Genomic DNA, 60,948 nt, shown 5'->3' with positions numbered 1-60,948 from the left:
CAAAGTAATAGATAAAATTAAAAGTTACAATAATGATATTTGGTGACAATTAATTACGATTGGGTGAAGAGAAAGTGATAAGAGAAGAAAAAAATGAGAAAGGAAAGCAATGCAATAATAGTGTGTGATAAAAAGTAATAGTAAGAGAAAAAAATAGTATGTGATATAATAAGAAGATATAATAAAACTATAAATTAATAATTTTAAAAAAATTTATCTATTAGAATTATAAATAAAGATAAAAAATATTTTAGATATAAATTTTTATCTTTGTTTTAAATTAAATATTGTTAAAAAATAAATAGATAAACTTTATAATATTTATAAATAATTACTTTGTAAATATTTATCTTGATTTTATTACACATAATAACAAAATCATAAATTTTTTAATATCTTATTTAATTTAAATTTATAATTTTTATACGTTCTAAAAGTTAAATAACTTATAAAATTTTTATATTTATTTTTATATATTTTTAATTTTTAAATTATTTTATTAAATTTATAATTTTAAAAATAAAAATATAAAAATTAAACCCTTAAAAACAATAAAAAAGCAGGTGAAGGTGCCTGTTGAGCCATTAATAATTATAAATATTACATAAATAAATCATAAATATTAATTTAAATAAAATAATTTTATATTAGATTAATTTTCTAATGTAAAACCTTTCATGGCTTCTACACATGTAGTATTGCATTGGTATAAGTAGAGAATGATAAGTGTCCTTCTAGGGGGACAAAATCTCAGATGTCTGAAGAGTTGATGATTAATTATAAGTGGATTAATGAAAATAATTTAAGAAAATTATTTAGTGGCTAAATATTCCTAATCATGGACATGTATGAATTGAATTTTTTTTGTTTGATGTCCCTTTGTATTAGAAGATTCAAAAATTGTTATCACATTAATTTAGCTTGCACAAAAAAGAGAATGAGATTCTGCTATTAGTTATATATAAGTCTAGGGATCCTAACTAATTATATGTGACTTTTATGAGAACCTAATTAACTTCCTATTCCAAAAGACTAACTTGATCTGAATATTCTGACACAATTAGTCGCTCAAATCAATTCCATTCAAACCGCTACACCAAAGTCCCCGATAAATCCCACCACAGATCCTACAAATCTGTTCTTTCTTCACCCTGGCGAGAATTCAGGTACTCCAATCATCCCTATTACTTTGGATCACAAGAACTATGGATCTTGGTCGAGATCGATGAAGATGGCTCTGCAATTGAAGAATAAATTTGCCTTCGTTGATGGTTCTCTTCTAAAGCCGGCTGAGAACGATCCCACTCATCATGCATGGGAGCATTGCAATACACTTGTAGTCTCTTGGCTCCACCTCTCTCTCCTCCCAGACATACGCAACAACGTTATTTGGAATGGTGTTGCTCACAGTCACAGCATTTGGGAAGAACTCAAAAAGCACTTCTATCAAGGAGACGTGTTCTGCATTGCTGAGCTCGAAGAAGACCTCTTCTCATTCAGACAAGGTGATCTTGAACTTACATTCTATTTCACAAAGTTATGAGGAATTTGGGAGGAACTAGAAACCTTTCGACTGATCCCTTCGTGTGTTTGCCGCACCAATTGTCCATGTGCATCCACAACTCGAGGATATAGAGATGACACATTGGTAGTTCGATTTCTTCGTGGCTTAAACGAACAATTTTCAGCTGATCAAGCATCATGTTAACGTAGCTGTTGCCATCGGTTAACACCACCTTTGTTAGTGTTGCAAGTGTGAGAAGTGTCGAAGTTAGTCCCACGTCAAAGAAAACAAGGAAGAGTGAGTAGTTTATAAGATGAGAAACCAATTAACTTGATGCTTTAATAAGGTTTTGAGTTGGACGTGGTGTCCCGCGGTGTGCAGTTCACAACTTTTCTAAAAATAATTCTTTCCGAGGCAGGAACTATAGCCAAACTTATGGAGGAAACATGACTTTTCTCCAAACTTCAAAGCCAGAACAACCCCTACCTTCAACAATATCACAATTGATGCACATGATGATGAGCATGATGATATTGTTGAGCTCTATCAGGAAGATGGTGGTAGTTCATCAACCTTCTTTATTCAAAATTAAAAACAAGCCATGTTAGCTCTCTTGCAACAAAATGCGTCCCCAACTTCCCATACTGTGAATTAAGTATCGCATGCCATAGAAGTCTAATGTCCTTCTAAAAGTAATTCTATGGTATGCACTTTCAATTTATCGCATTACACTAGTTCCTAGGTCATTGACAGTAGTTCATGTCACTCATCGCATTGCTACATTCCACACATACAAAGCCATAAGTCCAGTAAGAGTCAAATTACCTAATAAGTGCATCGTCATTGCTTCAATATCTGACACAACAAAATTTTTGAAACACTTGTGCCTCATAAATATTCTTTACCTACCTTCTTTTACGTTTAACCTGATTTCAGCGTCAAAACTTATAGTTTGCATTGATTGTCAATTTCTTTTGTAACAAATTTGGTTGTAAAATACAGGATTACCCTACACTAAATAAATATCCAGTTAAATATATATATATATAACAACAACAAAGTCTTGTTTCATTAGGTGAGATCGGTTATATGAATCAAACGATGAGCTCTATCTTATATCATGCCTATAGAGAAATTGTTTACATGTAGATCTCGTTTGACCACCTCATGGATGATTTTTTTAGGTTTGTCTTTGTCTTTCACCTTTTGTCCATCTTTCATCTCATCCACCATTTTCATTGGGTGCTCTATATATATATATATATATTTGTCTTTCACCTTTTGTCCATCTTTCATCTCATCCACCATTTTCATTGGGTGCTCTATATATATATATATATATATATATATATATATATATATATATATATAATGACTTATTAAAAATTTGATAAAATTATAAAAACCAAAAGAATAATCAAATTATTTTTTTTAAAAAAAAAAAACACGATCTTCAAAACAAAACCCTCAACCATGATGTCTTCATTAAGAGCTAATATACATGATTACACAAGAAGACTATCATAATCCCCACGGGATGCAAACTGAACCTACCCGCCCGGACATCACCTGCAACGATGCAGGATTGCAGGTTGTGTTCTCTCCTAAGGCGTCTGTCTTCAGCTCCATCCGCCACTACGCTTCTGCATGTGCAGTAGCCATAAGAGCTTCTACACCATAGTCGCCTTTAGATTATTATCTTATTTAGCATTACTCTTTTCAAACTACCCTTAAAATTATGAAGAGTATCGAGATAGAAACAGGACTTGTGCTTCTTTTTTACTGCTTGGTTCCGTTATGATATTACGATATTGATTCTATAGATGAAGCACCCATAAATTTTCAAGCGACACATACATACACCCCATTGACTATAAATGCGATCAATATTGGAAGACTTTCCTTTTCGTTTTTTCATGAAAAAAAGAGAAATGAAGATAGTACAAATCTAAAATAAAACTGAGATCTTAATAGAAGGAATATTCAAGCGTTAAAATCCACATGTTCGTGGGTTTAGGCTTAAGCATTTAGCATTTGAATGAAGGAAACGGGGATGAATAATGCCAAAAGGAAAACAGAACTGATAAATTATATAGAAACAGGTAAATCCAAATGATCATGAAAATATAAACACAAAATGAAGTATCATTTAAATTCAGAAGGCTGATTCATCCCATCCATTTAAATTTTGTTTCTTTCCGTTTCACATTGAGCCTACTACCATGAACCTTCAGCTCCTACTGTTGGATTCTTGAAAGCAGAGAATTCCCAATATGTCTTCAATGAGAATGGTGGGAAAACAGTTGCCCCTTCTTCCGTAATTTTAGATATCTGAAAATTGAACATTGCATATATACTTAAATATGTACACAATTCAATCAAACTTAAAATTTTATCAAGAATAAAAATGCAACAATAGACGTCTTTCACTCTTTTGTCACGAAGTGAACATCGTTATACCAGTGCTATTGTATTGTGTCCTCTCATAACATGTCCTGTGGAGTGTGGACAACATATTTCCTTGTAGTTGGAACTTAAGATCCCCACAAGGATTAGTAGATGCAGGGCAAATGGGGGATTGAATTTCCGAACCAAACCATATGAACTCATTGTTCCCAAGAACTTGAGTATGTGGCACTCGAGTTCTTGATGGTCTAATCTATAATTATCCTAGTTTGATTTGAACATTCTTTTGGGCCACATCACTGAGAATAGATAAAGTTTTGCACTTGCATAAGCATTTTTTTAATTTTTTTTAAGAACTCAAGGAAAGGGGAGCCACGGAGGCAAACCATGGAATCAAACACTGATGCACACAGGTTACATTACACCTCTTGGGTGTGACCCTTCCCTAACCCTGTGTTAGCAAGGGATGCTTGTGCACCCGGTTGCCATATTTTCCTTTTTGCTTTTTTGGAAAATGGTAAAATAACTATTCAGGCAATACTCAGAAGCAAAGTCAGAACATAAGTAGATGAAAATCTCTACACATTACTTTTTTCATTTTCTTTAAAATTTAAATTATTATTGGTTATCAAAATCCTAATAATTTTAATTAAGAGTGCTTCAACCTGAGCCATATACTTCTCAACGTAATGTGACTTGTAAAACTTCTATCTGAAAAATTTTATGTGGCTTTCCACAAAATGATGGGATTGTGGATAAAACTAAGTGCTACACAAAAATCAGCATTCAAATAAAACTATTTCCTTTCATCCTTTGAGATTCCCAAAATACAAATTGAAATTAATATTGTCAGATATATAATAACTGGTTCCCAGGCCTATGAATATGCTAGCACTACGGACTAGGCAAATGATAACTGTTAACAGGTATAGATTCAGGACAACATATTGATAGTTCAATTATGTTCTGGTTTTGTTAAACTGAAAAGTCGGGGGTGAAAAAAGCAAGTAGGAAAAACCTGAATCTTGTTGACAGCAGATCTATCACGGTATAACAGCACACGCATGCATTTTTCGAGTAACTGGACACCTTCTTCAAAAGTCAAGTTTTCATGCCACTCATCACGTAGAATTGGCCTAGCAAGATGATTTCCAAGTCCAGTTGCTACATGATTATCTTCAAAATTCACACCAATCATACTGACCTGGATAAGATTCAGAAGTACAAAAACTGAATGAACTTTACAGGTAATAAAATTGTTGAACTAAATGTAGAAGACAAAGGAAGGCACACCATGCCAAGGTACTTCTGCCCCTTCTTCACACCACCAAGTATAAGTGAGTTCCACAATGGATTGAATTTGTTGCGTCTATTATACATGATCCGAGTTAAATAGTTGTGCACCTCCTTAGGCCCTAGAGAATTCCCATCATCCCACATGTTGTCATAAAGGCTGCATCCATCAAAACTCAATCAGAGTTACTTGGAAAATTTCAACTTGTAATATTGAAAAGGTGAAAAATATGCTTCTTTACTCTCTGTCCAAAACATATGAATAACCAAGCATATGTAAAGCTAAATCATTTAACCAAGCAGACCCTTCTATTCTTCACTAATTTGAAATTCCAGTGCATACTCCGTAACAATTTTTGCTTTGGGGGGAAAAAATGCTCACATAAGTTCATCAAGGTAGCGTAGAATCTCCTGAAAGTCACTTATTTCCCCACTGGCACCGAGAAGTGAATGTTTTCCAATAGGCTTCAAACGTTCAATGCTCTTGTACCGCAGAGTAGATCCATACGAGCCTATCATTGACATAAGTCCAAAGTGAGACCAATCAATACTTTGCAGACAATCAGAAGAAAAATACTATATTGAAAAGCAAATATGTCCAGAATTTATTGTCAAAGCAGTTTCTAATTTCCTTAAGATTGTATGTATTGAGGGCATTTTGGAATGGAGATAAAGGCCAATTGAATACTATAGTGAAAGTTCAAGGGATCAAGATCAAAATGTAGCACTAGAAAAGGCAAACAAGAAAGTATTCAGAACTAAAAAGAAGGCACAGCTAGTTTCAAATAAAGTATTAAAATAATGAATGCAATTACGAAGCTAAAGTACTTAATTAAGGAAATAACGAGATTTAGCATGAGACCTCCGGTATCAGCAGCCATAAGAATCCCATCTTTGTATTTGAGGGCGACTACGGAGGAACCAGTTACATACGGATACCTGGCCAAGAAAACACAATTAGGGTTTAAACTTAGATTTGTAAGAAAAACGAACCATAAATGTCAGTTAGTATATCGAATGTGTGGAAACCCTAAAAATGTGGATGCGGAAATAGTCACAGATACGCAATGGAGAAGGGAAGAGGGAGAGAAAGTGAGTGCATACAAGGTTCTCTGGGTTTCAGCTGAAGGATCACCCATCGTCGTGAGAATGAATTTGGATCGTAAATCGCAGAGTGAGAGCCGAACTCAGAAGAAAGAAACGAAGAGCGAACAGGATTTGAAGCTATGAAGCGTGCAAAGTGCAATTATTTCTTAAAATTGCTTGATACAAAACGACGTCGTTCCGGGAAAAAGGGAAATGTCTTAAAAAAACATTTATTTCCTTTTTTGGGGAACAATTTAAGTGGGAAATTGTGATTTTGGGGAACAATTTTTGGCAGTGGTTTTAATTATGTCCTTAGTATAATTGCTATGAAATTCTGCTTTTATCAAATTGTAGTGCATCGCATTATGTATGTAAAACAAATTACAGGAAATAATTTTTAGTTAATTAATATTAGTCAATTTTAAAATTTAAGTTTATGATTTAAATTTTAAGATTAAATATTTATGAATTAAAATTTTAAATTTGAGATAAATAAAATAATTTAAAAACGTTTACTAATATTGACCGAAAAGATTAATTTTTTGAAATGAGAAAGTATACTGAGCCAATGACTTAAGTATACAATGTGTACAATGGAGGTTTAGAAAGTATTAGAGATATGATTATTAGTGTTACATTGTCCTATCAGGTTACGCTTTTGGGATGAGTTGTTTCAAGATATGGTATTAGAGTTCTAAATTCGGAAGATCAAGAGTTCAAATCTTGGTGATGCTAATAGAGACCAGCAAAATCCTTACCAGCAGTAGTACTATTAACAAATACTAAAAATTTATTATTTACTTTATCTATTTTAATATTAATATTATTATTAAAATTATCTATTTTAATATTAGTATTAAAATTTACTGATATTATAAATTGTTATTTTTATTGTATCAAATTAAAATATTTTTGTAGTAGTATTAATTGATTTTATGATTATCTTTTTATTATTTGTCTTTAAAATTTAAAATTTGGTTATTCTTAAAATGTTGAAGATATGTATTTTAAATTTATTAAATTTTTAACTATTTTATATTTTTTATTTACATGAGACTAATTTTACCGTTTTAACCAGTAATTTATCGATTTAGTCGTTGAACTAATAAATTAGTGAATTAATAATTTAACCGATTTAATTATCGGTTCAAATCTTATAACTATATTAATATTTAAATAAATAAATAAATTTTTATTAAAATTTATATTTCTATTAATAATAGTACATAATTAAAAATATAATTAATTTAAAAAATAAATAATATAAAATTAAAATTAAATTAAATATTTATAAAATTACTTAATTAAAAAATTTACTATATAATTAGTCCTTGTGATATCCATTAATAAGAATCATAGTAGCAGGTAAATGGTAACTAGGAGACACTCAAACTAAAATGTCCCTTGTTCGAACCCGCTGTTATGGAATACCATAGAGTAGCGAGTTATTAAACCTAACCAGTTGAACTAATTTCTGCCCGTTCTCACGGTTCACACGCGGTTTTTATTGTTAAACGGTTCAAAAAACGAATAGAATCAATTTATAATCCTATTTACCAGTTTTTTAATTGAAGTGTTCGGTACAGCAATTTTTACAACTATAATGCAAAAGAAGTATGGGCAAGTGTGCACATGCTAAGACGAGAGAAACTCATAGTAAGTATGCTGTATGCACCATGAAGCAGGAAGAAGCCATTGGAGCTAGTAGTGCAAGTGTGCAGCAATAATAAGGAGACAATAACTTCAAAGATGGAAATTCATGGGTAGACGACTTTACAGTGAAGTTAATATCTAAAAATTGTTAGATAATTTGACTAATTTAACTAAATTTTTATCTAACGATTTTTAAGTATCAACTTCACGTGAAATCGACTTCACCTGAGTTTTTACCAAATTCAGGACGTTAAAAAAAACAAACTATATTAATATTTTATAATAAATATTATAAACAATATAGTTATATTAAATTCACAATTATGATCAAATTTTATAATTATAATAATCAAATTATATTTGTATTTATAATTAAAAGATTTATAATTATGAGAAGATGTTGTATTTAAAAAAGAGAGAGATTAAGAGATCGAAATATTGTGTTTTGTTTAATGTATATAAGATTGAGTTATGTTTTGGTATCTTATTTGATTTAAGATAAATATAGAAACAGATGTCTTAATTTGTTTTTAAAGAGAAGTAGAATTGGAATTTAAAAAATTAAATGAATATAATTTTGAAAAAAAAATGTTAATAAAATTTCAGTATTTATCTAAAAAAAATTAGTCTCTTGTGATTCTAATTTCTTTAGATATCAAAAGAATTAAAATTATATCCTGAAATTAAATTTTTCGTACCAATCTCTTACCACTAAATATAATATTGAGTCATGATCTCTCGTTTCAATTTTTATCTTTACAAACAAACGCACTCTATGATAACATTTGAAAGTAGTTATTGAAACATAAATTAAAGAATTGAAACTCAATATTGTATTTATTAGTTTAAAATTTTAGTCTCATAATATAAAATTTCATTTCTTTCGATATTTCTAAAAAGTGAAGACACATGATATTAAAATTTTTGAAGATCAAGAGGAGATTGAGATTTGAGATTAAAATTTTAGTAACATTTATTTTTAACATTAACTTCATTCAAATTTTCGAATTCCAAATATAATCTCATTTTTTTATTTTGTAGGATACTTAGACATAATTTTTATATACTTTACACCAAACACAATAAAAAAATTTAATTTAATATTTATTTCTCTGTTTTTATTTTCAGTCTCTTTCTCTCAATTTTAGTCTTTCTTTTAAACACAATATATTTTCATATTGGTATATATAATTGAAAACTGATTTTTTTAAATGTTTTTTTATCATTTTTTGTGTAAGTGAAAATTGTTAATTTAATTTAACCGTGATATTGTGTGCATGATGGCATATTGCAGGTCAACTAATAAACTAAAAGGTCTGTTTGATTTATTCAGTATTTTATATTTTAGGATTTTGTAAAAAAGTAGTAAGAGAAATAAAATTTTATTTTATGTTTTTGCTCTATTCTTCTATATAAAAAATTTGAAAAAAAAAATATCCTCACTCTCATTTGTTAAAACTCAACTCTAAATATAATTTTGACTTTTTATCCCAATAATTATCAATGATTACTTAATTTACTATTGTCAAATTAGTATTTTCATTTTTTTAAAGAGAATTTAACCATCACTCATTGAAATTTGTAAATGTAGAATTGTTTAAATTTTTTAGTGTGATTGGATTTCAGTTTGCAAACGGGAGTTTGCATAAAAGTGATTTTGCAAACTTGCTTTTGATGAAAAGTAAGTTTGTGTTAACTGTGATTTATGTTTGGGAATTTTATATCAAAATTGATTATAGTAAAATAAATGTTGTTTGGATTATACTATTCAAAATCACTTTTAGATGAAAAATTACTAAAATAGGCATCAATTAAAATATTATTTTTTATATTATTCTATTAATTTACTTTAAATATTTGAATAGATCTTATTAATTTATTTTATAATAAAGTTAATATTTACTTATTAAATTAAAATAACATATAAAAATTGACAAAATATATTTTAATACATAAAAATACTAATAAATATTAAAATAAAAGATAAAACACTAATAAAATACATAAAAAATAATATCTTATACAAAATCAGTATACCCAATAATTTTATTCTTATAAAACTTTTTTGACATCCAACATTCATAATTTTATTAATACTTATGAATATTTTTTATTTAGTTTGTCTTTTTTTGATGGAATCAATTAATCTATATTATAAAAAGAGTTACAATAAAATATAATATATAAAAATTATAATTATAAATTTTACATAGTTGAATAAAAAATAAAAAATTTCAGCCAAAACAAAAATAAAATATAATAAAATATAAAACGAGAATTCATGTAAATAAAAAATGATAAAAATTTTATAAAACCAACAATATATATCATATGAATAAAAGAAATATAATAAAAGAAAAAAAAATTCATATGAACAATATATATCAACAATATATATCATATAAAACCAACAATATAAATACAGTGCATAAAAGAGAAGAAAAATAAAATTCATATAAACAAGAAATAATAAGAATACCATAAAAAAATTAATAACATACATGAAAGATGAGAGATTAGAACACTGAAAAATAATATAAAAAAGGTCAATGATAAAAATAAGTAAAAAATAAAAAAAACAAAGTTAAATAAAAATAAAAAGACACCTTACATATTAAACATAAAGAACAGTAAATGATAAAAAAAATTTATATGAACTAAAAAATAATAAGAAATAAAAATATAAAAGAGAGTACTATACATTTTATAAATTTAGTATATTTTGGACTATAAATTTTTATTATTTATGACTCTTTTATTACTTATAATTACTATATAATAAAAACAAATAAAGTACAATAAAAATAAAAAATAAAAACAAAAAAAATCATACAAACATAATATATAATAATTATAACCAACAATATATATTATATAAACAAAAAAATTATAATAAAAAGTAAATAAAATTTATATGAATATAATCAAATAAAAAAAATAAAAAATTTTATACATAACATAAATATAGTATAATAAAGGATAGAAAAAATAATTTATATAAATAAAAAATAATAAAAATTAATAAAAATAAAATTTATATCAATAATAATTGTCATATAAATAAAAAAATACAATAAAAATATAACAATAGAAAATTAAAAAAATAACATCAGAACACTAAAAAAATAATATGAAAAATATTTATCATATAAATAAAAAATATAATAAAAAATAAAAAAATTAAAATATGAAAGAAATAACTAAAAAATATTAAAAAAAAATTAAAATCTTTACCTTGACAGTGATGAAAGCACTTCTAGGTTAGGGATTCCAAAAAATTGCCAAACATAACAATGTAGCGTTCAAGATGTTCAAACGAGTTTTTATATTTATCAACGCGAACTCCAAACACACCCTAATTATCAAGTGTGTTTAGCATAATTATTTTTATTTTATTTTTTTATTTTTGTTTTTGGTTAATGAATAGAAGAGACGACTAATTTTTTTAGAAATAGAAGAAGATTATAGTGTAATGATTAGTTGGTTGTTTTTATCTAATATAAAATTTATTTTTTTGAATTTTTATTAATAAATTAAATTTAAAAAATAATAAAATTTGTAAAGAATTCTCACGGTTAGATTTTATGGTGCTTATGTTTTTTTTAGTATAGAAAGACTATGTCATTTGAGCTATTACTCATTGGCTTATGGTGCTTATGTTAAAATAAATTTTTTTATGAATTTAGCTAACATATATCTTAAAAATATATAATAAACTTATTATGAGAAGAAAATTTTAAATATTTTTTTAATAAATATAAAATAAATACATTAAAAATTTAAATTTTTATATTTTAATAAAAACTAACTTAATTTATAAATTTAACATGTTTCCTTACAATACAAGATAAATGAATTCTATTTATTGTAAAATAAATTGAAGAATCCGATTAACACGTTTAAAAAGTTAACTCTAAAATATCAATTTAAAAATCAGATTTATATATTTAAAAAAATTCGAATAAAAAATAATAATTTTGCCTTTAAATTTGTAGGTTTAAAAATATTTAAAACCGAAAATAACAGATCTTATTGTCAGGTTTGTGTTTCCCCGTAAAGAAAAAAAAGTAAAAAACACACCAAATTTCAACGATGCTAAATGCTAAAAAATATCACTGGAAAGCCAACATCAAAATTAAAAAGTGTCAAGGGGACAAGTAAGGGCACGATTAGGAGAAGGGCAGTTCGGTCCCATCAAATAAGGCGGCCACCACAGTGGCCCGTACATTTCTACACGGCGACACAGATCTCCTCCTATCCCTCATCGGTTACTCACAATTTAGTTTCTCTCTCTTTTTTTCTTTCCCTTTCTCTCTCTTCCTGTGCCGGGCCGAACCGTTCCGGCACTATGGGAGTCCCAGCGTTTTATCGGTGGCTCGCTGACCGTTATCCCCTCTCCATCTCTGACGTCGTTGAGGAAGAGGTCCCGGCCGCCTCCGAAGGCGGCGCACCTCCGTTTTTTGTTGATATCTCAAAACCTAATCCCAATGGCATGGAGTTCGACAACATGTACCTCGACATGAACGGCATCATCCATCCTTGTTTTCACCCCGATGGAAAGGTACGCGCTTCTTTTCAACTCTCTTTTCCTTCATTCAATTTGTTCTCTCAGCTCTATGTTCATTTTTTCTTCTTTTAGTTAGAGATCTTGCATGTACTATGCTTGATTCGTTGACGAAATTCAATATCTATACGTATCTATAGTGAATGGGAAACCTAGCTCGAGAAACAAAGAGAGTAGATTACTATAAATAGTCATTGGAACTTGAACAATGTCTGCTACTGAATTTTTTTGTTGAAAGAAACATTTATATTCCGCAAACTGCTTCTTATAACTTCTTGTTGATTAATCTTTAATTGCAGCCAGCACCTGCTACCTATAACGATGTGTTCAAATCAATATTTGATTACATCGACCATCTCGTTTCGTTGGTTCGTCCGAGGAAGCTGCTCTATCTTGCAATTGGTACGGTTCTTTATTTGTTTCTTGCAATGTATTAGTATCACTGATTTCGTTGTTGTGAGTACTAAACGAAGTCAGTAAAGGCTTTGTAGAAACATCAACTAACTTGGTTTGACCATTATCTCACCACTACCATTTCTTTTCACATGTACTTTTTCTTGCCCCTTCAGATGGAGTTGCACCTAGAGCCAAAATGAATCAGCAACGTTCTCGGCGCTTCCGAGCTGCAAAAGATGCAGCTGAGGCTGTAAGATTATGAATATAATTCTCTTTACAATGATCCCCCACTTTTTCTATGATGATTGCTTGAGTTACAGTCTGATGTTGTAGGAAGCTGAAGAGGAAAGGCTGAGGAAAGAATTTGAGGGTGAGTTGGAACTTTTGCCTTCTAAAGACAAGCCTGAGACTTCTGACTCAAATGTCATCACCCCTGGCACTCCGTTTATGGCGGTGCTGTCGCTGGCTCTTCAGTATTATGTACAAACTAGATTGAACTACAACCCTGGCTGGCGGAATATAAAGGTTCACTTGATTCCTTCTTGTTGTTATTTTCTGAATACTTTGTCTATGCTCTCTATCTATTTATTTATGGAGTTGCATTGGTGATTATTTGAATTTGAAGGTTATACTTTCTGACTCAAATGTCCCTGGCGAAGGAGAACATAAAATAATGGAATATATCCGATCACAACGTAACCTTCCCGGTTTTAACCCAAATACTCAGCATTGTTTGTATGGGTTGGTGAGTATTTTGTCTGATTTAGAGGTTTTGACATTCTCTAATGCTAATAGGTTTGTACTTGCCCAAGTTTTACATGGTTTGTTATAATCATTAAATCAGGATGCTGATTTGATTATGCTTTCGTTGGCTACACATGAGGTTCACTTCTCGATATTGAGGGAGGTTAGTTTATAGTGTTTGACTTTCCTGCTCATTTTTGCTGATTGATTGTCAATGGATTGCCTTGATGATTCATTACCTGGGTGAAACAGGTAATTACTTTCCCCGGACAACAAGAGAAGTGTTATCAGTGTGGTCAAGTTGGCCATCTTGCAGCTGACTGTCGTGGTAAACCAGGTGAAAAACCTGAGGACTGGAATCCTGTTGATGATACCCCCATTCACAAGAAGAAATATCAGGTTAGAGGACTGGAATAGAATGTCATTCTAATTCCTTTTTCCCTTTCGTTCTTAATATTAAACTTAACTGTTGGTCTTTAATTTTAAACTAATTCCTTGCATTCACAGTTTCTTAACATTTGGGTACTGCGGGAATATCTGCAATATGAATTGGACATACCCAATCCTCCTTTCGCGATTAACTTTGAGCGAATAGTGGATGATTTTGTATTCCTATGTTTCTTTGTTGGCAATGATTTTCTTCCACATATGCCAACATTAGAGATTCGGGAGGTAAGCATCTCACAGGCACTGTGTCATATTGAGTTGTAACTTGAACCAGAAGCTATTTAAACAAGATGTTTCTTGGTGTTTTGCTGATATGCAGTTTTTTTAGCTTGCTTAGGTGATGGTGTTTTTACCTTTACCTTCATGTTTCCTTTCTATGAAATGGTCATTTTGTTCTCTTCATAATTCTTCTCAACTGGTTCAGGGTGCTTTGAATTTATTGATGCATATTTATAGAAAGGAATTCACTGCGATTGGTGGTTATCTTACTGATGCGGGTGAGGTAAATTTTCCTTTATCAAAGCCATTTAAGTTTGTTTCATCTTTCGTTAGTTGCTTGTTTGTGTATTGGTTTTCCTGCAAGTGCTAGACTTGAAATGCCTTTACACTTCTCAGGTTTTCTTAGACAGAGTGGAACATTTTATCCAATCTCTTGCTGTTCACGAAGATCAAATATTTCAGAAACGAGTTCGAATTCAGCAGGTATTGCGAGTTTTGTGATTTGACATACTGCCACTTTTGGATGGGTGATGTTAGCATTCTTATACTTAATACCCCTCAGTTTTGTGCCACCATAACTGTTAGCTGTTAAAGGTTGTCAAGTTTAATTGGTTTATAGGATAGCGACTTCATTCCATCTGTTTTATGTTCTCTGTAGTCTGGTCCAGTGTATTAAATTTGCGGCAGATCATCACAATTTTCCTCATTACAGACAATTAGTTCATATTTTCTTGATAGAATGTTTAAAAGTTTGTTTCCTTATCTTTAATTCTTGTAATTGTATTTTTAGGCTTCAGAAATAAATGAAGAGATGAGAGCTAGGGCAAGAGGAGAAATGCCTGAAGAGCCACGTGCCTCTGTTGTGGATAAGGTTCAATAAGCTTTATTGCCAGAATCTAGTAAATTTAGTATTATTTGCTGACTCCCTGAAGGCCTGAACTGGTTTTTGGGAAGGCCACCTGTTTGGAACCCCAAAGTAATTCCAGTAGCTTTCCAAACATGAACACTGATTGTATCACATTAACATGCCCGGCAGTTATAGTGTAATAACACTGTTTACCTGTGGTCTGTAGAAGGAAGTTTGGTTCCAGAGCTTGAATTTGCTCGTAGTTTGTTGGGTTGCCTTTATGAGGAACCAGTTGGGTGCTATTGGTTTCTACTTGAACTTCCTGTTCGTGTGTTATCTTTGTTATCTAAAATGAAATGCTTGGGCAGCACAAGAAACTTCCTGAACTTGTGACTGCCAACATAAAACAGAGCTTGTGACATTTGATGTTAATCATTCTCTATCTTAACTGTTTGGTTGTTCTGATAAAAAAAAAAGGTTTGCTACTTTTGTATATTTTCGTAAATCATCTTGATTGCCTGTCTGACAGAATTTGTCTTGTGAGTGGCTCTTTTGAAACACAGGATGACAACCTTTCTATTTTCCTGGCTAGAGAGTTTACACCTTTTCATTTTACATTAGGTGTTCATTGTTGGCTGAAAGTGAAATAAGAATCCCCTTTTTACAGGGTTTACTTATCTTTTTCTGGGTCCCTTTTTTTAAGAGAGTGATCATTAAACGGGAAGCTTGGCTAATGTTTGACTACAGGAAATACAATGACCAAGTACCTAGAAATGCTGAAAATTCCTGTATAAACTAAGAGTTTGTTTATCTTGTCAGGTTAAGTTAGGGGAACCTGGATACAAGGAAAGGTATTATGCTGAAAAATTTGGTGTATCAGATCCTGAGGAGATTGAGAAAACCAGGAAAGATACGGTAGGTTCTTTCAACTTCCGCCCTTTAAACTGTCATCCTTGTGAAATTTTTGCAGTCTCTAGCCGTGTGCGTGTTAACCATTAGATCAGTCAAACTTCTTATATGCACATTTATGATTTAAGTGGATGTGGTTTCAAAAATTACAAAAATTGACCGCTCTTCATTTTTTCCACTGCTCTTCAACTCAAAATATTTGGTTCAGTATATCTTGTTCTACACAAGCATATAAGATTTCTTTATTCTTTAAAATTGATGTGACACATGCTTTTAGTGTGTGTCGAACACACGATCTCAGGTTTGTTTACCTGCATTCACAAGAACGGAGGGAGTATGCTTGTGGAGTTTCACAAACTGCTGTGCAATTAAGAAAACAAGGACTTGCCATTTTTCTAAATTTTATATTATGTTTTCTTTCTCTATTAATAGTTAATTTTTTGGATTTTATATATCTTACTGAAAAGCTTGTATTGCAGTAGAAGGAAGCTAATTTCTTAGTTGTCCTTGTAGGTCTTGAAATACGTGGAAGGCCTTTGTTGGGTTTGTCGATATTACTATCAAGGTGTCTGTTCTTGGCAATGGTTAGTCATGTTTTATTAGTTAGTGTATGATTATTTGATGGTTGAATGTATGATAGATCTTAGGTCTATCATGTTGAAAACTAAAATTATCTATTAGGTGATTAGTTGTGTTGGATTAGCAAATTTTTTTTCTTCTGGTTAGTCATTTTTAGTATAATAGAGAATGGGGATGTTAGGCAAGTGTTTTTCTATCTCAATGAGTGCTAATTATGAAATCAGATGTCGTTGTATTCCCTCTGCCCTTTGTTATTATGGTTGCCTCTTTCCATTTAATTCCTGAAATTTGAGCATGATGGTTATCGGTGATGGTGGTTTAAAAATTGTGACACTAGAATGGGTTGACTTCCTTCTGTCAAAATTTTCTTAAAAACTAAGCGTAGCTTGATCATTGTGTTCTTTCATTAGCAAGTTTTCTCCCATAGCATCACTTCATTTTACAAGGAATGTCATATAGGTCAACAACTATGATGGCTAGGTCAGTGGGATATAGACTGTGATATTTTGCTTTAAGATTATTGTGAATTGTTTCGAAAGGGCTCTTCATCTTTCTTGATATCTTGTTGAATTATCAGGTATGACTGTTCTTAAGTTTTTTACATTGATTGTTTCTTCAGGTACTACCCATACCATTATGCTCCTTTTGCTTCAGATCTTAAAGATCTAAATGATCTGGAAATAACTTTTTTCATGGGGGAACCATTTAAACCTTTTGATCAGCTCATGGGGACCCTACCAGCTTCAAGGTTTTGTTGCTCACTCCTGTCCTCATATCTATCATGTCATGCTTCCTGTGCTGAGGATTGAAAATTTTGTTGTTGCAGCTCAAGTGCTTTGCCTGAAAAGTATAGGGATTTGATGAGTGATCCAACATCACCTATTTTTGAATTTTATCCTGCTGGTGAGATCACTTCGCCATTAGTGATGTCTTCTTATATGTCTTAGGATGCTTTTTCCTGCCATCACTTAAATTTCTTTTGACAGATTTTGAGATTGATATGAATGGCAAAAAATTTGCTTGGCAGGTAATATATTTTTATCAATGGTTCTGATTTAGGAAAAAAAAAGTTAAGGTTGATTTTTTTCACTAACCTTGACGTGTATTCAGGGTGTTGCCAAGTTGCCATTCATTGATGAGAAGAAATTGCTTGATGCCACAAGGAAGCTTGAAGGGACATTAACGGTCTGATTTTTTTCCCTTAAAAGAAAAACCACTAACATGAGGACATTTTGGCCCTTTTTACCAGAGGATTGTTGCATATGCACTTGAATCCAGCTTATTGTTAGTTGTGTCCGTTAATGTTATTTAGGATTGTTACGTGCAGGGGGAGGAACAACTCCGTAATAGCAAGATGCTTGATTTGCTTTATGTCAGCTTTTCCCATGATTTGGCTCCACATATCATAGTGTACTACCAATATAATAGTAATCTACCTTTTCTTGAAAGACCTGCTTGGCCAATTGACCCAAATGCTAGGTTGGTGAATATTAATGTTCATAGTTCACAAATCATTTGTAGCATTTTAATAGCTTCATATCATCATATGCTTGGCTTTTTTTCTTTATTTGCAGTGGTGGAATGAATGGGTTTCTCTGGTTATCCGACAGAAATGTGTTCAGATCCAGTGTATTATCCCCCATTGAAGGATTGCAGGATATTGATCATAACCAAGTTTTGTAAGCTTTTGGCCTTTTTTACCCCTGGTAGATATTTGTGGATATTCATGCAAACTAATGCTGATTGTTTTTAAATTTCAGGAATATTACATATCTTAATCCTCGTAAACATAGTCATATCCCTGAACCTCCAGCTGGTGTAGTAATGCCCAAAAAGGTTTGTATTACTTATCTATCTGAACGACTTATTGATTTCATCCATTGGATGGATCTTCATCACTTGATTTTCTATTTTGAACCACTCAGCCGCATGACTCAGATAATTGGTGTGTGTTAAATCATCTACGCTGTACCTTTTATTTATTTGAGTTTTTCTCTTTCCAAGAATAATCCATTTCTCTACTGTTTTATTTTGGGTCAATTGTATGAAGACTAGATGCATTTGGTCGAGATTCTTTTGCTGACAAAAACCACTTTTTACATTTCTGTATATAAGTTTCAAAACAATAAGAATCTCAAAAGGATATATGTTCTCACAGAGGGTGTGTGCGTGTGTTTTTTTTTCAATATTTTCAATTATAGAAAGAATTGAGTTTTAAAATCCCCATCTGGTAATCTGAAACAATGACACGCGTATTTTGACATTGGTTTTGTTTGCAGATATTAAAAGCCATTGATATTAAACCTTTTCCTGTGCTGTGGCACGAAGATAATGGTGGTCGACGACAGTTTGGTAGAGAAAGGTCAGAATCTATTTGTATGTCAAGGTTCAAAGACTTAGATGGGTGTGCAGTACATTTTTCGTATTCCTGCTCTTATGGATGCAACATTACTATTTGATTAAATTAATAAGTTTAACTTCGCATTTGGGGTATTACTCATTTCTGTTATGCAAAAAGGGTTGATTAAATTAATAAGTTTAACTTTGCATGTGGTAGTGGTACTCGCATTTTCTCCTTGCTGTTGTACAAACATGGCAGAAGACATCATCAGTATTTATTAGTTGTAGTATGTTAATTAGGTTGAGAAGTTCTCAATGGTTTTCAATTTGAATATGTGAAGCCCTTGAGTCATGACATGTGGTCTTTGGAGTGTGCACGGAATTAATAGTTTTGAAACGTTCATGCCTTAATTTGCTGCTTGTGAAACATCTTACAGGCCACACGTACCTGGAGCAATAGCTGGCCCTCAACTAGGAGAAGCAGCACATCGTCTTGTCAAGAACTCCCTTAATATAAAATCAAACAATACGTCTCATGGATTTTCAGAGCAACTTCCAGGGTATAATACAATGAACAGGCTCAGACCAGCTGGGCCCTCTGGTTCTGGAAAATATTATGGTGAGGATACAAGTGGTTATTATGGACACTATCCTAATCAGCATGGCATGATAAATAGGCCAAGATATCCAATCTCTTCTAATGGGGGACCAAGTGACAGACAGAACTTTAGGATGCAGCATCATGAACATCAGTTCCACAATGTGAGAACAGGGTTTTCTGCTTTGACAATGGAGGATGGCATGAGACCTCGGTTATCTGCTCCAAAGACGCCTGCGATGATGTTTTTGAGGCCTCCAAACACGGGATCAGCAAACAATATGCAACAACAATTTGTGCAGAACATAGGTCCTCCGATACCACCTCCAAAGTGGATTACCAAAGGACCAGATACAAATGGAGTATATGCCAGACATCAAGAAGTTGGGTTTGGGGGATCTTATGACAAACAGATGAAGAAGGTTTACCAAATCAGAACACGTCAAACCCAGGATATGCCAGAGTATGGGAACAGATAGTCGTCATTGGATTTTATTTGCCTTGTATCTAAAGTGCCCTTCCTCGGTTGGAGCTCATCCAAGTTCAACGATCAAGTTCGAGGGGAGGGGGTAAGGGCATTTATTTGATACCCTGGTTCAATCGCCATATGCTGATGAAAGCTCTGATTACACTTATCTGAATGAAGGTGCTGATGTGTGTCTGGCTTCATTACACAGAAGCTCATCCTTAATAGTTGTTATCCAGGCCATGCCAATCGGCAAGGTGCTTGGGCTGTAAGACGTCTTCAGGATTATATGAACTCGAGAATCAGTATTTTAAGCACAATTTGAAGGATGGAGTCAGGAACTGCTGATTGATGTCCATGGCATCAGCTGGGGTAGATTTGTTGTGTCTGTAAAATCCTGCTGGGCTCAGCAGTACTTTTAACCTGTACGCACCTGGTGTAAAATAGTTAAATCATTTTTATTTATTAATTCTACATCGTAGAGAGAGTGAGAAAAAGGCCAATAGTGCAATTTAAATTAGTTACTTCTATGGTGATATCATTAAATAGAATATGTAAAAAAATGAACCCCTTTGTTGTGGGGGGCGTCCATAATGAATAGGATGGATATTTCGTATTCAAAATAATATTTTGCTCTTTAAAATTTGTACAATCTTAACCAAACTTTGCCTTACATAATAAAGTTGTCAGAGTAAATTTGGATTTGTTAGAACTTTGTTCCGAGATTGTTTTCGAATTTGTCTAGCATTGAATTAGAATTGAGATAAAAAAAGTTCTTTGATATAAAGATATTATGAATTATTAGATAATTTAACATGATTGAATAAATATGTAACTAAATTATCCAACGGCCTGTAACATTATCTTCATTGAATTAGCTATCTTTAAATTTAGTTAAATGGCTTTTTTCACTTTGTTCATATTCTGTGTGAGCATGTATTTTATAGTCGTTTTGAATATGCGTGAACAGTATTCTCAAGGTTTGCTAATTTTGGTCAAATTTTTGTCATGACCTGATTCTATAACGATAAGCACAAAAAAAAAACTATAATAAAATAAAAACTATTAAGATAAATCTCAGTATATGAAAAGGATATGCTGAGGACAGGAGAGAGACGATAGTACCTATATATGTAACTCTTAATCTTACTGCAACTCAGTAAAAAGATATTGGCCAATTACCTAATTATTGTCTAATTTATTTTGTGGTAAGTTTTAATTTTTTAAAAATAATTTATTTTTATATTTTTAAAATTAAATATTAATTTTTAATTTTTTTTAGTAAATAGATACTACTTTTTAAGGCATTATAACATTCACAAAAAATATTATATGATTGGATGCAGATTTAGTGTAAAATAAATAAATTATTCTAAGCATATATAAATATATAATTTCTTATATTTATATGAATAAAAAAATGAGTTAACATATAGTTGTTGCTAAAAGTGTACAATGGATATATATCAAAATTAATTACTAAAATAAATTATCTGTATAAAATATATATTAAAAATAAATTAAATTATATATATAATAATGATTAATTTTAGTGTAAAAATAGTATTTTTAAAAAAAACCTATCATGAGCTGCCTGTCTTCATTGAATCAACACTGGCTTCTAAAAACGCTGGAAGTAAATATTAAAAAAGATAAAAGGAAATGGAAAATGTACTGATCAACTACATATAGAAGTTGACTGCATATCTTAACATATCTCCACTCGTTGCAAAAATGAGGGGGTAATCTATAATCTCAACCAAAACAGAAGAACATCAGCTAGTTAGCCTCGAGATACAGTTCCGAGTGTTTAGCAAAGTCGTTTTTGGGGGAAGAATAGCTCATAAAATTAATCACACGCACACAATTTCAGCATATCTATCTATAATTTGAATACTTGCCTCTGATACAATACAATATACATGTTAAGTTCCCAACAAGGCATTGGATAACGAAAAACTACAAGTCTACAACTTTCTTGGAAACTCAACAATATACCATCAAATTCCAAATATAAATCCAACACAAGCACCCTTCACAAATCACACCTCCTTCCCCTCAAACTTAATCATTTTTCTCTTTTTATAATAAAATAAAGACAAATATTAAAAAATAGGAAGTAATAAATCCTTAATTGATTACCTTATGAAACTAAACTATTGTAAGAAGTAGCCACCAAGAAAGAGTGCAAAGAAGAATAACAAGCTGCCATATATAAGCAAAGCCTTCTGACCCGAAGTGAGAGAGTTACCACCGAGTCCAAATTGCTGGTTCTGAGCGAACCCAGCGATCTCAACGCTCTTGCTCTCGAAGAAGCTCTGCGCCGCCCCGCAAGTCGGGCAACGCCAATCGTCTGGAAGCTTCTCGAACTGGTACCCCGGCGGGAGCGGATATGAAGGATCCCCAACGGCCTCGTCGTACTTGTAACCGCACGAGCGGCATTCGTATATCCCGGTGTTCAGCACAGCGAACTTCTCCTCCAGGCGCCGCTTGTCGAAGCTATCGGATTCTTCAGGTAGTGGCGGCGGCGGTGAGATTGCCGGTGGCGAATCAGCGTTGTTGTCGGATGTTGGAGGCGTGTCTTCTCTGGTGGTGTCGACGGAGTTAACGACTCTGAGTGTTGGAGTATGTTTGGTGCGATTTTTGGAGAAGGGTTTGAGGAGGAGGAGGAAGGAGGGAGTGGGAGAGTGGGGTTTGGGCTTGTTGAGAGGGTGAAGGTGGGAGAAGGGTGTTGAGAGGTGGAAGGTGGCGCAAGCCATTGTTAGGGTTTGGGGATATGGAAACGGTGACGGAAGGTTGGTGGGAATGGAAGTGAGTGTGGGTGGAGGAGAAATGAAGAGGATCCATGGAAACCCATCGCATATGCCCCTTACCAAGGACCAGACTTGTGGTTTGGATAAGGTAACAAAATTTCTGCCCTTTTTTTTTAATTTAAAATTAATTATTTTTTATATTAATTACATAAATAATCATTTAAAAAAATAATTGTAATTATATTACTATAAAATATTTTATCGTTAATATATTAAAATTAAATTTTATTATTATTATTATTATTATTAATATTATTATTATTATTATTATTATTATTATTATGGATTTAAATATATTTTTATTTTATATAAAATACATGTATTTTTTATTTTTAATTTTTATAAATATTTTTGAAGGACCAAAACTAAATAGCTTGTCAAAATTATTTTTTGGACAACGTGTCATAAGTTTTGTATTTTTATCTTATATATTGTTTATATTGATTTTGGTTTTTTTGTTTTTTTGTCATGGGTTGTTTTTTTTTTATTTATTGATAATTATTTTTATTTAAAATGAATTCTAAAAGGACAAAAATCAAAACAAAATTTGGAATAAAAATCAAGAGGAGCTATGCAAGATTCAACCAACACCCACGCTCACTCGTCACAAAACAGCAAAGAAAAAAGGGCTTTAACCATATGTGAACTTTTGAAAGAGAGGTTTGGCAACTACAATAATAATAAACTTGAAAGAAACTCATCTGCCAGACAGGAGGAGCAAATTAGAATAATCATGGAGCATAAAAAGAATATTTTAAGAAACTTTAGATACAAATTAAAACAAAAAAGAGTTAGAGAACTTACATACAGAAAACAGAAAAGGGAGAAATTTACATAATAGAATTGGCCGAGGACGATGATGATGAAACAGAGGTTGAGGTGCATATCAATCCAAAGCAAAAGAATGGAGAGCAATGGGAATTGGAATTGGTACAGAATGTTAGAGCATCGTTGAATCTAAAGAGGAAAAGAGAAGACAAAACAACAACAAAATGCTGATTAAAGGTATTATGCAAGCGGATATGGCAATAACAGAAGCAACAAGACAGAGTAAGAAAATGAAGATGATGGACAGAAAAAAGACCACTGAGGAGGCGGGCTTCATCAAGCCCCACCAGTAGCCATGATTATCGTAAGTTAGAATTGTCGCGGGTTAAGTGGGTTGGTCTAGTAGTTAGCTCACTAGACCGCTTAAGCAAGTGTCGAGGGTTCGAATCCCGCCTTGTGTATGCAGCCACCCATTGGCCAACGACAAACCGCAACGGTAACTGAATTGCTAAAGCTAGTAAACAGAGTAGTGATAAAATTAGAAAGAAGTTAGGTTATGATAACATGTTCAGAGCATGTCCGGAGGCTTTTATATCCTTTGGAAAAGTAATATATATATTTGTGTTTATGCTTGATATCACAACTATATTAAAGCTAATATAACAAGTAGCAATAATAAAGAGCGGAAAGAAATTTTTGTGTATGGGTATCCCGATTATAGAAAGAGAAGAGAATTGTAGAGAGAACTTACAAATGAAAATACTAATTTCGATTTACCAGAGATTTCATACATGACTTTAATGATGTTATTTTTTAAGATGAAAAGATTAGCTTACATCCTTAATTAAACAGTTAGATCCAAACTTTCAAAAAATTTGTTGATGAAAATGCTCTCATGGATTTGGAACCGAAAGGAATGAAATACACGTAGTTCATCAATCCTAGAAATGGTTTTGTCACAAGAGAGAAGATCGATAGAGCTATGGCTAACTGGGGATGGAGAAGGCTCTTCCAGCATGCGACTCTCACGACTCTACCATCTGTAAATTCTGATCACACACCCTTACTATTCAATGTTGATCCCAAAGGCAGGAGAAATAATTGCTTTAAGTTTGAAGTCTATTGGGCAGATCTGCAAAATTTTGTGACGAAACGAATAAAAGTGGAAGGACAGAAAATAATTGGTGGAGCAAGGCAACCTTTAAGCAGGTTGATATGGAGATAGAAAGGATGAAAATAAAATTAAAACAAGCCCAAGAAAGTGATTTTACTGCGGAACAGCAAGAAACTATTTAGTACTTAAAGAAAGAAATAGCTTGATTATAGAGACAAGAGAAAAAATATTAGGGGTCAAAGGGCAAGAATTAAGTGGTTAAAGATGAGGACCAAAATATTTCTTTCTTCCATACATCAATCATTCAGAGAAAGGATAGAAATAGAATTGAGAGATTGAAGAACAGCAGGGGCGAATGGGTTAGTGGAGAAAAGGATATAATAAAATTGACAGAAGATCACTTTTATTAACCTGTTCACGGCCTCTGACGATCTTAAAATGGAGGAATGCATCAGCAAAGTGTCTAGGAGAGTTACCTCAGAAATGAATTAAGAGATTATGAAGGAAGTTACTGACAAGAAAATCAAGGAGGCTGCTTTTAGCATGGGAGGTCTTAAGGCACCAGACACGGATGGTCTGAACGGATTCTTTTTTCAAAAACATTGGGATGTCATCAGGAGAGAGGTATGTGATATAGTTAAGAATTTTGTTCAGGAAGGAGAACTTTCTCATAACATTTGTGAAACAACTATTGTTATAATTCCAAAGGCTAAGAATCCTGAGACTTAATAATATGAGATCCATCACTTGTTGCAATTTTATTTACAAAATTGTATCTAGGATTATGGTCATGAGATTAAGGAAGATTATTGATAAAATTATATTCCCTATTCAAAGTGCATTTGTGGCACGTAGGCTTATTCAAGATAATATTGTGATTGTACAAGAGATGTTTCATGCTTTAAACAAGAAAGAAAGAGGAGCATAAGAGGACCTGGCTATTAAGATATATATGAACAAAGCTTATGATAAGTTAGAATGGACAATTTTGAAATCTACTATTAAAGTATTTGGGTTTCATTAACATTGGGTCAATTTGATGATGGAATGCGTGAGGAAAGTTAGCTACAAAATCAAGATTAATGGCATTTTGTCACAAAACATTAAGCCGCAAAGAGGTTTGAGACAGGGAGATCCACTCTCTCCATATCTATTCCTTATAGCGGCGGAGGTATTCACTATCTTGATGGAAGAAGCCACGAGGGAAGAGAAAATTTCAAGCGTAAAAATTGCCCCTAATGCATCAATAATTCTCATCTTTTGTTCGCGGATGATTGTATCATCTTTTCAAAAACCTGGGATTACTTTTGGTTATTTGGTCCCTATTAGAAAATGGTTGAAATTGAGGACATTTTGGGTATGTTAGCCTGGGACAATCCTAGAAAGTATTTTGGCCTTCCCACTCAATAGGGAAGAGTAAAGAACAAGACTCTGAAATGGATTAAAGAGAGTGATAAAATTGTGAAAGAATAAGAAAAGAAAAGAATGCAAACTTTTATTGATTGTTGATTGATTGAATTGGATTGAAGTGTTGTAAACTATGAGGATAAAACTAAATATATATAGAGCATTGTCCTATGAAAGATAAAAGTAAAGATAAGATAAGAAGAGAAGATAACATAAAGATAAGATAAGATAAACTAATAAAGACTAAAATTAGAACTGAATTTATGTATTCTGTTGGGCTGAATTTGTGGGCCACAAGACTTCTTTATTGTTGTCATGGGCTAATATAGAAGAGTAGTTTAATACGCCCCTGCAAGCTGGTGGATGGAAGATGTCAATAATCCACAGCTTGGATAAGTTCCAATGAAATTGTTGAGGAAGACGCGTCTGACGTAGTGACGCGGAGGAAGATGCGTGCGGCGGAGCTTGAGCTGCCGGCGGCAAAAATATAAAAGGAGATGCTGTACTTGAGCAGCGATCTTCAAAAAATACGCGCAGTGGAGCTTGAGCTGCCGGCAGCAAAAATATAAAAGGAGATGCTGTACTTGAGCAGCGGAGCTTGAGCTGCCGGCGGCAAAAATAAAAAAGGAGATGCTGTACTTGAGCAGCGATCTTCAAAAAATGCGCGCAGCGGAGCTTGAGCTGCTGGCGGCAAAAATATAAAAGGAGATGCTGTACTTGAGCAGCGATCTTCAAAAAATGCGTGCGGCGGAGCTTGAGCTGCCGGCGGCAAAAATATAAAAAGAGATGCTGTACTTGAGCAGCGATCTTCAAAAAATGCGCGCAGCGGAGCTTGAGCTGCTGGCGGCAAAAATATAAAAGGAGATGCTGTACTTGAGCAGCGATCGTCAAAAAATGCGCGCAGCGGAGCTTGAGCTGCCGGCGGCAAAAATATAAAAGGAGATGATGTGCTTGAGCAGCAATCTTCAAAAAATGCGTACGTATGACGCAATAACTTCAAATGGCGCATAGAACGCGATAAAAAAAGAGGGCGCGTGGAGTGCAATAAAAGTGCAGATGAAACTGCTAAAACATATGCAGATTAAACTGCTGAAACAAAATGCAGATATGACTGCTGAAACAGAATGCAGACGAAATTGTCGGAAGAAAGGAGGCGCAGACGGAATTGCTGGTAAAGAACTGGGGTAACCAAAACTGGGGTAGGATTTTCACTTGGATACTTTTAACAAAGATTGGTTGGATCTTGAACTGAATTGGAAGATTGATTATTCATTGTGAGAGGAGGTTGAAAAAGATGTAGGGTGATTTCTCACCGAAAGATGATAGCTTATGTATCCTCTTCAAGGAGGATACCAAGGCTCTGATACCATGATAAAATTGTGAAAGAATAAGAAAAGAAAAAAATGCGAACTTTTATTGATTGTTGATTGATTGAATTGGATTGAAGTATTGTAAACTATGAGGATAAAACTAAATATATATAGAGCATTGTCCTATAAAAGATAAAAGTAAAGATAAGATAAGAAGAGAAGATAACATAAAGATAAGATAAGATAAACTAATAAAGACTAAAATTAGAACTGAATTTATGTATTCTGTTGGGCTGAATTTGTGGGCCACAAGACTTCTTTATTGTTGTCATGGCTAATATAGAAGAGTAGTTTAATAGAGAGAGTTATGAATAAGCTAAGAGGTTGGAAAGAAAAGATTCTCAACCAAGCTAGAAAAGAAGTGCTGATTAAGCCTGTGACTCAGGCAATTCCGGCATATGCTATGAATGTGGCCAAGTTCCCTATGGGCTTTTGCAAAAGATTAAATACGAAGGTTGCGAGATTTTGGTAGGCTTTGAGCGGTAAGAACAAAAGGATTCATTGAAAATGTTGGAACAAAATAGGTTAGAGAAAGAGCGAGGGAAGCATCGATTTTAAGGATTTTATATTCATAATTTAGCACATCTTGCAAAGAAAGCATGGAGAATCTTTGAAAATCTGAAAGCTATATGTGTATAAGTTCTTAAAGCAACATACTTTCTCAATGCGAATTTTAAGGAGGCAAAAATTAGAAGAGAGTCATCTTGGACTTGGAGAAGCATCATTCAAGGGTGAGACTTCCTTCTCAGAAATGGTAGATAAATAGTAGAAAAGGGGAACAAAATCAAAATATGGAAAGATAAATGGATTTTACAACAGGATAGAGTTGAGTCTCCAGGAAACAATGAGATAAGTAAGGTAAAGGAGTTGCTTAATGAAGATGGGAGCTGGAATTTAAGAAAAATTAGAATTTATTTTAACGATTCCACTATAGAGAAGATTAAAAAGATTCCAGTTAGCATAATTAATGGTAAGGACAAGATTATTTGGCCACACAGATTAGATGAAAAATATACAGTTAAAACTGGTTATCACATTGTAAGAAAAGAGAACAACACAAGGGATCAAATTTCTGCATCTACAAATGCAAATTTTAAAGATCTGTGGCCTGAGTTATGGAACCTACTTGTACTGCCAAAAATCAAAGTGTTTATTTGGAAGTAGGTGCATAAAATTATTCCAGTTTTTTAAAATTTATTTAATAGGAGAATCACTAACACACCTATGTGTCCTATTTATGTGCAGGAACAGAAAACTATAGAGCATGCCTTGTTATTATGTCCATGGACGAGAGCTGTATGATTTAGAGCGTAAATTCAGTGTAGTCCCAACAGAAAAATAGTCTCTTCACTAGGATGCTGAATGTTAGAACTTATCAAAAAAATAAAATAAAATAAGATATAGGAGATGACTATAGATAGTACATTAGTAAAGCAAGATTCCTCATGTGAGGTATAGAAAGCAAGAAATCAAACAGTTCATCAGAAAATAGAATTAAACCTAAACATGGTCTTATTCAAAGCTAGATTGTTAGAGCATGGGCATGCAAAAACAATTGATAAATTAAATGCAACACTCCATATCATTAGAAGAGGAAAAAGAAAAGTTACCTGGCATTTTTTACCCAAAGATTGGATAAAATGCAACACTAATGCTACATTCCAGGGAGAAACAGCAAGCGGAGCCATAGCAGCGGTGTTTAGAGATCATGAAGGGAAGTTACTTTTGGGGACAACAACAAAAATAGTAGCTAGTTTAGCACTGGTTGCAGAAGCATTAGAATTGAGAAATGCTTTTACAATAGCAAAAAATTTTCGGATGGAAAGAGTAATTGTTGAATTAGATAGTTTGAATCTTACCCAAGCTATCAAGTCGAAGACACTAATAGCTGAAGTGTATCCGATGTTTGAGGACATATGGAAGATGGCAGGAACAATTCAATGCAGTGGTTTTACATGGACTCTAAGACAAGGCAATGCATTAGCCCATGAAGTAGCAAAAATGACAAATACATGCAATCTACAAACTAATTGGAGCTCTAATCCTCCTTAGGTTTTAAGAAAAATTTTCAATGAGGAACTACAGCTTTGCAGTTCATAACTTTATCGATATAGGGAGATACAATCTAAAAAACACAAACATGTTCGAAGCACTCAAGAGGCCAAAGCAACAACCTTGTATCCAACCTATGAGGGTGGGGATACGAGAGTCTTCAAGAGTTCTTTATTACTCTTAGAGTCTTGCTGGGAAGAAGGGAGAGAGGCTTATGAACTGACATTGAGAGGCAGCAACGTGAGCCTTGTGCGGAGGCCACAACTATCGAAGTTATTCCTTTCGTGCTTCAATAGCGGAGTTGAGAAGAAACCAAATCTCAAAACATAGAGAAGCGTCAACTATGTATTCAAAATGGATTAGTGAGTTCCATGATCATGTAATGTAGCTCAAAAACTTTAAGTAGTAATTAGGAAGAGGATGCTTGTTTTTCTGAAGTTGGGTTGAATCCATGGGGGACTCGGTTGAGTTTTTGTGTTTGTTGGTGTGGGTCGGGCCCTTTGGCCCACACCGTGCCAAAAAAAAATTGTTAGGTAGGTTTCTCTATTGGGTTTGAGTCCAATAAAGAATAGCAATGTGAGTATTGATTGGACTTTACGATCATGGCCTCAACATGCATTATAGTTTTGTTTGTTTAAGAAATTTTAAAAACATATACCATTGCACTAGTTTTCTCTCCGTACAATTCTCACGTTCCAGGCGGTGCCCACCGTGATGAATGGTGAAGGGAGCTCGAAAGGGCATCTTCATGAGCACCAAAGTGCTGCAGAAGAATAAGACCTGCTGAGCAGAAGTATCAAAAAGGTAAGGAAGGATGGAGAAGGCTTCACATGGACTCAGCTTTTGATCCTAGAGAAGAAGAATGGATGGTTGACAACCCATTAGCTGCTGGGAAAAACTTGATGACTGAAAAGATCTTTGCGCAAATGGTTAAGGGAGGACCGACAAAGTAACATATGGAAGAAAATCATCTAGAATCAAAAGAAGATAGAGAAAATAGAAATGAAAACACAGAAACAGAGCATCACAAATAGAAAGAAGACAAAGACCAAGACCACAACACATATGGGATAAAAGTTGAAAAGGTAGAAGAAAGTTTGTTATTAAAGAGACGTTTGAAAGAAAACTATGGAAAGCCTTTGTGGAATACTTTAATAGTTAAGCTACTAGGAAGAAAGGTGGGATTTGCAGCTTTCAAAAGGAGGCTAAAGAGTATCTGGAGCAACAAAGACCTTATAGATATCATTGATTTCAGCAATGATTTCTATCTTGTAAAATTCTATATTAGTGAAGACTTTGGTTATGCTTTACTGGAGGGTCCATGGAAGATATACGACCACTACCTCACAATGAGGCTTTGAGAACCCAACTTTAATCATATGAGATCCATAATTGACAAAATCACTATCTGGATGAGACTACCGGGTTTACCTATAGAACTATATGATAGAACCATCATGAGAAGAATTAGAAACTTGATAGGAAGAGTGGTTAAAGTTGATGACAACACAACTAAGTTGAGTAGAGGAAAGTTCTCCAGATTACGTGTGAAAGTTGACCTGGCTAAACCGCTGATGGAAAGATATATGATTAATGGGGAGGACTACCAAGTGGAATATGAAGGAATTCACTAAATCTGCTTTGCCTGTGAAAAAATAGACCATGATAAAAAAAATTGCGCCATGAGAAAACAACAAACAGAACTAGCAACAAATAAAAAAGGAAGACATCAACAAGAAGTATCAAATGATGAAATACAAGATGCTAGTACAGAACAAGCAAGAGGATAAGAGGAAGAACATGTTAGCACAAATAGTCATGGATAGTTAGAATGCTCGAAGGTTATGGTTGATATTAATAACTATAGTGCAACTTCGGACAGTACTCCTTTCATTACTAACATTGCTTGATACGTTCTTTTTCTTGCCGAGCTGGTAAGTCCTCCTCCCGAGAATCCTCCAGAGATACAGTTAATTACACCTCTTGTCTGAGGTGGTTGGTTTTTGCCTTCTCCTGTGCACTTGTATTTTCAAGTTGGCTCTCGCCGCTCCTTGGTTGTTCTTGTTGTATGCAATCGTCAACATACTTGTCCAATAGGCTTTGTCTCGCTAGTCTTTCCAGAAGATCTTTGGTTATCACATATTCATCAGTGGTGTGGCCAAATTTCTGATGGAAGGCATAATGCTTGGATTTGTCCACGTATTTTTAGTCCTTGTAGGTTCCGGCCTTGCTTGGTGGTTTGATGATTTTAGCATTGAGTATTTCCTGGGTGATTTCTTCTCTTTTGGTGTTGAACTGAGTATACACATCAAACTTTGGAGTTAGCTTGAAAGGCTTCCTAACATCTTTGTTTTGTGGTTTTTTTGTCTTTCCTGCACTCAGTGAGGTTGTTGTCTTTCCAAATGCCAAGCTTCGCAAAGTTCTTCGATTTTCATCTGCCCTACAGCTTTCTCTCGGAACTCCGCCAATGTCTTTGGTTTTAGTTATTGATATAGTCTCTTGAAATTTTTCCGGACGGAGGCCACTTCTAAGTGCATGTAAATGGACGTCTGGGCTAAGGTTGGGGGATCTCCATGGTTGCTTTAGAAAACCACTCCATGTAATCTTTTAGGCTCTTGTGTTTACCTTGTCTGATAGTACTGAGGTAGTCTGACCCATGCACATATATCTTGGAGACTGCAAAGTGGTTGGTGAAGGACTTGGCAACTCTGCCAAGTCCTTGAAGCAAGAGATAAAACCTGCTGGTAACTTAGAAAACCAAAGTAACGCAATACCGTCTAAGAAAGTTGGAAAAGATCGGCAAAGTATAGGGTCAGAAGCACTATTAAAGAACATCTTAGATTGAAACTTAGTAACATGAATGTGAGGGTCTCTAAGGCCTTCGTACGACTTTAGTGTAGTCGACAATACAAAGTTCTTTGGCATCTAGAATTTCATGATATCCTCCGAAAAAGGATTAGATAAGGTCTTTCTAGCTTGTGTCCTTGGGATCTCCATCACTGTGTTTCCCATTCATTTCTTAATCTAGAAGCTCGACCATTCTCTGGACCTTGGCTTGGAATTTCGCATTTCGAGCCAGCAGCTCCGATTGTGTTAATTGTGGGATTCTATTGTCAGCCATACTAAATGTCCCTGTCAAATAGAGCACGAGAATAAAAGAAAAACAAAGAAAGAAATTTCGGTGTGGTTAGTCTCTTTTGGGCCCCACGGTAGGCGTCAATTTGTTCTGGGTGGATCAGTCGTTCAACTGATGTATAACCCAAACTCTCTCAGAACTGGATTACTCGGCGTTGCTGATCTTCTCTTTTCCTCTTTCTGTAGCTCCAAATGTTGGGATCCCTGTAAGAAAACACTTTGATATCCAAGTCAATGAGATTATCAAAGATTAATATTCTTCTTTTAGTAGTTTTTTTTGTTTTACTATCTCCCCCTTTGCTTGATTCCTTCTTCGTTTTATAGGGGTTGGATTGTTTCATTCGTATTTGACGTTATGGTCCTTCTTAATAGGAGAAGTCGTTGTGTATTTCAAATGTTTGCTTCAGGTCATCGTTATCGTGGGTTACTGATGCCGAGCATCTCGGCTTCTGGAAGTTCGTGGCTATGTATGCTTTATCTGAGGTATACTATATTAGTTCTGAGGTTTTAGGTATAGTTCAGAAAGCAATCGAAGTAGGCAGAGAAGGGCCAGACATATCCCGTCTGATGTTCACAAATGACCTGCTTTTGTTTGGTGAGGCAACTATGGATCAAATCAGGAAAGTGACAGATGTGATGGAAACATTTTGCAAAGCTCCAAGGCTCGAGATCAACACAGGAAAATCTTCCATTGTTTTTTCAAAAAGAAAAAAAAGATGGATATTCGACAGGAGATTACGAAGTATTCAGATTTCAAGGAACAAAGGGAGTTAGGCCGCTATCTGGGGCAATGATTACGAACAACAAAAGAGGACAAGATAATTTTAAAGACACTTTGGAAATGGCACATAGCATGCTCAAGAGTGAAAAAGCAAGTGTCTTTCACTGGCAGGAAGACTGATAGTAGCGCAATCGGTTTTAAGCCTAGCGCTCAACTTTAACATGCAACATGAAAGAATCTCGAAAGGAATTTGCTTGGAAGTGGAGAAACTGCAAAGAAATTTCATATGGGAGATGACCCAAAAAAAGAAGAAAATAAGCTGAAAAACTTTGTCAGTCGAAACACGTGGGGGTGTTAGATTTCAGAAGACTTAACATGATGAATGATGCCTTCCTTCTCAAAATCATTTAGCAATCTATGGAGAACCCAAAAGCTCTTTTGGTCCAAGTCCTTTCTAGTAAATACTGTAATGGAAACAGATTGAATAATCTGACGCAAGCAAAATAGGGGACTCACCTTTATGGAGAGAAATTGTAAAGTTGTGGCCTACTTTTTTAAACTACTCAATTCACTATATTGGAAATAGACTAACTACACTCTTTTGGAAGTAAAATTAGTTGGAAAATGAGGGCATCCTAATCAATAAAGCCTTAAACCCAGATTCAGTGGATACTGAAAGTATCGTTTGAGAATAAACAAACCAAAATAGAGAATGGGACTTGGATAAGCTTTTCCAAAACTTGTCCCCTGAGAGTGCCATGGAAATTATGCGTAGATTACCACCACAAGCGGAGTATAGGGATGATAGAAAAGACCAGAGATTGTCACAGGATGGAGATTTTTCTATTAGCTCTACTTACAAAGTGCTAGTAAATTGGCCAAAAGAGGAGGCAACCATATGGAAACAACTATGAAGTTGGAGAGGACCATAGAGAGCAAAGATATTCTTGTGAATAGTCATACACAAGAGAGTCAAAACAAATTAGAGAAGAGCTATGATGTTTGCAGGAGCAGAGAATTGTACACTATGCGGTGGGAATCAAGAGGATATTATACATGTGCTGAGAAACTGCCCAAAGGCTTTTACTATTTGGTTGAAACTAGTAAAAACAGAGAAAATTCCCATATTTTTTTAATTAGAGTGGGAAAATTGGATTGAAACTAATCTCAAACAACAATTGGGAAAGGAAGAAGACTTATATTGAAGGACGTTTTTATCACAGCTTGCTGGAGGATTTGGCAATGAAGAAATAAGAAAATTCATGAACCACAGTACCGAAGACCAACTCAACCATACTCAAAGATCAATAAACAAGCAAAGAAAATTAAAAGGGCACTTGAGAAAGCATACCTAATCGGGTAAAGAAGAGGAAGACTGGAGAGGAACATTCAATGGAGTCCACTACTCCTAGGATGGATCAAATTGAACTTGATGGATCTGCGCTGAGCAACCCAGGAGCTATCAGATGCGGTGTCATTCTAAGGAATGACAAAGGACGTTCGATAGCAAGGTTCTCTCACAAGATCGACATTGGAATGGCGTTCACGACTGAACTTTACGGCATGAAAAAATGTTTGGACTTGGCTTGGGCAATGAGTTTCCGTAAGATTGTGGTGGAGGTTGATGCAGGAGCAGTTGTGAAGCTTTTAAACGGAGAGAATTTAGCCTTCCACCTTAATACTTTGGTTAGAGAGATATACGAGGTAAAAAAAGAGATTGAAACATTTTTTTTGTACAAATTTATAGAGAAGGTAATAAAAGCGCAGATTACCTAACTATAAAGAGCATGAATTTAGAGTTTGATTTTGTTTTTTGGGATATGACTCCACTTGAATTAGGGAGGATGATTAGTGAGGATGAAAGAGGGCTACTTTGCCTCGATTAGTTTGTATGTAATTTTTTTCTAGATTTTTAACCCCATTTTAATATAAAAAAAAATCGTTTGTTTTTTCTTTTAAAGAAAAGACGGAAAAAATAGTAATAAAAGGAGAATTGGAGTTGAATAAAAAATTTAAAACTAATTAATTTGGATTGGTCTAGTAATTAGTATATTAGTACGCTTAAGTAAATATCAATGTTTAAATCTCGTCTTATACATATAGTAATCTATTGGTTAGCAATAAATTTTTAAATAGAATTTTAATTCCTAACGAATTAGTCATTGACTTGCTGAGATAGAAGATATCGTGAAAAAATCCAAAAAAAAAATTCCAAAATTTATATAGAAGAAATTTAATCGTTAATTTGTGGGTTCAATTACATTGGAGCTTTTAGTGTTAGTATAGCATGAGTGTATGACATGAGATTAAATGATAAATCCTCATCATTTAAACATCACTTTAATTTAAACCCATGTTATATATATTGAATTATTCTTTGATAATGTGTAAATGATAGTACATGTCACATGTTATTGTAAGCGGAAATTTGAATTAGAATATTTGTTAGACATTGCCCTAGAAGACAAAAGTAGTTTAATTTGGTAAAATTTTTATGTTTTAAAAATTTTAGTATTTATGTTTGATAAACTAAATTAAAAAAAAATTTATAAAGTTTGTCTTTATGTAAAATTGATAGTCAAAAATGGTTAGATAATAAATTTGTCAAGTTTGTCAAATTATTTAATGATTTTTAACTATCAACTTCACATGAAAATAACTTAATATGTGTTTTTGCCTTAAATTAAAATGACTTTTATTAAGTATAAATAAAGGTTATATTTGGTAAAATAGTTTTTAAAAGTTAAAAATACTATAATAAACATAAATATATGAGTTAAAATTTAGAAATTAATTAATGTATAATGTCATATTAGATTTTTTATTTTTTATAAATATAAGTCAACTTTCAAAAAGTCTACTTTAAATATTTTTAAAAATACTTATATCTTTTAAAAGTTACAAATATAAATATATAATTTTTTTAATTTATCAAATATAAAAGAACAATGCTAGGGAACTAAAAGGGTATTAGCAAAAAACCAGCCAAATATCTTTGGGTGAATCCAAAATCTCTACGAGTTAATATATATGGATGTTTCTTCTGCTAAGCTTCAGAATGTTTCTTTTTCATACTAAATGGATATTATTTTATATATTTTTCAAATTTTTTTGCATTGCAAATGTGAATGTCTCTATTTCTTTAAAAATTTCATATATTTTTTTTTAATTTTATAGATATTTAATTATTTTTGCTAAAATATAACTGGGTATTTCTTTTGTTAAGTATTAGGATGTTTTTTTTCATATTAAACGAATATTTTTTATAATTCTGTAATTGTGTAGTTTGCAGTCTCTTTAATCATCAAAATAACACCTAATATCCCAAAACACAGAGAGTAACATCTGCAACAAACACCTAATTACAAACATGTGTGTTGAATACAAAATAAGAACTCATCATCCACCATCCTTCTCACTAGCATCATAGTACCATCCACCTTCTTAACCTTACACGCACCCAAAACAAGCGCGTCAAACGTATGCGCATCCGCACCAATCCCATCTTCCTCCCATCTTCTTCAAAACTCCGGCAGCGGCAGCCACGTCTCCAACGTAGCAATGTGCAACGAGGAAGTAGTTGTGTCCCGTTAGATCCAGATTCACGCCAAGCGTGGACATGAAATCCACCACGCGCCGCGCGTGGCCTATGGCTTCCTGGCGCGATAGGATGTTCAGGACGGGGTAGAAGGTGGTCGCACTAGGGCGGCAGCCTCCGGCGTCGGTACGTGCCATATATTTGATGGCGTGGAGCGCGTCATCAACGCACTGGAACTTGCAGAGGTGCGTGATGAGGGAATCGAATGCGTTCTTGTGAGTGACGCCGCGGTTGAGGGTGGATAGGGTTTGAAGGAGGCTGTTGAGGAGGGAAGAGGAGAAGGTTTCGTCGATGACGAAGTCGAAGGTGGACTTCGTGTTGAAACAGTTGTCTTGGATGCGCTTGTTGAGGGTGTCGCGGAGAGCATGGAAGTCGCCAGCGCTTCCAGCAGCATTGGTGAGAGAGAGAGTTCTGTGTAGGTGATTGTTAGAGGTGGGTAGGTTAATCTGAGAGAGAAGATGAATGTTTTTATAGGTTTATTTTGAATTTAAAAAATTAAAATTAATAATTAATATAAATTAATGTAATTTTATTTAGTTTTTGGCTAATAACTCTTGGTTCTATATCCTTTTCCAATATAAAATAAAGAGTTTATACTTCTCAAAAACACGATCACCTGTTAAAAATTTTTATCAAATCAAGTTTAAGTGAGTAGTCTAAAAAAGGAAACAGGAAACGCATAGTATATAATATTCGGGTTGCCTAATTCTTAATCAAGACGTATAGTATAGCTTTTCATAAAGATAAAAAGAGAGAGAGAAATGCACTGCCGAATCAGAAGGGTCGGGCAGAAGTGATGGAGAAAGAGTCATATACTCAATATCATAAACAAACACCCCGAAAACACTTAATAATAGTAGATAGATAGTTGATTATTAACAGACACACCGCATCATTTTGTCATATCCATACGCATCAATTCCAATTCTTTCTGCCGTGTAGTTCAAGTTAATTACTATATTCGCTCGGAGTTTGGAAAAAAGGTTTAGCTTAAATTAAATGCAACATCATTAATTGTATCCAAAGTAATTCTCTGGTGCAGTGGTGCCACATTCATTGTACAGAACCGTTAACATTAGAAGAATAAGGACGACCCAACCTGTTGAGTTGTTAAACAAATGATCTACAATATCAAACACAAAATGAATGTTTGACTTTGACCTTTCCCCCTTTTTTCTGCTAAAACTATATAACAATTTTCTTTTACAGGGTTGACCGAGTGCCTTTTCATTTTGGTGGTATTGTTTCCTTTTCACACATGATTGGCACTATGACTATTTTATTATGTTCTTAGAAGTGAAATTGTGGGATTTTTTAATCCATATAAATGAAACAGTTTACATAGGAAAAACTAATCATCGCGCAAAACTCAAACAAACAAGCCTTGTCTTCCAACACCTCCCAGCAGACCTTTCTTTACACCTCTTTCTGTTAAATAGCATATAAATCTTAAAAGGAAGAAATGAACTTGCAGATGCAGTGACATCCTTTAATCTGTAAACTTCCCTCTTTCAAACAAATGAAAGTGGATTTGAGGATTCCCAGAGGAAAAAAAACTACAAGTGATAATTGATCATTGTTCGAAGACATAACTTAAACAAGTTAAGCATAACAGGGTGCAGAAAGCATTTCCACTCCTGTTAGTGCATATTAGTTTTAAGCAACGGTTGGGCAAAGCTTTTTACCCATACTTCTGTTGGAACTTTCCAAAAAGCTGAACACAATTCACAACCCTTTTTTTAGGCCAATTCAACTTTCTATATATATTCTATATTCCATGTTTAGTTGTTTACTTCCTTATCTACAATTCTCCCAAACTTTTTCAGGTTTGTCCGGCAGTAACATAACAGCCGACACAAAATTCAAGAACAGCTTCAAAGCCCTATCTCCATTGCAAGCAGGAATCAGCAGATAACAATAGCAGAATAATCATCAGAAGTTGACTTTATCCTTCTCTTACAATCTATTGACTATTATATTGCTATAGCAAATACGATAGGTAATTAGGTACAACAATAAACCCCACTGAAACAGGGTAACAGGTGAAATTTAACTTAGAAAAGTAAGCATCTGATCTTTTACAACAACATATCATATCATAATACAAGCCTACCATGGATGGAGTGCGTCATTTTGTACCAATTCATTTCAATATGACTGTAGATCCTGTACATTATAATTCAAAAGGGAACAAGAAATTCTACCCAAAAGCACTATAAATTAAACATTTTTATTCGACAACTGTTCTACGAAATCAGCAGAGACTAAATTTATATAAAAAGGAAAAAGAGAATCCTTAGTTACCAGCTACACGCTAAACTCTATCATCATCAACCACTGATGGACCAATTCACCAAGCAAATCAGTATGAAAACATGAAACTAACCCCAAGAACAAGACAAAGTCAGCTTCCTGCCGTTGAACGCAATTCCTCGAGAGCAGCTTTGATCTGTTCCTGAACCAGTTCCAGCCTCTTGGAGTACACTTCCAATTCCAATATTTGCTGCTTCCTCCATCTCTCATCCACTAGTTCCCCACCACCCAAACCCAAACCCAAATTATTCATCACTCCGAACCCCAATGGAATGGGGTTCAGTGAAAAGCCTCCACCTCCAAACCCTCTTCCGCCAAAGTGACCACCTCCCATGGCAGCACCACCCACCAATTCCTTCACCAACGGCGACAAACAACTCCTCACCGTCTCTTCAACCAAACCCGGTATGCCATATCCACCGCTACACTTGTTACTCTCACAGTTATTGTTTGGCGTTGCAGGGAGACCTGTAGCGGCAGCGTTGAGATTAAAGTTATGCTCTTTATGTGACGCCGATCCATCCATTGACTCGCGTCTCTCTTCCATTTTCACCGTTGTCGCAGCGGATGATCGCGGCCGTGATCGCTTCCGCGAAGGCGGCGTTTTCTTCTCGGAGGAATTCCCGAATAGAGTCTCAGTTCTGGGCGCGGGGAGGGCGAAGGTAAAATTGAGGTTAGGGTTAGGGTTAGGAATGGGATTGAGGTTGATTTCGTCGTCGTCCAAGGCATTATCAGCGACTGGACCCAAGTTGCTCCAGATCTTGCGTGAAATCTCGAAGGTGGCTTGATCGTGAGCGCTCTTAAAGTTGAATTCCTTACCGGAACCAATCTTGTTGAGAACGTTGCGGTACTTCTTCTTCAACCTCCGGATCTTCTCCACAAGCTGGTTCTTGTTGAAATCCAGCTGAAGCTTCGACTTAATTTGGTCGTAGAACAAAGCAGTGTCGTTGTGGTGAGATGAACCTCGCTGCGATGTGTACTCGAGAAACCCTTGCAGAAGCTCGATCTCATCCTCGTCCGTCCACAGCCGCTGGAACAGCCTCCGTGAATCGTCGAGCGGCTTCTTCTCCTCGATTTGCTGCAGCCGTTTCGGATCGGAGGAGCTGCCTTCGAGGGCAACGACCACGGTGGTGGCCGCGTTGGCAGTGGGGGTTGAAATTGGAGCCTTTTCGCCGTTGGGGATGACGGAGGAGGGAACGGCGACGGTGACGGCGAGGGCAGCGGACGAGGTAGAGGGAGAGGGCTCGTTTTCTTCGTCGTCAGGCAAAACGTCGTCGTCATCGATGTCTTCCTCTTCTTCGTCCTCTTGGGACTCCTCGTCGTCTTCGTCCATGTCTTCTTCTGGGAAAACGGTGTCGTGTTGCTCCGATGCCATCATTCAGAGAGAGAAAGCAGAGAAAAGAGAAAGAAAGAGAAAGGGAGAGTGAAAGGAGTTTGGTTAGGCGAAGCCAAAGCCGAAGAGTGAAGTGGGCTCACGGGTTTCGGTTTCGGTTTTCGTTTTGGTTATTGTTCGACTGACTCACTGACCACCCTTTGGTGGTATCTAGCAATTGAAATTGTGTAAGAGTCGTTTCGGTTTAGGTGGTGGACCAACCTACCGTATGTTTTTTCTTTTTTAAATCCACAGACCTGATTTAATGGTAGAAGTGGATTTTTTCTGGTGAAAAAAAAAAAAAATAGATGGTGTTAATTATGATCTTTTATTTTTTATTATTTTTTTAAATTTAATTTTGATCTTATTTATAAATTTAATGATAAAATATTACACTTTATTTGTATAAGTGTTAAAAAATTAGAGAGAATCTATTTTCGATTTTAATCCGTTTTCAATAATAAATAAATAAATCCGGTAAGAAGTAAATTAATTTGATTGGTTGAGTGTTCAGTCTATTCGAATTCAAATTTTATTTTGTATATACAGTAATTTAATGACCAACAACAAATCTTTAAATACATTTCAAATTCGCAATTGAAATTACTAAAAAATCCCTATGCTAGAAATAAAGTAAGGTTATTTAAGAAATTTCAAACATTGGGAGAATTATCGAGAATGGGGCGGGGATCTCCGCTCGGGTCCCCGCGTCTATCTCGAGAAAATTTTGCTCCCCATCCCCACGAAGAAAATTCTCCACTATCGGGCCCCATTCGGGACGGTTTCCGCAGGGATCCCGCCTCCTGAGAATTTTTAACACCCCTAAATTAAGGGATACTATGAAAACTAAAAAAAAATTCCGTAAAAAAGGTATACTGTGTTGAATGTGGTATAGTTTGTTGAATGTTGATCTATGTATATTTTCTTTCTAGTTCTAGTTTCACCTCCTTGAGTTCAAACTTGAAACTTCACTATTTAGCACAGCAGCACCGAAATTTGGGGGACTAAATGGGCAAATGGCTAATTGTGTGCTCTCTATCTGTGTCCAGCTACTTGTTTGTTGATGCCTTGAAACTCACGTATTTCATTTTCTTCCTATTTGCTAACCAATCCCATTAACGTGTTCAATTCAGTATGTACATTACCAAGCAACTTCCATCTCTTGTGCCTTTTCCCCCTCTACAAAGTCTATCCCATGTATGCACGTGGAGGGTTTTTTTTTTTTTTCAAGACAGTTAAACTTCCATTAATTAAGAAAGATTTACAGATGTCTATACACTAGGACCACGATAAAAGAGGAAATTATCTCAAATATATATCTTTATAATAGAAGAAAAGAAAGTAGTAAAAATTAAAGAGAGAAAATTTTTTGTCAGAGCTAAAAGAGAGAAAAGTAAAGAAACTTCAATAACTCAACTAGTAGGCATATTGAGGAGGTCACCATGGCCTGATTTTTTTTAAAAACCTACGAGTTTCTTTCTTTTCATATATTCCAATTCCATAGCAGACTCACAAGTAATTGGGGATGATTGGTTCTGTTGGTGGCTGTTCGAAGGATTTGCATACTGTTCGACCACCACTCGGAGAAGCTGTTGGTTGTTGATCCCACTACTAGGTCTAAGAGAAGGCTATGGTTCCAGATCTCCAGCTGATTCCTTTTTCAATCACATTTCTTCTTTTAGCAGATTTCTCCAAACTCACGAAGGTGAGGTTTCTATTTTTTTTTCTCAAAGAATTACTGTATTTGTAATATTTTTTTTAATATTCTGGTTAGAAGAGAATTTAGTTGTTATGCAATTCTTTAAAATTATTTATTTAGTAGTGTTAGATTCTGAGCTTTCAAATCCTTAAATCCTAATCTACCGTTCAAGTTATGTCTAGTTATTATGTTTCAGCTAATCCATATCATTCGTTGTTCTGACCTTTTTGTCTCCACCAAAATTATGCAAGGATATTATGAATATTTGTAATTAATTCATATGGCAATCTAAAACATGATAAAATATAAATAGAGACAGTTTCACCAATAACTTTTAGTAATACATGTCTTTCTCCTGTTGATAATAGGTTTTATTTCCACCCTTAACCTTCTTTTGAACTTTCTCTTTAATCAAACTAAATGTTGCTTTTTTCAATCTAGAGATAATAGAAGAAAATGTCAAAATACTTGTCTTGCGTGCTAATATATTCTATATTTGGTGTTTTTGCCAGTTACATGTGGAGTAGGTTGGGTGGTGTTACTAAAGAATACAATTAATTTATTTGAATTAACCTATTGTAACTGAAGATTTTGTAGGATTCTAGTAGATTAAGAATGTTAACACAGTTATCTATATTAGCCTTACAAAACAGAATGTAATCGTCAACAAATAATAAATGATTCATCCTACGATAATATCTAGTTACTTGTATCTTTTAGATTGAATTATTTTGTTCTGCCTTATGTAGCAAGAAGGAGAGTTCTGCACATAATAACAAAAGATAGGAAGATAAAGAATCTTTTTATCGGATATTTTTATTTAGCCTAAATAATTCTAAAGATTGACCTTATATAATGACAAAATAAGAAATAATGGTAACTAACTACCAAATCCAACCAATTCAAATAAAAACTAAGTTTATTTAAGATAAACCATAAAAAATTTTATTTAACTCTGTTATAAGCTTTGCTCATATCAAGTTTAACAACTATCTTCGAATTCACACCATGTATTTTGTTTTCAAATAATGCATGCATTCATATACAATAAAAATATTATCTAAAATTAGGCGTCCCTTAACAAAAAAGACTTTAGTTAAGACTTATTAACTTAGTCATCATTCCTTAAAATCTATGCGCTATAACCTTAGATAATTTTATAGACAATTGTAGAGGGAGTAATTGGTCTCGCCTGATTCATAGAATTAGTATATGGAACTTTCAGAGTCAAGCAGATTTGGGTGTGATTAAAGTTCTTGACCCTGAAAAAAAAAATTTTGAATTTTTCGACAAACATCACTATTGACAATATCCTAGTAATTCTGAAAAGGTTTACTGTCATTCTGTCCTCACTAGGTATTATTTTACTCTTGATTTGGCTTTTTAATATTGCTCCTCTTCATGATAAGTTATTTTTAATTGTCTTTCTAAATCCGCTAAATAGTGTTTAGTTTATGGGTGTGTCCATCTAATATATAAATATGGTGGCACACGTCTACTATTTAATTGAAGAGATACAATTTTTTAAAAGGCACGGTAGTACATGATTGCACACAATAGACATATACCTTCAGAAAGTTGAGAAACAAATTTTTTATGTTGGACACAATTTTTTTATTCATTTTTACCTTTAATATTTTGTAAATTTTCCAAATCTACCCCATTCTCCCAACCGTTTCCTTCTTCTCCTTCATTCTCACCAACATGCTGTCTTTTCCTTCTCTCCCGTGACAACAACTCTCTCTCCCTCCCTCCCTCCCTCCCTCGTATTCAAGTCATTCATGGTGTTTTTTAAGTCATCTTTTCGCAAATCTAATCTCTCTTGAAAAGAAGACATCACCACCATCATTCCTTGGATAAGACATTGCTGCTTCCATAATTTTTTTCTTTTCTTTTATTTTTATTATTAATTTTTTTATAATAATTTATATATAGATTTTGTTATTTTTATATTTGAGTTATTGAAAATATTAGTAGTGACTGTACTAATCTTAAAAATAATAACAAATTAAAATGGGACAGTGGATGTGAGGTTACTGATGTGTTGATAATGAAAAAAGAAGATAATATTGACATTTTAATATAATTGTAATTTGTGTATTGTATTGTGTTTTATTTATTAAACAAACCAAAAAAAATTATGCATTATTATGTCTATGTCTATTTATGTATTTATATTTATGTGTTATTTTCTTCCATCCATTAATCAAACACAGCCTTAGTTCAGCTCCACCATGAGTCACCATTCTCATTTCTTTAAGCTGCATTTGTAGCGGCTCAATTTTCTTTTTCGAGGTGCTGTTGCTGATTTGTTGGCATTGGAGTAGCTTGTGCCTGCATTTCTTAATACGAAACAAAATAAACATGGTTGATGCTTTCACATGCTTTCTCTATACGTCACTGATAATTTGCCTAATTTCAGGATTAGACTACCATCTCTTCTGAAATTTAAATCTTTTTTTCGATTTTTCAATGGGTGAATTTGTGTCTAACAATAACGATGCATGATCAGAACCTAATTTTGATAATTGGAGAACAATTGAATTTAAGTAACTAATCATCCAGCCAATGCCACAAAGTACTCGGTCCAATCTCTCTTGAATCACATCATCTCCTCTACGCTTGTTATACCAAGTGAAAGGCCTGGCCACCATACCCAAGGCTCTTTTATCATTTCCTCCACTATTTTTTATTTGTGATGAGATCAAATAGAAATTTCCATAAAATAGTGACAGCACCCTGAAATTGTTGAATAACACCGTTCCTCGTCCAGCGTGGCAGTTCCTCGCTTAGGGTCGCCATTTGTACAATAGTTTTTAAAATTTAAAAATATTATAAAAGACATAAATTTAAAAATTAACCAATATATAAAATTATATTAAAATTTTCAATTTTAAAAAAATTTATTTTAGGTACTTTTAAAAATATTATAATTTTTTAAAAACTACAAATATAAATACATGATCTTTTTTATTTATCAAATACAAAATAAAAAAATTATATTTAAAAAAAAAAAAATTTACCGCCTATGTAAAACTTGACTTAACAAAACCACTTATTGGCCAATAGTCCAATAATGAAGTGTGACACAGAGGAATTATGAAGGGATTCACAAATTTTGTTTTGAATGTGGCATGCTACGACATGCAAATGCTAACGACCAATTGTGAATGAGAATTTTTAGTGTTATGTCATATGTGATAATGTGAGTGAGTGATGAGTGTTGTTATCCTGTTGTAATATGACTATATGACCAAAAAAAATTATTAAGCCAGACTCATTTTCTTTAAGAAAATTTTTATGGTGCTGATAACAAAAATAAACATATGATAACGTCTTTGTACAACACGTGATTATTGATCTTATTGACTATCATGGAGTAACTAGTGGGCTGTGTTTCTGTTTCTTGTTAAAGAAATGTCTCCCGTTCCTTGCAGCAACCTATTAGGTATTTTTTTTTTCTTGGACTAGCTATTAGATATAATATCTCGTTAACTAAATGACATATTTGGGCCATACTGAAAATTTGGTACTGGACTATAACGGTAACAAAAAGAATAATGTAAATTCAAATGTTGTAACAAAAAGCCAATGACCCTTAACTCACACGCTGTTCCTTTCTCATCTCAAAGGTCTGGCACTCAATTCTTACCAACTATAACTAAGAAAAAAAATTGATAAGTATGTGGGTGTGTGTTGTACTTAGTATTTGAGATTGAATGACAACTTGCGTATAGTGAAATATAATTGTGAAAAATTTTCGAATTCTATTATTAGTTATATATAGAGTAAAGTATCGTTTTTGTCTCCAACATTTGGGATAAGTTCCAAAGTTGTCCCTAACGTTTCAATCGTTCTATTTAAGTCCTTAACGTTTTAAAACTGACTCAATATCGTCCTGCCGCTAGGGATCCGTTAACAGAATTGACGGCGGGACAAAATTGAGACGATTTTGAAACGTTAGGGGGTCAAATACGACGAAAACGTTGGGGACAAAAATGATACATAGAAATAAATTTTAATTTTATCCTTCAATAATATCAAATTTTTTACTATACATAGTATTTAATTAATTTTTAATCATATCTAAGTAAATTACACTTAATCATATTACTTTTATTTTAAATAAATTATTTTTTTATAGTTTTATTCTTAAAGTTTTTTAGTTATCATAAAATATTTGTAAAATGACTAGTATATAAACTTGCAGAAAAGAAAAAAATAATATATATACAAAATAAAATATAAATTATACCTTTTGTCTCTAATGTATCAAAATCCTTTAAAATTATAAAAAAAATAAATTTATTTAAAATAAAAGTAATGTGATTAAGTGTAATTTATTTAGATGTAATTAAAAAATAATTGAACACTATGTACGGTAAAAAATTAATATTATTGAAAGATAAAATTAAATTAAAATTTATTTTTATGTATCGTTTTTGTCCCTAATATTTTCGTCCTATTTAAGTCCCTAATGTTTCAAACTCGTCTCAATTTTATCCCGCCGTCAATTCTGTTAATGGATCCCTAACAGCAGGACAACATTGAGTCAATTTTGAAACGTTAGAAACTTAAATAGAACGATTGAAACATTGGAGACAACTTTAGTACTTATCCCAAACGTTGGGGACAAAAACGATAATTTACTCTTATATATATCACGCACGTAAAACAGAAATGATTAATGATATTTATTTAATTAATTAAATAATAATAATAATAATAATAATAATAATAATAATAAAGGATTCCTTTTTGTTAAACAATAACCGAAGCACATGGTATATAATATGTAAATGAAATACATGCATAAATATGAATATAACCATAAGTAGGACAAAATTTGTAGAGCTAAAAAAATTATCATTCATATATTAGAATATTATAATAAACAATTATAATAAAAAAGTTAAATTTATTTTAGGAAAAAAAAGCCTCTGTTAGATAATAAAATTAGAATATTATATTTAATTTAAATATATGTTTTTTCATCCATATAGATTATTTAATATTAGACACACTTAAATTTATCTGTTATTCAGTTGCAATTTTTTTATATAATAATAAAGAAGTATAAAAAATTAATTTTTAAATAGTTAATATTAGTTATTTTTTATTATAAAATTATTTTTAACTCCCGTTTAAAGAAGATTTAGAGTTTATGATTAAAATTTAAGATTTATAATTTAAAATTTAGTATTTATATTTTTTTAAAAAAATTTATTGTTGACTAAAAAAGCAAATTCCTAATTTAACTCAATAGTAACTCCCCTAATAAGCTCCTCATCCCAATACAATTGCCTTCGACAATGCCTTTTACTCCAGCACAAAGCTACCATGATCAACAAACTTTTGAGAAGATTAATGTTGTGAGAACAAAGGTGAAATTTTGCACACTTCTTTTACTTCTTGACAATTAGATTCAAGAATCTCTATTAAGACCCATACTGTCAAAATCATCAATTCCACAATTAGGACACTTGAATCTTTAAATGTGATAATGTCTCCTCCAATTCTGGTTTTTATATCTTTAGTTATAACTGTTGCATCAAATTTCTAAGAGAATTGGTTAAGGTATATTTTTTGCTACCCACAAAGACTTACTGCAGTTAAAAATTTTTCGCCATTGGAGATATCTTCCTCTCCTGCACTTTTTTACCTTCACCGGCAAGGGCAATTTCGGCTAATAAATCAAGTTACTATGTGACAAAATAAACATTCTGGAGATGAAAATGACTTCCAGTAATGACTGGTACGGTGACGTTGTGATCGAAAAATAAAAGTTTGAAGAAAGATTAGTATAATATCTGAGATTTAAAAGGATAAAGAAGGATTGATGAAAAAAGAAAATTAATAAGAAAGAAGGATAAGTTAGTAACATAACATTTTATAAAGAATAAACAGAATTTTTTCAGTTTAAAATTCAGACTATTGACTCACCAAAGATAACAGAAACACGGTAACATTCACCTGTTTCTAATGCAGATATGAAGAAGATAATTGATAGAGTAATATGCATGGGATTTTGAAGATAAAAGGGACTTCTAATTTCATTCTCCAATGACATCTAACATTAAAATAATTTGGGTCAAAATGTCATTACGAGATCATGCTATTGGTATACTAGTACTACGATCCAAATCCAGAACAAGGGCTACATGGAGAAGAATGAGACTGTTTAGCCTAAAAATCACGCAGCACGATATTTCACTATAACTGAAACTTGAAAGTAGTCACTAGTAAGTATTGAAAGGATAATGACAAACAAAAAAGAATTCTCAAAATTGTTCATTAATAGTACTCAGAAACTCGGTTAAAATGGAACACAAATTAAACCAAGATCCACTAACAATATCATTCTATAGACCTAACACAAAAGAAAATAGGTGTTGGATAATACCAATAGAGCAAAACAGCACAGGATCAGAACAGGGCAACTCAAGACTCATTTCTTTTTTCCAGCCTTGGCAGCATCAGAAGCCTTGGTCTGCATAAAAAAAAAATGCAAGATTTTTTAGAAGTTAATCAAACAAGGAAGGCATTAAAGCTAAACAACCAATGATAAACCAGAATAATTGTAAGCTACTTAAATACCTTCTTGACACCACGAATCTTCTTAGCTCTATTCTTTCTCTCCTTCATTTGCTTCCTTGACTTTTCTACTTTAGTATCAAGCCCGTTCTGAAATAGACAGAGTATTTTAGCTTTTGATCGCCCAAAACAAATAACCAATGCCAATATAGGGAAACAAAATGAGAAAATATAAGAAACCAACTTTTAGTTAATCAACATTAGCCAACTTTAGGGTTTAGATTTATAATTTAGGATTAAGGATTTATGATTTAGGGTCTAGATTTAGATAAACAATATACATTTTTAAAAAGTTGACTTATGTTGGCTAAAAAAATTGATTGCCCAACATTACTCAAAAAAAAATTTGTATAACAATAATGTATATGGCAAAAAGCTAATTGAATATAAAAATCATAAGGTGCTAAACGACATGATGAAATTTAACAACCTATATACCTTCATCACCATTTTTTTAAAAGCTAAAATGAAAATTTTATGCGCATATGTTGACAAGTATATGGGTCTATAACTTGAAGAACTACCAATTCCATCACAACAAGTAACATAACAAAATGGGAGCAATGTCTATAACAAGCATTAATAAAATAAACCAATAAAGAAAACAAAATTACAAACAAAATCCACAAGAGTAGAATGTGTTGGGTATATACTGACCCTGATAAGCCTGTACTTGGGTTCATACTTCTTTGCATTGTCAACAGAATCATAAATCAAGCCAAAGCCAGTGGATTTACCACCACCAAAATTTGTACGGAATTTGAAGACAAACACAGTGTTTGGATCCTTCACATCATACATCCTTGCTAGCTTCTCCTTCAACTCGGCCTTCATACCATAAACACACAAAACCAAATCAATAAAAATTAAAAAAAAATGCACTATTCTAGTCACCTAGTCACCTAGTATATTAATATTAACATCTAAATACAAAAAAAAATTGAAGAAAAATTGAAAAAACAAAGCACCTTGGAAACGTTTGCCCTTCCTGGATGAAGGACATCAATGACCTACATCATGATAGGGGAAAAGTTAGGGCAAGAATGAGATTAAGCGAAGAAACAATGAAAAGGGAGAAGACATACGAATTGCTTCCTGGAGAGGAGCCTGTTCGTCATGAATTTCCTGGTTCGGATCGTAACGGCCTTGTCCGCCATGATGGTTCTTCACTGCAGCTCCGAAGGGAAGAGAAGGAAATACAACAACAACAGCAGCAGCAGCAGCAGCTTCACAAGGCACAGAGGATGGCAACGACACAGGGTTTCTATAAGGTTTTCTCTATACATAATGGGCTGCCAATTAAGCATTAAACTATGGGCTTGGTCCATTATCTTCTCTTTTTTCTTCTCTGGCCCACTAACATAAAACAATAACAATTAAAGTGAGTTGCTAACAATCCAAGAAAAATAGGATCAAACCCATTTGAATTACGAGCAAAAAAATCATTTGAATTCGTGGAATGATTAGTTCATTCATCTACTTAAATAAATGTTAAAGAGATAAATTGTCTTGTACATACAACAATCTATTAGAAGACAAATTCTTAAATGAATAAATAGAAATTTAAAAAATATATGTAATAAAAGCAATAATCATCTCTCATATTCAAATGCAAAAAGTAGATGGATATCAAAGTATAAAGGGAAGAAAAAGAAAGAATGAGGGTTAAGGATCTTTAATTATCTGTACAATCAAATATTAGTTCAATCACAAATAAAAATTACACAGAGAAAGTAGAAGTTGATAATGACAGAGATTTTAGGAAATCAGGAGAATGAATGAATGATAAGATGAGGCTGAGAAGGCATGGCCCATTACTGCCTAGCTGGCCGAATAACTCCCCCACTTCTCCCTCCCTCCATCCCATTCACATAACCGTCTTTCTCCAAACCTCCTTTCCATTTCTTAATCATCTTCAGAAACAATAAAACGATTCACTAATTCACTTCAATAGAGAGGCCAACAATCCATAACCATGCCCACAACTCTCATACTCGAAGCCAGTCCCGTCACCTCCTTCAAATGGAATCACCGCACCAGCTTCCTCACTAAACCCCCTAAGCTCTCTCCAATCCTCTACACCAAACCCCCACACTCTCCCTCATACACCCTCAAATGTTTCTTCTCCCCAAATCACAATCACAGCCACAACCAAAACACTTCCTCCTCCAAATCTCCTTTCGATGTTCTCTTAGACACTTTATCAAACACCTTGACCGCGTTGCGGAAACCCGCCATAGCCGCCGTGTTAATGGGGCTGCTTCTAATGTACGACCCCAACGCCTCTGCTTTGGCCGCATCTGGGGGTCGAATAGGTGGTTCATCCTTCTCTTCACGTTCTTCTTCTTCTTCATCGTCGAGGAGTTACTCTGTGCCTAGAACTTCGGCACCTACGCCGGGCTTCTCTTACTCTGCGCCCTATTACGCACCTTCTCCCTTCGGTTTTGGCGGTGGCGGGATTTACGTTGGACCCGCCGTTGGGGTGGGTGCAGGCTCTAGCTTGTTCCTCATATTTGCTGGTTTCATTGCCTTCATTTTGGTCTCTGGGTTTCTTTCCGAACGGTCAGAGGGTAGTGTACTCACCGCAGCTGAGAAAACCACCGTGCTCAAGCTTCAGGTTTGGTCAAGTTGTGCACATGAATTACGTGAAAACAAAGTGTTGGCGCTTTCGTTTTGTTTTCTTTTGCTGGCATTGCCATGGATAATAATATAACATTGCTTCTTGTTTTTTCTGTCAATGGAAAGTATGACTTGATATAGGCTTAGGCTCGGGAGTTTGCTTATTATCTCTTACCAATGCATCGTTACATTGTTGGTTTAGATTTCTGAACCCAAAGGGTGGTGTGTGTATGGCTGAAGTGGTTTGCCTTTTGTAATTGGCTCTATAAAGAGTTGTTTTGTCCAAGGATTATTCATTTTATGTGAGATTAATTATTGGCACTTTGGTTTATTGTTGCTTACTTAGTTGATTGTAGGTATTGGTATAAGTGATTTTCCTTGGCGAATGATTCGTTCAAATGGTTTGCCACTTGTTTCTCTTAAGCTAGGTCTCAAATTGATTAGTATGAATGGGTGAAAAAAGAAATTAGTACTAAGAGTTTTATACTTCCCCCTTGATAGGCGATACTGCTCAGGTTAAATTAATTGGAATACACGAACTGTGTTCATAAGTAGATTAGATCTAAAATATTACTCTCCTACTTATGTCTTGACGTTTGATAATTGATAGTTGGAATTTTTCTTTGATTTAGGCTAGTTATTGGATTTCTCAACCAAAGTGTGTGCGTGAAAGACTGTTATTTGAATTAGTATCTGACAATGCTTGTTTGTCAGCTTTCTCTTGCCTACTTAACTATCACTGCTAAAACAATCTGTGAAGTGTGATTTCATTAATGATTCTTAAATCTTTGGTAAATATTAATGGAGGAGTTGTTCCTTCAGGTTGGATTGTTGGGGATGGGTCGCACACTTCAGAGGGATTTGAATAGGATTGCAGAAGTTGCTGATACATCAACTCCTGAAGGTTTGCGTTTTGTATTGACAGGTGAGGCTCCTTAATATGGGATTTTTTTCGTCACTTGTGTTTTATTTGTTTTGTATCACAGGTGATTATGGTATATCTGGTTTACCTATCGTGTGAACATGATTAGTATCTTGTATATATTGTTTTTCAAAGAAATATGCTCTGACAAAGGATTGATGGCTTATTTTAGTGAAAACGAGTGTTATATAATTTTAGTTTCCCCTCTTCTTAGCACTAGAACTTATGATTATGAACTTTGCTAAATCCGTAACTATTTCAAATTTTGGGTCACTCCTATGATTTCATATGTAATGTACCTTATGGTGACTATCTGATCATCTTTCTGCGTTTGTTATGTGTGGTGTAACATACATCAAGATGGCTATATGATCTTTCTATTCTAATGTACTTTTCTATCTGATTTTCTTTACAGAGACCACTCTAGCTTTGCTTCGACATCCTGATTACTGTATTTCAGCATACTCAGCTGTAAGTGACTTTTATGTCTAATATACTACATTGCTATCTTGATATTAATGCAAACAACTAAGTTCTATTGTTCTGTTAGTTGTGCTACCTTTTTTTAGCATAAAAGAGATGTTTTTTTTGGGGGTCTCCACATGCGTGTTGAGTTGATTGTATTGATCTAATAATACCTTTCGGAGTACATTATTTTTTCACTTAATAAATTATTTATTTTTTGATCTCATCATCCACCCCCCTAAAAAGCCTTTTCAACCTTACTCGTGTTCAATTATAACCCAAAATTGATCTTAGCTTGAAGCTTGAACATCTGCTGCAGTAGCAGTAGACCAAACTGCAACTGATTTTAACATAGATTTCCTTACACAACTGCAGGTGGATGTAAAGCGGGGTATAGAAGATGGGGAGAAACGCTTCAATCAACTTTCAATTGAAGAACGAGGAAAATTTGATGAAGAGACACTTGTCAATGTGAATAACATAAAAAGGCAAAGCTCAAGAAGCCAGAGAGCAAATGGTTTTAGCAATGAGTACATAGTGGTAACATTTACTTTCATAATTAGTTGCTTTATTTGTGATTCAAAATTTTGTATTGCAGCATACAAAGCAGTTAATTTGATGCATTTTACTGTTCTTTATTTCTGTTACTAAATAATTTTGAAAACAAGGCAGCATAATCAAACCATATTGTAACAACTTAAATTATTTTCATTGGTGTTAATTTTTAGAGACCACTGGTTCTATGGTGGTGTTTGGTGGTAAACATGGCATACTTCAGTGTGGTCACGGGTCACCACTTGTTGGATAATTATGATGTTTTAATTGCTTCTTACTGTAAGATATGCATTAAGAACGACTTTAGACTGTAAGTTCTAGTTGAAAGTTGAAACTTTGGTTCTTCCTTTACCTCTCTTGATAATTGTGTGGTTGTAATGACTAATGATTCCTTCATGTTGTCCCCAGCTTTGGTGGTTACTGATCTCACTTTTTAATCATAGTGTCTCTTTCTTGTAAATGATATCGGTCGACATTAATTGGCTTACATCTCACCTTCATTCAATAGGAACGGAAGTGGGCAACTGAGGCTAGCTCAGTTGGTGTCGGATGTTAGATTAGGTATCCCCTTTCCCATGTCCCTGGGTCAACCCCCCTCGTGTACCCAAAAAAATAGGAATGGAAGTGAACTAAACTCGTTCAAACTGTTGGTAGATGTAATATGTGTTTATTTTGGAAATTTTGAATTTAAGCTCTGCATTTCTGTTTATGGAAAAGGAAAGAGAAGATAAAGAAACAATTTGTTTTAACGTTTACATTTTGAGTGCATATAGGTGTCATCTGGTTGCAACTTTCCCCTCTATTGTTTCTCTAAACTAGGAAGGCTGAAGCTCCATGGGGTCAGTTCTTATGTCTTTTTGCTAACCCATTTGCTTATATACCACAGATAACAATTTTGGCAGCTGCTGAAGGAGAACATAAACTTCCTACCATCAATGGTGGTAAAGACTTGAAGGAAGCTTTACAAAAACTTGGATCGATTCCATCTAGCAAATTATTAGTAAGAGCTAAGATATTTTGATAGTATCCTTTACAGATTTCATTAATATGTTCTTTAACATGGTATAATTATATGGTTGTATACAGGCAGTTGAGGTGTTATGGACCCCACAGAATGAAAATGACACCCTATCAGAACGGGAGTTACTTGAAGATTACCCACTTTTGCGACCTTTGTGAATTCTGATCTGCTTGCATATGTGCGAGCAATGGGATTACGAGCAGAATTTGTGGATTGAGTATCATTGACGGTAATTATGCATAAAGAACAATGTTATGAACTTATATTGTCTTTCTACTCAATCTGCAAGGTGTGTATTCTTCTAGCTGCAACCAATGTAAGTAATGCCGGACTGTCACAATGAAAGGTTCAATCTTACAATTTGATGTTATTAGTTGTACAAATTACCAGTAGGATCAATTCTAAAGAATATATACACTATTTATAGAGAATTATTTCATCACCTATTCATCTGAATCGAAAATAATGTCTTTTTTTTTTGTCTTGAAACTGCTCTGCTCTTAAATTCGGTGATCTCTTCCAGGATTTGGTCGTGTATGCTGTTGGAACATATTCTTTATAAATAGCCTTTCTCTACACGGAAACTACACAGGCTTTTGTGCATGAAATTTTAAGGGATTTTTTGACGATGAATGATTACAATGAGGCGTTATTAAGCAAGTTAATGTCTGATCCAGGTACTAATGAAGACAAAGTATATAATCTCAACTATTGAGCATTGTTAGAAGGCCTTATCAAGTAGGCTCTTTGAACTGAGAAAAAATTTGCCCCTTTTTATTTTTTATTGAAAGACATCAATAGCGTCCATTTCCTAGCAGTCTAGCACTGATTTTACTTGGCACACATTACTTGGATGTTTCAGCTATATAAGCTTCGCTTTGCTATTCATTTTGATTTTCATTTCTTCGCTTTGCTTTAAAGAAGAGTTAATTAAGTGTGATGTGTGCATAAGATATCGCCAATCACTAGCTAATTGCACAAATCAGCACAATACAACTCAAATTTGACAAGGCAAAGGGAGCGTTCCTTGGGTATGTATTCAGTATTCTACTATAAAGTTTACATTAAATTAAACGCAATTTCACTTGTTATATCAAGACGAGTAATTTATTGGCGATAACCCCAGAGCATGGGTAACAGAGTAAAGGAAAGGATACGAATTTGGGATCAAACACACACACACAATGAATTCATGAACCTTAATAAAGGATTCAACATCAACATCGCTGCAAAGATAAAATCCATACCACTCAAGACAGATTATTCATACAAAAGTTCATCTAATCCATATAAACACTAATACATACATGATGCATCATCATCCACAGCAAAGAGCAACTTGAAGTGTGAATTTAATTTCACTTGGCTAACTCCTTCTCAATGGCGTTCTTAGCAGTCTCAAGATCCTCATCAAAGAACATATCCCAGTGGCCATCCCACTTGATGAAGAACTCGGTGTCCTCATAATACTTAACCCGATGAACATCACCGGCTGGAGTGAACAGGTAATCCCCAACCGTCAGATCGTATCTCTCCTCCTTCGTCAGATTCCAAACGCTCTTCTTCCCTTCAATCACCACCAGGTCATGCCCGAATGTGTGGTGGTGCGCCGGCTCCACGCTTCCCGCCTTGAACCTAACGAACGCTGACGTCGGACTCTCCCTCAGGATCTTCATCGACCCGCCCGGAATTATATCGATCGGATTCAGTTCCCGATTCTTCACCAGACAACAAACCGCGCACGTGTCCTGCACCGTTCCAGTTTTCCCGATTTCAGGCATTTCCTTGAGCGAGTTGTCCAGGAACGACTGGATCTCCTCCGGCCAAGGTTTGTTGTCGTTTGCGGGGCAAGGGGACTTGAACGGAGTTTTGAGCCACGTCTCGACGATCTCAATGGCGGATTCCGGTGTAGTGGACTTGCCGGAGACCGCAAGGACGTTGGAGTTGTTGATGGATCGGGCGTTGATCGCGTCGGCAGGGGTGAGACATGTTGCGGCGAACACACCAGGGAATTTGTTGGCGAAGATGGAGACACCGGCGCCGGTGCCGCACGCTACGAGGCCGCGGACATCCACGGCCGAGGATGAGGAGGATTCGGAGACGAGGCGGCCGACCTCGGCTCCGGCGGAGTAGTAAGAGGAAGTTCCGAGATCTTCGACTTCAATGTTGCGGGAGCGGAGGTGGGAGACTAGAGCGTCTTTGAGAGGCGTGCCGAAGTCATCAGCGCCAGCGATGATTTTGACTGGGCGAGTGGTGGTGGCGGTGCCGTCTGCTGCCATTGGGTGGTGGAGACTGAACGAGAGTGAACTATGCTCAGTGATTCCTTCACTCGGTCACAGATTAAAACGAAGACGGGACCGAACCTGGTCTTATTATCGTCCTAATTAATTGAAGATTATTTTGATATTTTCCTCCGTGGTTATTCTTTTGGATTTTTTGTAAATAAATAAAATAAAAATTTAATTTCGAGCTGAGATAGGTATACAATACATATATCTGTTTATAGTTATCTCATTTATAATATAAAAGAGATATGTGATTAAACTATATTTACATTATGAACAACACAAATGTTATTTATATTTATATATTAAAGTTAGTCACTAAAATAAATTATTATGTGCTTATATATATATATATATATGATATTTGATTTATTTTAATATGTTTATATATTTTAATATGTATTTAATATTAGTAGTGGTTAATTTTAATAATTAATTTGAATACATAACTAATATATTTGTTTAAATAATATATATATATATATATATATATATATATAATAGTGTAAAAATATAAATACTTTATATAAATTGATAAATATCATATTTATTTTATTTATTTAAAAAATCTCTTATTATTTTATAATTTAGTTAATATTTGTAGAATGTATTAAGATTATTATTGACGTGTACCACGCAATTCAGTTATGAACCGACTTCAAAGGTCGGAAACAAACAAAACAAGAATAACCTCATCTCTCAAACCGTTATCCAAAACAGACTACACTATTCAAACACGCCTTCACACATATTAAAAAGATACTACTAACTGCACTAACCAGGAATATCGGAACCTATGAAACCCATTACTAACCCAAAAATGTCTATAAAACTAGACCCTCTAATTCATAAAAGGGCAGGTTCTACATTTACTTCTGATTATTACTCTTTACTTGCTTATAACTAGCACACTTACTTGAGCGTCGGAGTGCTTTGTACAGGTGCTCCCGCCGCCGTGTTTCAAAAAGCCGAGGCTAAGTCCGCACTCCTATATCTGGACGACGTTCAGCTTAGCCGCGAATTCAGGTGCTCATAAGGAGGCTACGAACCTCGGCTCAGTCAGGACGAAACATTTGGCGCCCACCGTAGGGCCCGAAATCTAACCCCACTCTATTTCCACTTTTCTTTTTATTTTCTTCTTCTACGCAGGGTTCATCAAGCTGGTGACATGGCTGACAACGGAATTCATCAACCCATTCAGGCCGAACTTATGGCCCAGATGGCCGAACTGCAAGCAGAAGTCAAGAGACTAGCTGAGCTATCCACCCAGAGCAGCAAACAAGAGGAAGGCAACTCCAAAGGTTCAACCCAAAGTGGAGCCGAACTCATAGGTGTCAACCCCCCCCCCCCCCCAAGGAGAAACTGACCTTGGACAACCCGTTTTCTGAGGAAATCACGAATTACCAAATGCCAAAACATTTCACACTCCCTTCCTCTCTTGAGCCATATAAGGGGATTGGTGACCCCCGGACTCACATAAAAAAATTTCAATCTATGATGTTTTTTAATGGACCTAATAACGATCCTGTGCTTTGCAGAGCTTTCCCTACTTATCTTGACAGGGCTGCCCTACTTTGGTTTTCGAAATTATCTGCAGGATCAATCGCTTCCTTCGAAGAACTGGCTAGGTCTTTCATCGATTACTTTGCAGCAGTTCGAATCTATGTACATGGATCAGACTATCTCAGCACCATCCGCCAGGGCCCACAAGAAAGCTTAAAAGATTATATGACCAGGTTCACAGATGCCACCATGGAAATACCTGACCTGAACCCTGTCGTCCACCTACATGCCCTCAAAGCCAGACTCAGGCCCGAAAAATTTAGAGAAATAATCGCGGTTACCAAGCCAAAAACACTGGATGAATTTCGAGAAAGAGCAGCAGGACAAATGGAGATCGAAGAACTCCGAGAGGCCGACAAAACCGAAAGGAGACCAAGAAAAGAGGACGACAGACCCTCCAGATCGGCGAACACTAGAGACCTCGGCAAACCATTCAAGCTCACCCCAAAATTCGATAACTACACCAGATTCAATACGAAGAGAGAAAAGATAATCAAAGAAATACTCAATGCCAAGATTATAAAACCACCAACCAGAGCGGGGAGTTACCAAGATCAGCGATTCGTGGACAAAAGCAAGCACTGTGCCTTCCACCAAAAATATGGTCATACAACCGACGAATGCGTTATAGCCAAAGATCTCCTGGAAAGATTAGCACGGCAGGGCCTCTTGGATAAGCATATCGAGGGGCGAAAATACAGGGAAAGCAACAAGGAAGAACGTCATCAAACCTCGGCCAGCAAAGACACCAATAAATGGTCAAACAACAACCCACCCAAAGGCGTTATAAATTGCATATCCAGAGGATTCGCAGGAGGAGGCGAGACAATCTCAGCACGAAAAAGAAGCTACTGAGCAATGCTAGCCATCGAAAGAACAACAACGCCAAACAGCAAAAACACACCTGACCTAGAAATCACTTTCAACCAAGTTGACATATGCTCGGCCGCTCCTAACTCAAACGACCCGGTGGTAATCTCTGTCCAGACAGGCGATCTTTTGGTAAGAAAAGTCCTTTTGGACCCAGGTAGCAGTGCAGATGTCCTCTTTTACTCTACTTTTTCAAAAATGAGTCTATCTGAAAAACTAATACAACCCTCATCTGGAGAATTAGTAGGGTTCTCTGGTGAGAGAGTACCAATCAAGGGTTATATATGGCTAAGGACAACAATGGAAGACAACCCGTTATCAAGAACCTTAGACATACAATACCTAATAGTTGACTGCCCCAGTCCTTACAATATTATCCTTGGAAGACCTGCTCTGAACATGTTCAGAGCAGTCATATCTACTTATCATTTATGTGTTAAATTTCAGGCACAAGACGGCAATATAGCAACAATACACTCTGATCGTCAACAAGCTCGAAAATGCTACAATGCAAGCTTAAAGAGATCGGACACAAGCCAGAAACAAAGTGAAGTCCAATCAATACATGGCACGGAAGTTTTGTCGCTGGCCGAGCTTGACCCTCGAGGAGACGCCCAGGAAAGGCCTCAACCAGCAGATGAACTGCATAAGATCCAACTAACTCAAACCCCGGGACAGGTAACTTACATCGGCCAAGCACTGGAGGGACAACAGAGATCGGAACTGATAAAATTATTACAAGACAATGCTGATCTATTTGCCTGGACCCCGGCAGATATGCCCGGCATTAACCCAGACATCATCTGCCACAAACTGGCCACCAACAAGACAAGCCGACCTATAGCCCAGAAGAAGAGAAACCTCGGTGCGGAGAAATCAAAAGCAGCCTTAGAAGAAACATAGAAGCTCCTCAAATCCAACTTTATTAAAGAAATCCGCTTCACCACGTGGCTCTCAAACGTGGTAATGGTAAGAAAAAACTCAGGTAAATAACGCATGTGCGTCGACTTTACAGATTTAAACAAAGCATGCCCTAAAGATGCTTACCCTTTGCCGTGCATTGATAAACTCGTAGACAACGCTTCGGGTTTCAAAAGCTTGAGCTTCATGGATGCATACTCTGGCTACAACCAGATTCTAATGCATCCAGAAGACCAAAGCAAGACATCATTTATAACTGAGCATGGTAATTTCTATTATACAGTTATGCCATTTGGCCTAAAGAATGCAGGTGCAAACTACCAACGACTGATGGACAAAGTATTCCGGCACCAAATAGGTCGAAACATTGAAATTTATGTAGACGATATGGTAGCCAAGACCACCAAAGATCGGACACACTGCGACGACCTCAAGGAAGTATTCAAACAGATCCGATCATACAATATGAGACTCAACCCGGAAAAATGCGCCTTTGGAGTCCAAGGAGGCAAATTCCTCGGATTCATGCTAACTTCACAAGGAATTGAAGCAAACCCCGAAAAATGTAAAGCAGTACTCAACATGGCAAGCCCCAAAACGATAAAAGAAGTACCACAATTAGCAGGAAGGGTAGCCGCACTCTCCCGATTCTTGCCAGCAGTATCAAGTCGGTCACACCTATTCTTCCAGATGATCTTAAAGAACAAAAAATTCCAGTGG

The 60,948-nt window shown here is 34.5% G+C and overlaps 8 protein-coding genes and 1 long non-coding RNA gene across 9 annotated transcripts; 2 read left to right on the top strand and 7 right to left on the bottom strand.

The window, feature by feature from the left end:
- Window positions 1-3,453: 3,453 nt before the first annotated feature.
- Window positions 3,454-6,472, bottom strand: LOC130932857 (proteasome subunit beta type-4-like). The gene is made up of 6 exons (XM_057862301.1): window positions 6,308-6,472; window positions 6,066-6,142; window positions 5,586-5,715; window positions 5,204-5,363; window positions 4,929-5,114; window positions 3,454-3,835 (listed from the first exon to the last, which is right to left on the bottom strand). The coding sequence occupies exons 1-6, from the start codon at window positions 6,340-6,342 to the stop codon at window positions 3,722-3,724; spliced, it is 702 nt and encodes a 233-aa protein (XP_057718284.1). The 5' UTR covers window positions 6,343-6,472; the 3' UTR covers window positions 3,454-3,721.
- A 5,614-nt stretch (window positions 6,473-12,086) lies between these two features.
- Window positions 12,087-20,728, top strand: LOC130933352 (5'-3' exoribonuclease 4). Its single transcript, XM_057862941.1, has 22 exons — window positions 12,087-12,503; window positions 12,806-12,908; window positions 13,076-13,152; window positions 13,236-13,427; window positions 13,528-13,647; window positions 13,747-13,809; window positions 13,899-14,045; window positions 14,154-14,318; window positions 14,518-14,595; window positions 14,709-14,795; window positions 15,103-15,183; window positions 15,979-16,074; window positions 16,582-16,652; window positions 17,267-17,395; window positions 17,474-17,550; window positions 17,634-17,674; window positions 17,758-17,832; window positions 17,975-18,126; window positions 18,222-18,326; window positions 18,408-18,483; window positions 18,927-19,009; window positions 19,425-20,728. Exons 1-22 carry the CDS (start codon window positions 12,291-12,293, stop codon window positions 20,062-20,064), a joined length of 2,871 nt encoding a protein of 956 aa, XP_057718924.1. The 5' UTR covers window positions 12,087-12,290; the 3' UTR covers window positions 20,065-20,728.
- A 1,248-nt stretch (window positions 20,729-21,976) lies between these two features.
- LOC130935239 (uncharacterized) lies at window positions 21,977-22,985 on the bottom strand. Its single transcript, XM_057864883.1, has one exon. The coding sequence runs from the start codon at window positions 22,808-22,810 to the stop codon at window positions 22,208-22,210; it is 603 nt and encodes a 200-aa protein (XP_057720866.1). The 5' UTR covers window positions 22,811-22,985; the 3' UTR covers window positions 21,977-22,207.
- A 6,053-nt stretch (window positions 22,986-29,038) lies between these two features.
- Window positions 29,039-30,279, bottom strand: LOC130935240 (uncharacterized). The gene is made up of 3 exons (XR_009067845.1): window positions 29,698-30,279; window positions 29,383-29,485; window positions 29,039-29,245 (listed from the first exon to the last, which is right to left on the bottom strand). It is a non-coding gene; the product is annotated as an uncharacterized LOC130935240 (long non-coding RNA).
- A 6,626-nt stretch (window positions 30,280-36,905) lies between these two features.
- On the bottom strand, window positions 36,906-39,161 carry LOC130933514 (pentatricopeptide repeat-containing protein At3g56030, mitochondrial-like). The gene is made up of 4 exons (XM_057863146.1): window positions 39,143-39,161; window positions 39,024-39,054; window positions 38,848-38,911; window positions 36,906-37,475 (listed from the first exon to the last, which is right to left on the bottom strand). Exons 1-4 carry the CDS (start codon window positions 39,159-39,161, stop codon window positions 36,906-36,908), a joined length of 684 nt encoding a protein of 227 aa, XP_057719129.1.
- On the bottom strand, window positions 38,958-40,905 carry LOC130935228 (probable transcription factor At3g04930). The gene has a single exon (XM_057864857.1). It carries the CDS (start codon window positions 40,718-40,720, stop codon window positions 39,434-39,436), a length of 1,287 nt encoding a protein of 428 aa, XP_057720840.1. The 5' UTR covers window positions 40,721-40,905; the 3' UTR covers window positions 38,958-39,433.
- A 7,774-nt stretch (window positions 40,906-48,679) lies between these two features.
- LOC130935589 (40S ribosomal protein S24-1-like) lies at window positions 48,680-50,261 on the bottom strand. The gene is made up of 5 exons (XM_057865396.1): window positions 50,093-50,261; window positions 49,976-50,017; window positions 49,665-49,835; window positions 49,011-49,097; window positions 48,680-48,903 (listed from the first exon to the last, which is right to left on the bottom strand). The coding sequence occupies exons 1-5, from the start codon at window positions 50,162-50,164 to the stop codon at window positions 48,862-48,864; spliced, it is 414 nt and encodes a 137-aa protein (XP_057721379.1). The 5' UTR covers window positions 50,165-50,261; the 3' UTR covers window positions 48,680-48,861.
- Window positions 50,262-50,845: 584 nt separating this feature from the next.
- Window positions 50,846-55,406, top strand: LOC130933424 (uncharacterized). Its single transcript, XM_057863034.1, has 6 exons — window positions 50,846-51,624; window positions 52,449-52,551; window positions 52,964-53,019; window positions 53,389-53,553; window positions 54,455-54,568; window positions 54,655-55,406. Exons 1-6 carry the CDS (start codon window positions 50,983-50,985, stop codon window positions 54,745-54,747), a joined length of 1,173 nt encoding a protein of 390 aa, XP_057719017.1. The 5' UTR covers window positions 50,846-50,982; the 3' UTR covers window positions 54,748-55,406.
- Window positions 55,407-55,812: 406 nt separating this feature from the next.
- Window positions 55,813-56,972, bottom strand: LOC130933425 (DNA damage-repair/toleration protein DRT102). The gene has a single exon (XM_057863035.1). It carries the CDS (start codon window positions 56,866-56,868, stop codon window positions 55,948-55,950), a length of 921 nt encoding a protein of 306 aa, XP_057719018.1. The 5' UTR covers window positions 56,869-56,972; the 3' UTR covers window positions 55,813-55,947.
- Between the last annotated feature and the right edge of the window lie 3,976 nt (window positions 56,973-60,948).

This window comes from Arachis stenosperma, chromosome 6 (assembly GCF_014773155.1).
Source record: "Arachis stenosperma cultivar V10309 chromosome 6, arast.V10309.gnm1.PFL2, whole genome shotgun sequence".
Classification (NCBI taxonomy): Eukaryota; Viridiplantae; Streptophyta; class Magnoliopsida; order Fabales; family Fabaceae; genus Arachis; species Arachis stenosperma.
The sequence above is the reverse complement of the archived record's forward strand: the minus strand, read 5'-3'. Positions and strand labels throughout refer to the sequence as shown.

Coding starts and splice junctions, on each gene's coding strand:
- LOC130933425 (XM_057863035.1), bottom strand. CDS start 56,868: ATGGCAGCAGACGGCACCGCCACCACCACTCGCCCAGTCAAAATCATC.
- LOC130933514 (XM_057863146.1), bottom strand. Junction 38,912..39,023: donor GTTGTACCTAATTACCTATC/GTATTTGCTATA, acceptor CAATGGAGATAG/GGCTTTGAAGCTGTTCTTGA. Junction 37,476..38,847: donor TGCCGGACAAACCTGAAAAA/GTTTGGGAGAAT, acceptor CTTCTCTCTCAG/ATTAACCTACCCACCTCTAA.
- LOC130933352 (XM_057862941.1), top strand. CDS start 12,291: ATGGGAGTCCCAGCGTTTTATCGGTGGCTCGCTGACCGTTATCCCCTC. Junction 14,319..14,517: donor CAACATTAGAGATTCGGGAG/GTAAGCATCTCA, acceptor CAACTGGTTCAG/GGTGCTTTGAATTTATTGAT. Junction 17,675..17,757: donor GCAAAAAATTTGCTTGGCAG/GTAATATATTTT, acceptor ACGTGTATTCAG/GGTGTTGCCAAGTTGCCATT.
- LOC130933424 (XM_057863034.1), top strand. CDS start 50,983: ATGCCCACAACTCTCATACTCGAAGCCAGTCCCGTCACCTCCTTCAAA. Junction 53,554..54,454: donor TTAGCAATGAGTACATAGTG/GTAACATTTACT, acceptor TATATACCACAG/ATAACAATTTTGGCAGCTGC. Junction 54,569..54,654: donor TTCCATCTAGCAAATTATTA/GTAAGAGCTAAG, acceptor GGTTGTATACAG/GCAGTTGAGGTGTTATGGAC.
- LOC130935589 (XM_057865396.1), bottom strand. CDS start 50,164: ATGGCGGACAAGGCCGTTACGATCCGAACCAGGAAATTCATGACGAAC. Junction 49,836..49,975: donor GAAGGGCAAACGTTTCCAAG/GTGCTTTGTTTT, acceptor TATGGTATGAAG/GCCGAGTTGAAGGAGAAGCT. Junction 48,904..49,010: donor AGATTCGTGGTGTCAAGAAG/GTATTTAAGTAG, acceptor TTTTTTATGCAG/ACCAAGGCTTCTGATGCTGC.
- LOC130935239 (XM_057864883.1), bottom strand. CDS start 22,810: ATGGCTTGCGCCACCTTCCACCTCTCAACACCCTTCTCCCACCTTCAC.
- LOC130932857 (XM_057862301.1), bottom strand. CDS start 6,342: ATGGGTGATCCTTCAGCTGAAACCCAGAGAACCTT. Junction 6,143..6,307: donor GCTGAAACCCAGAGAACCTT/GTATGCACTCAC, acceptor TTTCTTGGCCAG/GTATCCGTATGTAACTGGTT. Junction 5,364..5,585: donor CGCTACCTTGATGAACTTAT/GTGAGCATTTTT, acceptor TGATGGATGCAG/CCTTTATGACAACATGTGGG.
- LOC130935228 (XM_057864857.1), bottom strand. CDS start 40,720: ATGATGGCATCGGAGCAACACGACACCGTTTTCCCAGAAGAAGACATG.